The 72,089-nt window shown below is 37.5% G+C and overlaps 4 protein-coding genes and 1 long non-coding RNA gene across 7 annotated transcripts in view; 2 read left to right on the plus strand and 3 right to left on the minus strand.

The window, feature by feature from the left end:
- Positions 1-1,420: 1,420 nt before the first annotated feature.
- Positions 1,421-4,576, minus strand: LOC108259574 (low choriolytic enzyme). The gene is made up of 7 exons (XM_053676459.1): positions 4,495-4,576; positions 4,221-4,373; positions 3,791-3,908; positions 3,418-3,596; positions 3,200-3,281; positions 1,622-1,746; positions 1,421-1,434 (listed from the first exon to the last, which is right to left on the minus strand). The coding sequence occupies exons 1-7, from the start codon at positions 4,574-4,576 to the stop codon at positions 1,421-1,423; spliced, it is 753 nt and encodes a 250-aa protein (XP_053532434.1).
- Positions 4,577-5,640: 1,064 nt separating this feature from the next.
- On the minus strand, positions 5,641-6,220 carry LOC128629275 (uncharacterized). The gene is made up of 2 exons (XR_008393617.1): positions 6,127-6,220; positions 5,641-5,967 (listed from the first exon to the last, which is right to left on the minus strand). It is a non-coding gene; the product is annotated as an uncharacterized LOC128629275 (long non-coding RNA).
- A 6,883-nt stretch (positions 6,221-13,103) lies between these two features.
- On the plus strand, positions 13,104-18,772 carry c6ast4 (six-cysteine containing astacin protease 4). The gene is made up of 9 exons (XM_017459159.3): positions 13,104-13,188; positions 13,340-13,343; positions 13,471-13,536; positions 14,083-14,238; positions 14,577-14,694; positions 15,231-15,409; positions 16,952-17,033; positions 17,293-17,417; positions 18,370-18,772. Coding segments are annotated over exons 1-9 (804 nt in total). The 5' UTR covers positions 13,104-13,116; the 3' UTR covers positions 18,372-18,772.
- Positions 18,773-42,142: 23,370 nt separating this feature from the next.
- On the plus strand, positions 42,143-60,073 carry c1qtnf4 (C1q and TNF related 4). Of its 2 annotated transcripts, XM_047151612.2 has the most exons (3): positions 42,143-42,435; positions 54,510-54,597; positions 56,176-60,073. In XM_047151612.2, exon 3 carries the CDS (start codon positions 56,181-56,183, stop codon positions 57,294-57,296), a length of 1,116 nt encoding a protein of 371 aa, XP_047007568.1. In that variant the 5' UTR covers positions 42,143-42,435; positions 54,510-54,597; positions 56,176-56,180; the 3' UTR covers positions 57,297-60,073. The 2 variants fall into 2 exon arrangements, with proteins under 2 accessions (XP_047007568.1, XP_017314643.1); XM_017459154.3 differs by lacking the exon at positions 54,510-54,597 and having other exon boundaries at positions 42,144-42,435.
- A 6,024-nt stretch (positions 60,074-66,097) lies between these two features.
- The window catches only part of ndufs3 (NADH:ubiquinone oxidoreductase core subunit S3), a 9,030-nt gene continuing 3,038 nt past the window's right edge, over positions 66,098-72,089 (minus strand). For both annotated transcript variants that reach the window (XM_017458303.3, NM_001201244.1), the window contains 6 exon segments: positions 70,442-70,504; positions 70,101-70,198; positions 69,757-69,906; positions 68,385-68,510; positions 68,141-68,260; positions 66,098-66,410 (listed from right to left, as the gene is read on the minus strand). In XM_017458303.3, coding sequence (XP_017313792.1) covers positions 66,249-66,410; positions 68,141-68,260; positions 68,385-68,510; positions 69,757-69,906; positions 70,101-70,198; positions 70,442-70,504 — 719 coding nt within the window. In that variant the 3' untranslated portion in view covers positions 66,098-66,248.

Raw genomic sequence — 72,089 nt, forward strand, 5'->3', positions numbered from 1 at the left:
AAATTGTCTTTTGTTGTTTAACCTTTCGATATTTTGTTTAAAAAAAATTACAAACACAACACAGGTTTATAAAAATAATCTTTGTTAAGTATACGTGTGTCACGATTATTGGCACCCCTATGAAGTCATATGAGAAAAATATATTTGAAGTATATTCTCATTAATATTTTACTTTTTTTGTACACCTAGGTGACTCCAAGGGCAATGGTAGCTCAATGTTTAAGGCTCTGGGTTACTGATCAAAAGGTTTGGAGTTCAAGCCCCAGCACAGCCAAGCAGCCACTGTTGGGCCCTTGAGCAAGGCTCTTAACCCTATCTGCTCCAGGGGTACAGTATCTTGGCTGACCCTGACCCCAAAGTCCTAACAAGCTGGGATATGCCAAAAAAAAAAAAAAAAAAAAAAAAAAGAATTTCACTGTGCTGTAATGTATATGTGCCAAATAAAGGCGTCTTCTTCTATAGCTGTGATATAACAGCTTCACAAAATGTGACTTTAAAAAAATAGAAGTGACTATAAGAATGTAGCAAAAGCAAGAAAATGCCCATTTCCACCATCAGGGCAATAATTAAGAAGTTCCAGTCAACTGGACAATTTGATTCATTACATTTCATGTAGGATTTATATATATGAAGTAACATATTTGTCCATGCCTACATTTCCACTAGTCTTTTTGTAATAAGATTCATATATAATAAATAGATTTACTTCATTTTTAAATATGATGCACCTCTTTTAGAAATGTGATGTGTAAATGTTTTGTAGGCCAAACCAACAAAAAAAAATCCTGCCAGATTTACAAAAGTTTGGGTAATGTCGATTTTCTTTGTACTCATGTGTGTAGGTTGAGAAATCACTGGTAAATTACCAAGTGTGTTCATGGCACAACTGATTCACATTTAGTGCATGAAAGGCAAGGATAACAGCTGAAAACAGCAATGACAAATAAATACTATTGACTTGCTTTCTTTCAAGTCATTAATATGACAACTGGGTTTCACAAAATGTTCATTAGTTTCATGTGTGCAACTGAAATAAATAAGCTATTTGTTCATTTAGATTCGAAAAAAAATGCATCTGCACTGAAGTGCATGAGATAAAATTATTAATAAAATGATTAAATAATTTAAAATGCAATTTGAGCCCTGTAAACTAGAAATACTGTCTGTATTCACATGTATATCTTTCAGAATGAGAAAGGCTTTAATATTAGTTCATTAGTTTATTTCAGTTGTTTACTTTTTACATTTTTTTTATTATGTAAATAGCCATGAAGTAAAACAGAACATCAGACAGAGATCCTTTTGGTTTGAAAGTGACATATGTCCTTGGATATTTGCCACATCACAGACCACAAGTATTTAATGTTCCCATGTTCCTGAGGAATAAAAACAGACTTATGAATGATTTTTTATAGATATTTTATCCTCCATAAGCTAAATATGGGATAACAGTTTTACAGATATAGTATTTTATTATTATTATTATTATTATTATTATTATTATTATTATTATTATTATTATTATTATTATTATTATTATTGAACGGTTCATATAAGTACAACTAATCTTGTGCAACTAACTAACAACTAAAGCAGAGTGTTTGTATACAGTAGTACTCACAGCACTCATAGACTCTGTTGATTCTAACAATGTCATTTTGGCTCATCTCTCTGGCCAGGCCAATTTCTACATTGCTGTTGGGGATGGGCTCCATGGTGGGTTTACCATTCTTAGAGAATCCAGTTCTGAAAAGAAATGAAAAAATAAATAAAATCAGTACATGTAGGATAACAATGAAAACACTAATATGTAGTGTGTCTAGCAGTAGTGTATAATGTGAATATATAACTATAATTTGACAAGAATTACCTTTATAACCTGGAATATAAGCTAATTATCATTATTCATTGTTAGGGCATAGAGTAGTAGGCCACAGATCATTTTAAATTGACTGGATTATTAATAGTACTTGCTCTTTAAATTAAACAATATAAAGTACAGGCCAAACATTGGGAGGTTTTGTAAGAATATGTGCTGAAATTACATTTTTAAAGAGAATTAATGAACAATAATTAATCAAATATCTGCAAGAAAAGTAAACAATTAATTGATTCTTTTTTTTCTCAAATTCTATATCTGGCATCTATATCCTGCAATTCTCGCCTGATTTCCCACTGAAGTTAAGCAGTGTTGAGCCTGGCTAGTACCTGGATGTGAGACCACCTGGGGAAAACTAAGGTTGCTGCTGGAAGTGGTATTAGTGAGGCCAGCAGGGGGCACTCACCCTGTGGTCTGTGTGGGGACTAATGCCCCAGTGTAGTGACGGTACTATACTGTAAAAACAGCACCGTCTTTCAGATAAGACGTTAAACCGAGGTCCTGACTCTCCATGGTCATTAAAAATCCTAGGACACTTATTGTAAAACCCCAGTGTCCTGGCAAAATTCCACTATTGGCCCTTCTCTATCATAGCCCCCTAATAATTTCCATCCCTGAATTGGCTACATCACTTTCCTTTCCTCTCCTCTCCATTAATAGCTGGTGTGTGGTGGTTGTTTTGGCGCACTATGGCTGCTGTCACATCATCCAGGTGAATGCTATACATTGGTGGTGGTTGAGGAGATCCCCCCATACAGTGTAAAGTGCTTTGAGTGTCTAGAAAAGCACTGTGTAAATCTATGTAAATAATAAGGAATTATTATTATTATTACTATTATTATTATTATTTAAAATCCTTGCATGCATTTTCAAACATTAGTTGACTGCTGACAAAATGAATTAATAGTAAAATATGTTGGAAATTTAAAAAATATTAATTGAAGGCTTCCACATACTGTATTTTGCCTGCATTGTATGTAGCATACCAGTGATTTTGAGAGATACTTTTACTTAATATAATAAGTTACATTAATTTACGAGAATTTACAATCTAATGAACTACAATAACTTCAAGAAATGCACTCCATTCAGATGTATGTACCTTGGGACATGGGAGATATATGTACCCAAGATGTACCCCGGGGCAATAATATATACAGTGTGTGTGTGTGTGTGTGTGTGTGTGTGTGTGTGTGTGTGTGTGTGTGTGTGTGTGTGTGTGTGTATACCATATGTACTTGAGGTACTGTAAATTGAAAGAAAATTGAAAACAGTATGGTATAATTGCACTCTTTCAGGTGAAAGTGACTAGTGACTGACTTGTGATACTGCATCACAGAGTCGTAGTCATAGGGAGTTCCCTGGTTCAGAGTGGCAATCTTGTCAAAGTTATACTTCATGTCTGGTGAAGAAAACAAAATATTAACTGATATAATCATATGGCCATCAAAATGGTTTTACATTTTCCAGAAACTGTTTTTCTGATTTTTTAAATTGACATTGCAACTGGCTGAGAGAGAAAAAATTTTTAACTATACTTTCAATAATATTTTCCCAGAGGATACGGATGTGGTTGTCACGGTCACTGCGGGTCTGTTCATGGTTAAAGCCCAGAGCATGAAGTAGCTCATGTTGGACAGTGTTGTGGTAGATACAGCCATTGCGGTCCAGAGACACAGTCTGACCATAACCAAGCCGTCCAACATAGGAGTAGCATCTGTAAAGTAGACAGAGATTGAGTTAATAATGTATCCTAAATCAAATTACAGTTTTATTTAATGTACTGTATATTTCATGTTGGAATTACAATTTCAGTTCTGATCATAACTAAATTAGAATTTTGTTTATTGATTTAGATTTATTTTCTAATGTCAGCTCTATTCTATTTCTATTTTTGAATGTGTTTTATACCCGCTGCGCGACTCAATGCTGAGATAATCCCTCTCATTGTAGCGTGGAACAAAACGAATGCAAGAAACAGATGCAAAAGAATCTAGACCTCGCTGGATGACCTGCAGCTCACGGGAGGCTGAGGAGGCAAATGGCAGATGTTACTCGGTCTACAACATTACAATCGAATCATCACTCACAAGCAGGAACAAGACAGATTTGAAGCTCATATCAGTCACAATAATTCTAGTAATATAGGTCAGTTCATGGCAGCTATGGTGAGGTGGTATAACAGAATTAGCTCTCAAAACAGAAAAAGAACATTTAAAGGGGTTAATTGAGATTCATACTTTAAAAACATACCCAGCTAGTACCAATACTAAGAGCTGAAATTATTTAATACATTTCTTGATATGTATGACAAGTTCAGTTACAGCTGTAAACGACTTACAGAAGTGGTTGGCAATGATGTAGGGCACGTACACCAGTCCATCACTGGACTTGGGCCACTTGCAGCCAGTAGATACGCAGGGATCAGCATTCCTTCCATTGTCGTCTTCAACTGCAATGTCCCCAACAACTGTTGGTTCGTCAGCACCACGAACTACCAGATAGAACAGAGTGAATGGACTACGATTGAGCACATGCACAAAGAATTATGTCATACACTGTCAGGGTTATAAAGTAATATGTGTATATCTATGAGTGAAGGGGTTTGGGCATACCAATGTCTCGATTAGCCCTCTCCAGGAGCTCTCCCACAGACAACACTAACAATGAATTAAAGTAAGTTAGATAATGTATCATTTGCGAGTTATATTATTATGCATATATTATCATAATTAAATTAAAATCACTTACCATGCTACATGAGAAGCATTTGTACAAGAAAGACAAATATAACAGAGACATAAAAGGCTAGTTAGAAAAGAGTAATGTTTACAGTATGTGTGCTTGCATGTGTAAGAATGTTTCATCATATAATTGTGTGTGTGTGTGTGTGTGTGTTTGTGCGTGCTTTAAATGTAGTTTTTAGATTGTGTTATGTTCCACTTTGACATTCAGTTTACTTATAGCAATTTACTGTTTTTTTTCCTATATGCTGAAAAAACATGAATATGAGATGATCAGAATTTCAGCTTTCATTTCCTCATATTTACATTTACATTTATTCATTTAGCAGACGCTTTTATCAAAAGCGACTTACAGAAAATACAAGCAAACATCTAGATGTGTTAAACAACTAAGAACATAGCACCTTTTGTTTGAACCCATCCATTTTTCAAGTGATCACCAATATCCATCATGCAGCAAGACAAAGACCCAGAACACACTGATAACATAACAAAGGACTTGAGCAGGGAAAAAGTAGAAGGATTTAGACTGGCCAAGTCAGTCACCATACCTTAACCCAATTGAGCAGCATCTCACCTTGTGAAGAGAAGACTGAAGGGAGAAACTCCCCAAAACAACCTATAACTGAAGAAGCTGCTGTAAAAGCCAGGAAAAGCATCACAATAAAAGAAACCAACAATTCGGTGATGTCTGTGGATCGCTGACCTGATGCAGTTATTGCAAGCAAGAGATCTGCAACCAAATATTAAGTGTAATTTACTTTAATTTACTTTAAGATGATCTGTTCCAAGGTTTTGCCCACTTAAAAATTGGGTGGTCTCCCACCAAAAGTGCCATGTTCTAAGTTGTTTAACACATTTAGATGTAAATATCAGGAAATAAAAGCTGAAAGTCTGATTTATCATCTCATATTCATCTTTTGATCTCAAACCCAAATGTCTTCAGTTTATAACTAAGACAAAAGAACTGGCCTTGCCATTCGAATACTTTTGGTGGATATATATATACACCAGTAGTCATCATATCAGTAGTTTATTTGCAATGAGGAAAGAACCAAATGAAAAAACAGTTACACATTAATAGTGATACATAATACATAATACTTATTCACAACGAACACGTACATATTTCATTTCGTTACAGTTTTAATTACAATTCATATAGATTTTTTATTTGAATTGGTTATTTACACCAGTTTCTTAAAAAACAATTAAATTGGTTTATATTTTTCTTTAATAATTTTGATTAACAGCAATAACCCTACCTCAGCTCTCACTGTGCTGACCAGTAGCAGGGCCACAAGACCCACAGTCACCTTATACATTGTCAGCATGATCAGCAACCTGCAGTGGAAATCAGCACACAACACCACTGTTGGCAAATGATTTGCATATTGCTTTTAAGATTTGGTCTCAATTATATTTCATGTCTGAACAGTGAAATTCAGTGATATATTGCAACAATAAAATTAATAATTTTATTGCATTAGAGAATCTACTTACAGCATTCACTTTATATAAACTAATATAGAAACAATATAAAAGCAATTATGATAAAACAATTATCCCCTTGTGCATATGGCATTCACCTTACCTCAAACATCAAGAAAGAAGCAACTTTTTAAAGTAAAGGGTGTTTTTATATTCTTCTACATGCAGGGCCGTCCCAAGCATGGGGCGGGGCCCAGTGCGAGTTGGAGGATGCAGGGCCCTACTTAGCGCTCTTTTCTGTAATCATAATATCAAATCTTGTATATGATATTTAATACTACTACAGTGAATCATTGATCAAATACACATAGATTGAATTTCAATGCGCAAAACCAATTCTGACCAGAAGTTAGACATTTTAAAGTAACCCAAAGTGCACAAAAAAGGAAAAACACAATTCACTGCAGATCTGAAAAAACAGAATAATAGAGGAAATTGTAACTGACTTTCAAGCCTGTGGCGTTACAGACGTTCACTAATCCCTTCATAAACCTGCCCAGTTCTCTGCTTGTCACCATTTTTAAACAATTAGGCAGGTGACCATTAGGCACTGTACTGTGCAAAGTAGTGTCACACACTTAAAAAAAAATTTTTTAAAAACAAAACAAAACAGTATGCCTTATATACAGTGCCTTCCACCAATATTGGCACCCTTGGTAAATATGAGCAAAGAAGGCCGTGAATCTTTATTGTTTAACCTTTTGATCTTTTATTCAAATAATTCACAAAAATACTTTGCTCTCATGGATTGCAGACACAACACAGGTTTATTAAATACAACTTTATTAAATATAGGTGTGTAACAGTTATTGGCACCCCTATGAGTTCATATGAGAAAAATATATTTGTAGTATATTCCCACTGATATTGTACTCTTTTTTTAGCACACCTGACTGTCTAGGAACAGGAAATTGTTCAACCATGGCTTCCTGTTTCACAGGGGTATAAATATGAGGTAACACATAGGCCAAATTCCCTTAGTCATTCATAACAGTGGGTAAGATCAAGGAATATAGCAATGCGGCAAAAGGTTGTTGAACTTCACAAAATGGGAAGTGGCTATAAGAAAATAGCACAAGCATTGAAAATGCCAATTTCCACCATCCATCCATTCATTTTCTATACCACTTATTCTACAGGGTCACGGGGAACCTGGAGCCTATCCCAGGGAGCACAAGGCAGGGTACACCCACCATCAGGGCAATATTTAAGACATTACAGTCAACTGGAAATGTTATGAATCAACCTGGAATTTGACGTGTGTCTATATTGTTTCAACGCACTGTGAAGAGGATGGTTCGAGTGGCCAAAAAACTTCCAAGGATCACAGCTGGAGAATTGCAGAAGTTAGTTGTGTCTTGGGGTCAGAAACTCTCCAAAACTGCAATCCGAAGTCTCCTACATCACCACAAGTTGTTTGGAAGGGTTTCATGGAAAAAGCCTCCATGGTTAAACAGGGTGGTGGCTCTGTTTTTGGACTGTTTTTCTGCCGAACGACCTGGACATCCATCCATCCATTTTCTATACCACTTATAGTACAGGGTTGCGGGGAACTTGGAGCCTATACCAGGGAGCATGGACATTCACACGACAATTCATACACTACAGACACTTTGGACATGCCAGTCCTGGACCTGGACATTTTGTTAGGATACATCGCATCATGGACTCTATCAAATATCAATAGATATTAAATGAAAACTTGACTGCATCTGCCGGAAAGCTTAAAATGGGCTGTGGTTGGATCTTTCAGCAGGACAATGATCCAAAACATGCAACAAAATCAACACAAAAATTGTTTACTGACCACAAAATCAAGGTCCTGCCATGGCCATCCCAGTCCCCTGACTTGACACCCATAGAAAACCTGTGGAGTGAACTGAAGAGATGAGTCTATCAGTGTGGACCTTGAAATGTGAAGTATCTGGAGAGATTCTGTATTGAGGAATGGTCTCAGATCCCTTGCCATGTATTCTCCAACCTCATCAGGCATTATAGGAGAAGACTCAGAACTGTTATCCTGTCAAAGGGAGGTAGCACAAAGTATTGACTAAAAGGGTGGAAAAAATTTTGCACACCGATATTTAACAAAGATTTTTTTTTAATAAACCCGTGTTTTGTTTTCAGTTGTTTGATATCCATGAGGGCAGAGTATTTTTGTGAATTTTTTTTTAACAAAAGATCAAAAGTTTAAACCTTTTCTAATATTTACCAAATGTGCCAATATTAGTGGAGGGCACAGCGGCTCAGATAATGTTTTAGAATTAAGTTTTACTTTATAAAATCATGTACAACATTAAAATCAATCAGGATGTTTCATTTATGAAAACCTTTTTATTTATTTATTTTTTGTTTGTTTGTATATTTATTTATCTATTATTTTTTATATTTCTGCTGGCCCCCTAAACGATGGCCCTGTCTACCTGTATCAAACTTGATAACCAGTATCAGTTGTTTTCTTAATGTTCTGGTCAAACAGCCAGGCAGTTTATTTTTAAGTTTGTGTCACCTTGTCAGAAAAAAAAAACAGGTGCAGCTTTTCCATGGTCAATGTTTTTACCTGATCCCCAATGCAGGCACAGTGTGCTGACAAAAGGCACATTCAATTTATTGACTCATCTGCATGTAGTGAGGGGCAGCAAAACCTCTGTGAAAGCAAATTTATATACATGTCAGTTGTACAAACTGCCGAGAACCAAGTGCATGCCCAAGGGAGGGACCATTGCTTTATATATATATATATATATATATATATATATATATATATATATATATATATATATATATATATACTCCAAACAACAAACTGTTCATTAGTCTCTGGTAAATACTGTAGACACTGCTGCTACGAATTCATTTAGTTGTTTCAGGACACGTAGATAGATCCACACAGAAATGTTTCTAGCTGGCAGTGCAAGACAGTAGGTAGTAGATGCCAAGCATCTCATATCACATATCATTGCTTATAACTGGCACATAGACAGAGTATAATAAAAATGTGTCTGCCCCTTGAAAACATGCCACATGCAGGTTTCACATCCATGGACCAGACCCATAAATTCAGGGTGTGGAATCTGCTGTGCCACAGTGACCCTTGTCTCTGGGATAGCAGGCCCATTTGATTGGTAGTGGGGATGGAATGGTGATGAGATGCAGCATTTTTAGTTTTATTAATAGGCGTGCTGCTCCCAACATCCTCACTAGATGCAGAAAATTTGCATATGAACCATTTGTGGGCATTTGCAGTTCCATCACTGCCTTCATAATGAGTTTAATTAAGTTCAGAAATCAAGTGACTTTTCTTTGTGATTTATTTTTAACCCTATATCTTCAACAAGTGTGTAGAACCCTGGTGTGGGTTTTCAACAGAAAACTCTCACAGCTATCGATCCGCCCAGTTCAAGTTCATGCTTCTTGGCATGTGTACATGTGTGTGTGCGTGTGTACATGTGTGTGTTTCACAAGCTCTGCCAAGCGGTCTCTCTCTTGCCCATGGGTTACAGGTGTCAACTGAAAGCACAAAGAAACACACATAAATCAACTTAGGCTAATAAAACACAGGGGAGAATCATCACACACCTGCTGGTTCGACCCACCTCTTCTCCATCCACAGCTAACCCTGCTTCCGCCACCACAATGTGATATCAGGAGCTCTGTCAGTTTCATTACTAAGGACTCTCACTGGTAATGCTCTATTCCATATGCTTAATTCAAGTTTTAACCAAGGAGAGGCCAACAACTTTGCCTTGTGAATCTGTGCACCAAAGATCTTACCAAAGTTGTTACAACAAAATTGGTCAGATCCTTTGCATTAGGTGAAGGATCATAAGATGAACCAACAAAGTTTTTAGGAGCCAGTCCTAGTTTCTTACCAATTTAAGAATCGAGTTATTATATAATTCATCTGCAATTTTCCTAATGCATTACATGAAAATAATAATTGTGGAGGATTTGCAAATGTTACCTTTTGTTCTTAGAATATATTTCACAAACCAAAATTAGGGACACCATATATCTTTAACGGTGACATTTTATGCGGCCTGTAAGCCTGCTGTAACCATAACAGATTATCTGATTGATCAGCATATTAAGGTGGCTTAGTGGTTAGCACGTTTGCCTCACACCTCCAGAGTTGGGGGTTCAATTCCCACCCTGGCCCTGTGTGTGCGGAGTTTGCATGTTTTCCCCGTGCTGCGGGGGTTTGCCCCCGGGTACTCCGGTTTCCTCCCTGAGTCCAAAGACATGTGTGGTAGGCTGATTGGCATGTCCAAAGTGTCCGTAGTGTATGAATGTATGTGTGAGTGTGCCCTGCAATGGATTGGCACCCTGTCCAGGGTGTTCCCCACCTTGTGCCTGATGCTCCCTGGGATAGACTCCAGGTTTTCCCGTGACCCTGAAAAGGATAAGTGGTATAGAAGATTTGTATGATGGATTTGTAATAGTTTAAAACAACACCTTTAGCATGCTAAATGTTTACAATTATAATCACAATAAATTTTAGATAACTGCAATTATGCGTAGTAACTCCTCAAAGCGTATGTTTTGAAATCAAGTCAGTCTATTATAACATTATAACATTCACAGTAACTTCAGAATTATCTACAATTTTATTCAGACACTTCTAAAAAGTCGTATTGTGTGAATGATAACTTGAAGACAGTTAACATTAATCATTTCTTTTTCAAGGAAAGAGAAAAATCTCCCCCTGAATTTATGAAGGATATCTAGCTACCTATCATAGATCAAACGAACTAAATAAATACAACCTAGTGTCCAGTTGAGAAGTAAGGAGTTAATCTTTAATTCAAGGCCATGTTTTTCACAGCTGGGTGTAACCTTGGTTCACATGAGACAACTCTACTGGGAAAATTGCACCTGCTTTCATTCCAGTGTACATTTAAACTTGATAAATTGGAGCATATAAACGCAGGATATAAGTCCCACTTCTGTTTCAAGTAGGAGTCAGAGTCATTCCCCTCGGTGCTTTGAGGTATGACAACATTTTTCTGCACATTATGATTCTTTAACTACTATACTTTATACTATATTTCACTTGCATCTCTTATTGTATATCTTTTATTGTTAATAAAATTTGATTTGAAAGTATGTATTAGAGATGTAACGGTATGAAAATTTCATATCACAATTATCGTGACCAAAGCTTTCACAGTTATCAGTCCTTGGTACTTTTTAAATTGTTTTGGCACCGCCCCCACTGTCATTTTGCTTTATTATAGTAATAAAAATTATTTAGTTCAGTTAGAAAACATGTCGGAAGGCAGTGACAGCGCTTGGGAGAATTTATAACCTTCCAAGAGGACCAAATCTGAAGTGTGGTCAATTTTGGATTTTATAAATAGGCTGAGGGTAACTTAATAGAAGATGTTTGCAGAGCTTGCCAGAAGAAAGTTGCTGTGAAATGGGGCTTTGGCACTTCGTTGGCACTTTTCCCTTTTTTCCCCCTCTCTCTTAAATCGCTTATGAATGCCCGTGCAGTGGCGCGCATTTCACTTCCACTTTCTAATTAGCGGCAATTGCTTGAATGGTGGGTTCATTATTATTCTTAATGAAAAACACAACAACAGCAAAAAAGTACAGTGACAAACTCACTTATATTAAACCAAATATTCCGCCATAGTCTTGTCAGTCAGCTCGCCTCACTCTTCCTGTCAGTCGGCTCGCCTCACTCTTCCTGTCAGTCGGCTCGCCTCACTCTTCCTGTCAGTCCGCTCACCTCACCCTTCCTGTCAGTCCGCTCACCTCACCCTTCCTGTCAGTCAGCTCACCTCACTCTTCCTGTCAGTCCCCTCGCCTCACTCTTCCTGTCAGTCCGCTCGCCTCACTCTTCCTGTCAGTCAGCTCGCCTCACTCTTCCTGTCAGTCCCCTCACCTCACTCTTCCTGTCAGTCCGCTCGCCTCACTCTTCCTGTCACTCAGCTCGCCTCACTCTTCCTGTCAGTCCACTCGCCTCACTTTTCCTGTCACTCAGCTCGTCATGTGATAAATGAAATCTAATTCCTGCTGATCTGTGCTGCGACTCTGACTCATGCCGGATTGAGCAGACACGTTCAGTTTTTAATTGTAGCGTCTGTTTTCACGCTCCAAAAACAATGTTGCATGCTATGCCTGTGTCAGACTCATGCTGGGAGTGTGTGGACAGCATCTAAAGCTGGTTTTACAAATTGCGATAATCACGCACGAGTTTAATAATAATGAAGACGGTAATACTAACGTCGGGGAATTTTATCGTGGTTTATCGTGAAACCGGTAACATATATACATACATATACAAAATGGAAAACCTCAGAATATAAGGTCTTGATAGAGTATATAAAATCCAATTGGTGCTTTGCACCAGGATACCTTTTATAACTATAACTGAGGTAACCCCCATACACTAAATAAAGCAACAGTTTACAATAAACAAAAACAGTTTGTGTGAACAGAGCATATCCTTGTTAGATTTTCACATTATTTACACATAAGTACACTCACGCTTCACTTTATTAAGAACACCTTTACACCTGCACATTCATGCAGTTACCCAATCAGCCAATCATGGGGCAGCAGCGCAATGCATAAAATCTGAGGCTAGCATGGGCACAGACACACTCAAACTGTACAGCTGAAGACAGGAAAAAGACCAGGTGACCAGGTGATGCTTTTCTGCTCACCACTGTTGTAAAGAGAGCCATTTTCCTCTGACCTCTCTTATCTGTAAAGCATTTCCACCCACAGAACTGTCGATCAATCAGTGTTTTGGGGGGGTTTTTCCCCACACCATTCTGTGTAAACTGTAGAGGCTGGTGTGCGTCAAATTCCCAGGAGATCAGCAGTGTAGTGGTATAACATTTATTAAAATTATTAAGACACATTACAGAATAAGTTTAAATCTTAAAATATTTTTGAAGGATTAAGTGGAAATTCAAACCATGCTCCACCTAGCCACAATAGACAATGTGTAAAAGACAATGTGTCTACTCGCATAGGAGACCGGCCATCATGTTTGTCTGTAAGGTGACTCTGGGTCTGCTGGCCCTGCTGCTGGTTTGCAGTGTTCAAGCTGAGGAGGAGGTAATATACACACACACACATACAGAGAGAGAGAGAGAGAGAGAGAGAGAGAGAGCGAGAGAGAGAGAATTCAAACACTGTTCTGTATCTAAAGTTTTTTGTTTTTTCACCTCGGTTTCTATGCCTTGGCCATTGGTAACTTCACTTCCAGCCTGGTAAGTGACATTTTTCACAGGTTAAAATAAATGTACATTTATTTTAGATAATGAATGTGATGTCATACAATGTTTATGGGTTGATTCAATGTTCTGAATGAATGTGCTTATCTGTTTTGTGTGACAGCAGCTGGGGACACTTCTGCTGAATTATCTGTTGGGGAACTGCTGGAGAGAGCTAACAGAAACATTGGTATGCTCTCTCTCTCTCTCTCTCTCTCTCTCTCTCTCTCTCTCTCTCTCTCTCTCTCTCTCTCTCTCTCTCTCACAAACACACACGCAAAAACACATGCTGCGCACCACACCAGGGAAGAAGCTATTTAAGCAGAAATTTGTTTAATTTACTAACAAACATGGAAGGAGTTCAGTTTACTGTAACAATTTTAATGAAAGACTTCCATTATGAGATTCTAGATGTTTATTCATTAACGTTGTACACAAGAAAACAGAAATTTGTGGAAATTGAGTACAGCGATGTGTTGGAGATGGTGTGTTTGGGATCTGCAGGGAAGGAGTGGGGACTGTGTTGGAACACAAAAAGATGGTCAGGGTCATATACATACTATGGTGCTTTGCATCAATGACATTGTGTCTTTGTCTTCTAAATTTTCTTGAAATTATGTCATCATTACCAACACTGTTTTTAATTGTATTTTTTTATACTGATATGTTTTGGTTTACTCCATTCTGAGTGCAGTATATATTGTTAACTGTGAAATCTGTCTATTGTGTGTCGCAGTTCGTGATGCTGATGAGCCGAAAGTTATAGGAGATATTGCTGTGGATGATGAAAGAGATGAGAGGAATGCTGATCCGTGCACCTCAAGCAGCTGCATGTGGCTAAAGTCCACTGATGGCAAAGTCTATGTGCCCTATGTCATTGCAAACCACTTCAGTATGTGAACCCCAGAAATACTCACTAACAGCACCTAACTAATTTTCAGTACTGGATACTGGATGAAAGATATACATGTAATTATTCTCTCTCTCTCTCTCTCTCTCTCTCTCTCTCTCTCTCTCTCTCTCTCTCTCTCTTCTCTTCTCTTCTCTTGGCTGTTTTATTATGATGGATAAATAATAATCAGGAACAGACATTAATGCTGCTAGATCATCAGTATTTTATCTGCATTATTAGGTATAATGTGTGTTTACAATTCTTAATTATATTGTTTTGGAACCAAAGATTTCATAAGGAAATCCATTTCTGGTCTGTATTCTCCTTCGCCCCTTCAGCTTCCAGTGAGCTACAGATCATCCAGCGCGGTCTGGATTCCTTCTCTTCTGTCACATGCATTCGCTTTATTCCACGCTCTAACCAGAGAGATTACCTCAGCATTGAGTCTCGCAGTGGGTAAGAAAAATCATTATACATTTTTTTTAAAAGAATTAGGTAAACACTGAAATCTAAATAGTAGGTAAATATAAATATCTAAACTATCTAAATTAAATATCTAAATATCTAAATTATAACATATAATTATATTACATTTAAGGGTTGCTGTTGAGCACTGATTGCTGTCTGTGTATAGTTTTGTATGTTTTCCACTGTTTCCTCCAGGTTCTCTGGTTTCATCCAAACACAAATTGTCCCTAGTTGTGAATGAGTTTGTGAATGTGTGTGCATGTTGCTCTGTGATAGACTTGGCATCTCATCCAGGGTGTATTCCTGCTTCATGCCCAGTGTACCCAGTATCCACAACAAGCCTGGCCAGGATAAAGCAGTTGCTTTGAAATTAAAGAATGTAGTGAATGAATTAATGATATTTGTGTTAGGACAGTAAAATATGATCAACAACAGAACAAATTCTAAACTAGAAATATTAAAGTAAAACGAGGAAAATATTGCAAATGCAACAACTGGATTCTAAAATTCTTTGTTGTGCGCAGATGCTATTCCTATGTTGGACGTCGTGGGTATGCCCAAACTGTGTCTCTTGACAGAAATGGTTGTATTTATCATAACACAGTTCAACATGAGCTTCTCCATGCTCTGGGCTTCAACCATGAGCAGTGTCGCAGTGACCGTGACAATCACATACGTGTTGTGTGGGAGAACATCATTGATAGTAAGTCTCTGTATCCATTTAAATTTCAATAACTATTCTACAGTGGTAACAATTAAAGGAGTCATATCGTGATTTTTAACATTTTCCTTTTGTTTGGATGTGTAATGTATTTGTTCGTGCATGTATAAGATCTGCAAAGTCACAAAGCTCATAGTCTCCCCTAAACGGATTTATTTTATCTAACAGAGAACACTGCTCTAGACATGCCCAAAACGCGTGATTTGAAGTCCAGATATTACTTCCGTAACACGTCTACATCACAGCTGCTCTATTAACATAATCCCCCCAAAAGGCAGGTGCTAAGAAAGAAGGCGGGGCTTCTGTGATTTCAGGTGCCGTGTCACGGAGACACTGTGTGTTTCGGTACGAAAGCAAAACCCCCTTGGTTAGCCTTCCGAAAAACGGACAAAATTACGAATCAGTGGTTACTGTTTATTTATAACGCTGCTCCTCACCAGTACAACCTAAACGTTTGCTTGTGCACAGTGCATTTTACGGAGGACAGCTTCCTGAACCTGGGAAAGTACAAGGCAGTCTATACACAAAAGCTACTCCTGAAAAGTGGTCAATTCCCACATCGCTTGGACAAGCTTATGCTTCTGAATTGGAACCTGTAAGTGTGTTTGATTATTTTATGATGTATCTGCTACTGGCTGTTCAAATGCGGAGTTTTGTGTTGTTAGAGCTCAGTTGTAGACCTGTGCTAACATGCTAGATAAGGTTTGCTAAATTGCCTCAGTTTCGTAAATGTTTGTTTGTTGGTGGTCTGGCAGAGATGTTGATTGTAGCTGCTGTTGTGATTGTATCTTTAAACAGTGTACATCAGTTGAATCACAAGAATCTTAGCTTTCCAAAGATATATCACATGAGTACCTATGCAGCTGTGTACATAGCATAGTTTTGCATTTAACAACACGATGGGTTGCCATTGGGGCGTCGGAATTTACGTTGTATCTGAAAGGTAAGAGAGTTACAAAATAGAAACTTACGACTTGAAACGTTCTGTTCAAGTCATGTTTGAAAAGTTGGTTCTGCATTTTCTGAATCTGATTCGGGCTCACATTGATGTGGTAAAAACGATGACATGCTGCTTAGGAGCTTAGAATTGCTTTAGAAGCCTTGGAGGCTGAAGCTAATCCAAGGGGCTTTACATTTCTGACACACGCTTGAGGGTTTTGGCCTCACAACGCAACATGGCAGCTCGCCAATCAGAGCACTCTGGGCTTTTCGGAAGGCGGCGCTTTGGAGAAATCGGAGCGTTTCAGGCAGCCTGGGCATAGAGGTACTACAGTAAAGCACAGTATGTGACAAATAATGCATTTTTTGAATATTAAAACAAGTTAACCTATTCTATTACAGCCAATAACCAAAATAATTAACGTTTAAAAATGTTTAAAAATCATGATATGGCCCGTTTAAAGGAAAATATTGTCATGAGTTTTTGGGTAATGTATACAGCTAATATGGTATAAGAGTTTATATGATTAAGCTTTTTGCAAAACTGTATGAGGCCACCACTTATAAGTTTGCCTTTTCCCCAAGGCTATAAATATGCCTTCGACAAGATAGCCACTCTGAACCAGGGAACTCCTTATGACTACAACTCCGTCATGCAGTACCACAGGTCAGAAAGTTTTCTTAATACATAACAATCCTAGTTAAATATTTTCTCATACATTTGTCTTTCACACATTTCTGGGCACTTGTATTTTTTAAATATTGGCTGCACATACTGCATTAAATTACTTAACGTATAAGACATGTTGAGTAGTTGATGTAAAAGCGTAATCCTTTCCTTTTGTACTCTTTGGTAGTGGACAGCAGCACTGGACTAAAAAATTTTTTTACATTTTTTTTTTTGTTTATCTTATTTGTTATTTCAGAACTGCTTTCTCTAAGAATGGCCAAGCCACCATGGTCCCCATCCCCAATAGCAATGTAGCCTTTGGCCAAAGCACTCAGATGAGCCAAAATGACATCATCCGAGTCAATAATCTCTACAGATGCTGTAGGTATCACACAAACATGGCAGTGGAATAAAGCATTATTCTTATATTGCATTAATAAATGTAAATTGCACTAAATTAGATCTAAATGTTTAGCAAATACCTTCAATAAATCCCATCTGTATAAGAATGGATCTGGTGCTATATTTAAAACCATAATAATTTATAAATTTTTATATATATATATATATATATATATATATATATATATATATATATATATATATATATATATATATTAGAGATGCACCGATGTAAAAGAAGGCAGGAAAACACATTGATTTTGTGCTGTGTGTAAAGATGTCTCGTGTGGAATGATGATAAAACTGCAGTTTTTAATCTCTGCAATCTATGCACTGCTAAAATGTTACACCGGACGCTGCAGCGCTGCTTGCGCTGAACTAAAGCCCCAGTACACCATTAAAAGATTTATGAGTTGAAAAAAAGGTATATATTGCACAGAAAAATATATTTGTAGAGTAGTATATTTCATATCCAGTTAATGTTTATATATATATATATATATATATATATATATATATATATATATATATATATATATAAAAGTTGATATTATATATTACCAATTTGTTTGTGGTGAGTGAATGCAAAGCCTAACAGGAGGTTTTTTAGAATTCAGACAATGTTAATATGAATGAACATTCAATAAATTAAGAATTCTTACTTTAATCTTCAGAATTTAGTTCATGTGTTTTCTGTTTATGAGACCAGTTGCATTTCTTTCAGAATTGTGGAATTAATTATTATTAATTTATAAGAAGGCATAAAAGGCAGAACCACCAAACTATCGGTATCGGGCAATATCACTCTGAATAATCGGTTATCGGTATCAGCTCATATATATCTTATATATATATATATATATATATAATTTTATTATTTATTTAGTGGTTGTATGTTTTTCCGATTAATTTTAACGTTTTTGTCCCTCAGAAGAACTCCATTCAACCACAAGTCCATCTCCAGAGAGAAAGAAGACAGCAGTGGGATCTGTGTCTATGCCCTATATACAGATTGAGATCTGTTCCTGACACTGTTTTACTCATTTGTCTCCATAATTAACAGAATGTAAATACACAAGGGAATATTAAAAAACCTCACACACACACACACACACACACACACACACACACACACACACACACACACACACACACACACACACACACACAGCAGAATCATCTTTAGAATAATTGGGAACCTTGTTAAAGATGGGTAATGTTTTTTGTGGTTAAATAACTTAACTAAATATATGAGATAAATGATGTCAATTTATTTTAAGAAAATTTTAAATTGTCATATTCTCAAAAAATAAAAAGGCCATATGTCAAAATTATTGGCACCTCTAGAAATGTTTATGATCGAACTGTAACTGCAGCATGTTTTACTTTTGTAACTTCACCTGTTTAGGAACTCTTAAGGGATCATCCATAACTTATTGTTTTACTGTGGTTTAAATACACTATGAGGTGATACAGAGGCCAAATCAACAAGGGGAAGATTAGAGAATACACAGAAATAAGCCTTTCATAAATCAAGCAATGGCTATAAAAATATTTACATGCCTGACAATATCCATATCCACTGTTATACAATAATTATGAATAATTATGAATTTTAGAACAATTGTGGCTATGAAAGTGAAAGAGGACTCAAGTGTATTTTGCCCCCACTGCAAACATTCTGGGTAGTGATGTCAAATTGTTGCCACGGTCTTGATTCTCTAGCGACCCTACAGAGATATAAACATGTCTTCAGCCTTTTCCATTTGAACCCAGCATAACATAAGCAAGGAGGTTAATATAGAAGACATTACTCAAAATGGACATCAAAATGAAGATGATCAGAGAGGTGAGTGGGGCAAAAACCATAGTGTCTGTGTGGCAACTGCACATCCATGCCAACCAAGAGCGTTTGTTGTTCAAGGTAAGCATATGAATTAAACTATCGTTTTATGATTAAATGTATTCTAATATAAATAATTTTAGAGATTATCAGCCATATCACCATCATATTCTTTATCCTGTCAACATTCCGTCAGCCAGCCAGTGCACTGTCACCATTTTATGAAAAAATCTATGATATCCACACAGCTTCTGAGTTATGAGCAAATCTATGCTATCTACACAGCTCTGTGTGTACGAAGATACTCATATCTTTGGAAAGCTGATTCTTGTGATTCGATTGATATAAACCGTTTTGAGATACAATCACAACAGCAGCTACATTCAACGTCTCTGTCAGACCTCCGATATACAAACAAACACTTACGAAACCGAGGCAACTCCCCTCATATGAAGCCTCATAGTAATCCACTGATCCATAACATCCTGACAAAAGCAGTCTTGTTACACTGGCAAAGGTCCAAACAATCCAATCATGTAAAAATATTTAGTCCACCTGTCAAAAGAGACCAAAATCATGCATGTAATCCAAATGGTTCAAGAACAGCTTTACTTTTACTTTGGGTATGCCTTGGCTAGGTGTTTTAGGCTAATTTTACAGGAGCTTTATGTTATGAGAACAAATATACAGAAAAACGCAAGATGCTTACGCATAAATTATATTTACAGATATCTCCTGTATCACAGCACACAAGAACTAGAAAATTACGGCCAAAATCAGCACAGTGAATGTGGCATTCTTTTCCTGTTGTGAGGGCTAGTAGCTAATTCTTCTGAGTACTCAAGTGTAACCATTTTACATCATTGACTCAGAGTCCATTGCACGTCACGTAATGACGGCCTCCATAGATTAAAATATGTATTCAATATTAAGGATTTTTAAAGTAATTAACATATTTAATGTGTTTCTAACAACGTATTTTATTAGGAGACGGCAATTACTGCATGTTAAGGTCTATAAATCTTCATAGTTGGGGTTCCTTTTAACAAACCAGACGAAGAAAGTGAGGTTCAGTGTGCAGAGGCAAGTTAATTCAAAATCCAGGTAGGGCTAATTAACTAACTAATTCAAATCTCAATCAGTCAAAGTAATCAAAAAGAACAGGAAAAGAGTATGCAGCATAGAAAGGAATGGCTGAGACATAACTCAAAAGCTAGGACTGTAAGACTATGCTAAGCCACTCCATGCAAGATGTTGCACAAGAACTATGAAGATGGTGATGCAGGGATGTTGGGTAAGGGAGTGATGTGGGTAGGTGATGGGATGTTCTGCATCTGATATTCTGTGAAACGTCAATATTTTGTGGAAGGCAACAAGGATTTGTTTACTTGAGTGATTGTCCTTTGGATGATTGGGTGACCTAAAAGCTTAGTGATGTATGAGCCCAGCTTATGAGATGGTCCTGCAAAGTGTTGCATCAGTATACCAGTTTCCTGGTATACCACAGTATGAAAATCATACCATGTACAATTGCATATCTACGGTATTGAAAAAAAGCAAGTGGATGGAGAATCTCATCTGCGAATAGGCATCAGCTTTATTCCTTCAATGTCTGTCAGCCTTGTTAACTTGCTCCACCCACACAAATACAGAGAAAATGAGAAAATGTCAGAGAGAAGCAAGGCTGATATCACCAATCTCCATCCCCTGCCGAAAAAGAAAGTAAAATCAGCATCTTGGGATTACTTTGGATAAGCGAAAACAAAATAGGGGTTGTCCTCGAGGACAGATATTCAGGAGATCAAGGGATATGTCCCATTTATAATTTTAATCAAGGTGTTATACCCCTACCCTTTTACAAGAAGTGTCCTGGGATTATTAACGACCACAGAGAGTCAGGACCTCGGTTTAACGTCTCATCCAAAAGTCTGTGCTCTTTTACAGTATAGTGTCCCCGTCACTATACTGGGGCATAAGGCCCAAACAGACCACAGGGTGAGCACCTCCTGCTGGTCTCACTAATACCAGTTCCAGCAGTAACCTTAGTTTTGTCCAGGAGGTCTCCCATCCAGGTACTAGCCAGGCTCAACACTACTCAACACTACTTCAGTGGGAAACCAGGCGAGATCTGGAGAGATATGACCCTGACATGTTGCTGTGAATTTCTGTGAATGTGATATGTGCTCAGCACAGTAATTGTCTTTTTCCCCACATCACAGGCAGAGGCTCTCTCTTCTCTGGTATGTTTTTTCATGGAATGGGAAGAGGTTTTCAGGATAGGTGCATTCAAGCCACATTTTTCCAACAAGTGTGTGACAACTAAGTTTCAGGAGACAGCACTGCATGAGGAGCACTTTACATTCGCCTGAGGATGACTTTGTATTTCTCAGAAAGGGTCACATGAAGCTGTGGTGTATTGACTTCTGGGTTACCGATTGTGACAGGTTTATGTTAAGCCCGTTGTCCTTTACAGCAGAATAATGCTTCAGTCAAATGTAGGTAGATGAATTTTATCTGCAGATGGAGAAATGTGGGACTGTAATCAGAGTTCTGTTTTGTGTTTGTCATGCAATGTGTCTCCCATCCTGTTTACCTAAATGTGTGAAAGCCTATCTCATAATATAACAAGTTTTTAGGTGATTTATGCAATAACATATTCAGAGAGGCTTAGCTCATTGCTCATGACACTCCCTTGTCTTCAGCACTAAAGGAGGAAACGGGAGGCAGGCTTGAGACATCTCAATGGTGCTCTTTATTTTATTCTTTTAATTTCTCTTGCTTTTCAGCACCTCCGTTGTCACTAACACACGCAAACATAAACAGTATCTGTGCAGCTCAGCTCAGCTCGCTCGCTCGCTCTCTCCCATGGCTCTTGTCTCTCCCCCTTTTGTCCTCGCAACCGGTCACCGAAACACAGAACACTCACTAGGGGCTTCACCCACAGGTGCAGCCACACTCCATTCACAAAATGCCGCTCGACCATGCCGCTGCTTCCACAATGATAAAAGGGTCTTCGCATGACAATGTGGACATCTTATCTATCTCCTTGCATACTATCCACTTCTGGCATGACATATCAAGTCAGAACACCCTGGTACAGAAAACACTCACAAATAACAAGAATGAGCATAAAGAGAATAAAACAGACTTTATGCATAACCCACTCAGCAAAAACTCATTGAAAAGACAACTTTGCCGGACATCGTGACAATGTTGAGGTTTGGTTGAAAACTAAAAGGTGAAAATCCATCTAGATGATGTTCTTCTAAGACTAAATTAATCAAACAGGTAAAAGAACAAACACATGGGTATGGTTACACAGGATTTGAGGGAGACAACAGAAGAAGAAGTTCTACATGGGCAATGAGGATGCCCTCTAGTGGTCCGGAATTGAACTACACCTGGGAGGCCATGACAATTACTTAATACTTACCCAGTGTGTCTCCGCTACTCTCGGCTTTGATCTACAGTATGTACTTCTGCCCACCTTTTTTTTTTCAACTGCCTTTCTCCTCCTCCACGCCCACCTGCAACTATTTTGACTCGAATTCTGAGTGACCACTAAGTCAAAACAAACCTGTCGTGTGTGTGTGTGTGTGTGTGTGTGTGTGAGTGTGTCAAGTGTGTCAAGTGTGTCAAGTGTGTCAAGTGTGTCAAGTGTGTCAAGTGTGTCAAGTGTGTCAAGTGTGTCATGAAGCAGCAGGAAAATACATTCTTATAGACAAATATTATATTAAGAGCAGTAACGTCAAGTTATTTGAATGGCATGTTTTAAACATATTTATATTTATATAAATATATGTACGCTTTTGAACAACAGTGATTATGCTCAAAAATGTTCAGAAAGACTAATTTGGGTGTACACAACACATGTTTTCATCGAGATATAATTCCCCACTTGCAGAAATGAGCTCTTATTTTCATGGCTGTATTAGGGCCGTATGTAGTCTGAAACAAATGTCCATCTTGGGATAAATTTGAACCAAATGAGGTGGACTAAGCAAACCCCAATCAATAACAACGTCCATGGACACCTGGTGCTTGTGGGAAGAGAACAGAATGGAAAATCAAATAATTCCACACTTATGCAATAAAATGTAAGTTATTTGAGCACAAGCTCCGCATTTAATCTATGCGTTCAAATCCATGTCTGGATCTCCCAAAGTTACAGACTACAATGTCTATGTTCTCAGCCTGTGACTGCATCACATCACCACCAGTCAAGTGCCTACTGTCACTTACAACAACCTGCTTACTACAATGACTCACCTGTTTGCAATCAGACAGCTTCCGTTAAATAACCCAAACTACCATACACAACTTCTACAGTCTCACTCAGATATTTAGTTTTTCTTTTGCTCAAAAATACCTATTTTATTCTATTAGTTATTTGATTTTATAAGCTCAAGCTTAAGTGCTAATTTTATGTTTTGCAGAGCAACAACTAGCAGCATTTGCATAACTGTAAAAAACATATGGTCATTATAAAATCTAAAAAATATCCTGTGGGCTCATTATTATGCACAACACTGTTATAAAGAAAGTTCTGTGACCTATTGTATTGGGATGGGTAAGTTTGGACCCAACTGCAGAGTGAAATCCCTGCTTGATTATAAATAAACGCAGTGTTTATTGCGGTGAAATAAACTTTGTGTAAGCAGCCTCACATGGGGCTCAAACCAAGGATCACTGCCAGGGAAAAAGACTGGAAAAATCAAAGAAAGAAGAAGCCAAATAAAGGGAGTCTTCTTATTTAATCAGGGCAAATAAAATATTGAAAGGGGAATAAGCTCCTTTGACTTAAAACTCTTCAGAGGGTAGTTTTCACTTTATATCAGAGATATTTCTTTATCTTTTTTTAATCTTATTTCAATTCTGGCTTATCTTCAAATTAGATTATTTCCTTTTCTTGGTCATGCCTTAATTTTCTCTTATCCCTTCTTGATCAGTTTATCCCTTTTTTTATCATGGATACCATTTACAAACAGATCCTATTTTGATTAACTTGACAGTAATCATGGTTACTGGCTTAAAAATATAGTGGCACTGGAAAGAGCATATTTGTTTTAGTTTTTTTTTTTTTTAGTTTTTTTTTTCCAAGAAGTGCTAAATACTTACAGTAGCAAAATAATATTAAAGACAGCTAAACAATTAGAAGTCCAACAGAGCCATCTAGTGGAGAAATGTGAATGCCACCCATGCCACTGTCTCTGTTCATCATAGATCTGGTTCCATAAACTCACAAAACAGAACCCAGTGTCCATTCCATTATTCCCAGCTCAGCTATTAAAGAGAAAATGTTCATGGTTGAAACCCAGAGAATGGAGCAGCTCATGCTGGATTGTGCTGAGGTAAATGCACCCATAACTTGCAAGAGAACTGTCTGACTCTCTTCCATCTGTCTTCCATCTTGTTTTCCAAGTGAAAAGTAGCGTCTGAGAATTGTTGATTTTCAACTATTGCTTTTGAAATGTGTGTGTTATTTAAAGCAATTAAATTATAAAGCATACCAATCAAGGGGCTCAATGGGACATAGTCCTTCTCATTCTAGGATGAGGTGCTCTGGAGCAGGTTTTCTTCAAGGAGTTTCCTATATTTGGCTGCATTCATCAATCCCTCAATTGTTACCAGTCTCCCTGTCCCTGCCACTGCAAAGCACCCCATAGCATGATACTGCCACCACCATGTTTCACCTTTGGAAGGTATTAGCCAGGTGATGTGCAGTGCCTGTTTTTCACCAGATATTGTGCTTATTGTTATGCCCAAAGATTCTCTGGTCATAAGACCACATGTTGCCAGAGACCTTTACATGCCATTTAGCAAACTTTTTTACTCAACAGTGGCTTCCATCTTGCCATTCTGCAATGAAGGCCTGATTTACGGAGTGCTGCAAAGATGGTTGTCTGTCCAACAGGTTCTCCCGTCTCTGCACAGGACTTTTGGAGCTCTTTTAAAGTTACTATTGGGGTCTTTCTTACCTCCCTGAAGTAGGCCCTTCTTTCTCGGATGTCCAACTCAAGGAAGGTTCACGGTTGTGCCTAGCTGATTTGTTGCAAAATTGTTGAGCTCACTGTGGTCCTAGGTACACTCAAAGCCTTAGAAATTGTGTTAAATCCTTGCCCTGATCAATGCCTAGGCAAAATTTGATCACAGAGGTCTACAGACATTTCTTTGCACTTCATGACTTGATTTTTGTCCTGACAATGCTGTGTAAATTGTGGGCCCTTATAGACCTTGGTGTGTGCCTTTCCAAACTATGCCCACTCAATTTAAATTGCAACAGATGGACACCAATTGAGTTCTAGATACATCTCAATAGTATTTAAAGCAAACACGATGCACCTGACCACAATTTGGAGTGCCACAGCAAAGGGTCTGAATACTTTTGTGAATAGGAGGTTTCAGTTTTTGATTTTTTAATTGATCTTTGAAAATCACATTTTCACTTCATCATTATGGGTGATTAAGTGTAGATTGATGGGTAAAAATGGCGATTAGATCTGCTCAAAATCAAATCCACAACACAATAAAGTGTGCAAGAAGTAAAGGGGTCTGAATACTTTCTGAATCCACTGTATAGTTCCATCTGGGTGACATGGATGAAAAATTAATAACAGCCCTCTTCAGCTTCTCTGATGCATGTTGCAGTGAACTTTGAGTAATCAATTTTTAGTAAGCAATTATAGATGAGTAATATTTAGGGTCTTTTTACAACCCCAATTCCAAAAAAGTTGGGCAGATGGGTAAAGTGTAAAAGAGACTTTAATTATGGACTTCAATGTTGTGAATTCTTTATATTCTAGGCTGAGGCTCCAAGCAGATGTGATCTCCCTGAAGATTCTGTTTGGGGAAAACTCTCTGATGGCTCAGGAGACTCTCTGCCAACTCTGTCCCTCTGTTTGATGTTCTGTGCTTCTTCTGTGATGTGATCTGACTGACTCCAGTGTCATAGGATTTTAACCCTTTCTGGCTAGTCCAACCCCAGAATGTTTCCTCCATCTGAACATTGTCTTAGGGCAGGGTGTAAGCCATATTCTCCACCTATGACATTAATCACTCCATTGTCTCTGCACACAGGTGGTTCCACACATTTTATGATGTATGGATCAAAGTTCCTTCTGAAATATTAACATATACATAATGACATTCTACCCAAATTTCCTTACTCTTATCCTTCAGGAAATCAATCAGCAAGCACACATACTACACAAGATATATATCGGCTGTTGTTACACTACTAATAGTCCAGCACAATAATCATACTAGTACTACTATACTAATACATGCTAAATTACTGAAACAATTAGTGGCAACTTAATGGTTATAGACACAATAAGTCCAGAACAAAACATGGCAGAAATAGGTGACTGCAGTTGCTTTAAAGATGTATTAATTATCACAGTCATTGCCTCTGTAGGCTATATGAAGTGCTCTAATTGGGATATGTAAATTTTAAGAGCACAGGGTAAACTTTGTGCTCCTGGCTGAGGGAGCCAAAGGTCTCATTCCATTCCATAATGTTTGGTCCAGAGATTTCTGTTGGGTTTTCTGGCTGAGAGGGAATTTTATGGTTCTATTTTGTGGGCACTGAGGTACTACATTTGGATCATTGCTTTGCTGCGTGATAAAATTCTTCCCGATTAATATAGATGAATTCTCTGTAAAAAAAAAAAAAAAAAAAAAAAATGTTCCTGTAAACATCTGAATTAATTCTGCTGCTACCATCATGAGTTGCATCATCAATAAAGATTAGTGAGCCTGTTCCAGAAGCAGCCATGCAAGCCCAAGCCATGACACTACCTCCACCATGTTTCACAGATGATGTTTTGGATCCTGAGCCGATTCTTTCTTTCTACACACTTTGGCTTTTCCATCACTTTGGTAGAGGTTAATCTTGGTTTCAGAACTTTTGTGGCTCATCTCTGTATGCCTCGTTTATCAGCTTCAAAATGGCTTGCTTTTCTCCCATATACACCTCTCTGATCTTCATGTTGGCTTATCACTTTTAATAACAAATATAGTCTTTACAGGTGAAACCTAGGACTCAAACCAAGAGTAGACATTCAGAGCTATGTATTATTTAAACAATGAATCTAACAGGACAAACCCGGTAACAAGAAACTCCTGTCAGTCCACGTTCCAATATTTTTGCTCGCCTACAAATTGGGTGGTCTGATACAAATGTGCTATGTTCTATTTTGTTTAACACATCTACATATAAAGACAAGGAAATAAAAGCTGAAATTCGAAACTCTCTTCTCAAATTCATCTTTTGATCTCAAACTCAAATGTCTTCAATCTACAGCAAAATAAAATTAATTGGCCTTGCCGTTCCAATAGTTTCAGAGGGGACTGTAAATGGCAAGACATAAACGCTTTCAAGTCAGATTAAGGGGAAGTTATCCCATCCTACCAAATTCTGTTACCTGTTGTGAATGAAGCATAAGGGTACATGTAACTTTCTTGTCACAAACACACATAATTATTCTAATGTAAATGTTTATTATTAGCCACGTTTTGGAATTTAACAGGTAACAGTTTTTAAGTAAGGAATAATTCATGGCCGGCCTTTGAATTATTCGAAAATAATGCTCACCCATTGGTGGTAAGGCTGTTACACCTCGGGTGCACATTATTTTCTAATAATTCCACAGTTACCATATCTCAAGACATTGTTCAGATGTTTTATTTTAAGACATTTGTTAGGTTTTTGTCCTTAAAATGAGTGTGACCTCACTGCAGCCTGTAGTGTGAATAAGTATTGGATTAGATCCACTACGTACTGGATGAGGACCTCTTGCTTAAAACATTGTTGTGTGTGGAACTAATTTATTATGCATCCCATCTCATTGGAATTCCAAAATATAATTTTAGAGCTAATGGCAGAGGCTGGAGCCACTGATATGCAGTTATTGGAGAGAGAGAAAGAGAGAGATTTCATGCCTACTATATCGATAGACCTACATGTTCACAGGGTTTTTTTGTTTTTATTACTACAGAAAATACAACGAATAAATAAATAATTATTTAGACTTGTTCACCGGCTTTTCTGTCTCATTACTGCAGTCAAACATGCTCTCTCTCTCTCTCTCTCTCTCTCTCTCTCTCTCTCTTTCTCCAGTAACTGCATATCAATGGCTCAAGCCTTCGCTTCCTGGCCGCATTACCACCTCGGGTGTGCATTATTTTTCTAATAATTCAACGGCCCGTCGTCAATTATTACTTACTTATTTCTGGAAAATCAAAATTTTCTGTCCTTTTGTTTGTTGTTAAATATGTGTGCTGTGCTGGACAGTAAGCTAATTTTTCCGTTACTTCAGTTAACTTGGAAAATTGATATGGAACTGTAATGCGGTCAAGACCTGACTGCAACTACTTTAGCAGTGCGTTTACTGAAAAATAACACCTGAAAAAAAAAACACCTCAGAACGTCTGTCAGCCAATCAGAATAAAAAATTCAGCAACGCTGAATGTTGTTGTTTGTGTGTGTGTGTGTGTGTGTGTGTGTGTGTGTGTGTGTGTGTGTGATCTAATATTATTTTAAAGAGAATACATGTGGGAAGTTTGGTCAGAAGGGAGGATGCAATTAAAGCATATACAGGTGCTTACTGGTTTAATTGCATTCGCTGCTTCTGCAACTACACCTAGTTTTTATTAACTCAGTTCCAAATCGCTGCTAGTTATCATGATGATGATGATCAGCATTGAGAAATCAGGTATTCAGTGATGTAGCCTAATTATGATGTGTTCTCTAACAGTTCAAACACAGTATGGCCAAACATTTTGTTTATTTTTGCTCAGTCAATGAAAAAAAATTCCCAAAAGGCCACAGATGGATAGAGCGTTGTGTGTGTGCACTGCACAAACTGACTGACAGCCCATAGTAAATGTAGTAATGGTTTCAATGTAACGACCTATTGCAACAATTTTAATTTTACCTAGCGAACACATACAAGCTGGATGATATAAACTAGCCGAGCCTTTCATCTCAGTGGCTTCACTGTGTGACACACTTATTGCAGACTGAATGCACACATTGTATATTGGTGCCTAAATAATGTGGGCAAATTCTAATTTAATGCAAATTCTGGGTTGATTTTTATTCCCATCCAACCCAGTGTCATCCTTTATTTTTTCAATGAATATGAACAGGTCCTTTAGGGGGCAGAAAATTAAAAGCATAGTGAAATTATTGTGTTTCAATGCAGAATGAATAGAATAGATGTGAAATAGTAGCTGTGATAATGCTGAGGATCTCTAAACTTTGGGGAAAATAGTGAATTGTTGCTGATTAAGGGCTGTGCCTAAGAATTCATGCTCCGCATTTGTAGTGTTACAACCTGGAATTGAAATGGACTTTATATAGAGTTAATACTTTTTAGCAACACAGCTGCATGTCTTCTGGGATATGTCTCTCTTAGCTTTGCACAACTAGATCTTATTTTGAACCTCTGGCCCAGTCTCAAGATCCCTTGCAAACTGGAACAGGTTTTTTTTTTTTTTTTAAATTCTAGGATTGCCAACCTCCACCCTGATCAGTTTCCCAATCCCTGGTGACAAAAGAATCCACACCATCATGCTTCCCTCTGGGGACGGTGTTGTTAGTTGACTGTTGACTGTCAGATGAGCAGTGCTGTTTTTTTGCCAAATGTAACCCCTGAAAAGTTTTGGCCTCATCAGACCACAAGTTTCCACATGTTTGTTGAGTCTGCAACATGCATAGTAACTTCAAACAGGATTTCATATGGCTCGCCACACTCCCATAAAGCCCAGTTTTGTTCAGTCTATGTTGTTCCATGTTCCCCATGGCCTCTTGATTACTTCTCTGACTAATGTCCTCCTAACTCGTTCACTGACTTTTGGTGAGTGACCTGTTTTAGGCATGTTTGTGCCAAATTCTTTCCATTTTTTTTTAAAAATAATGAATTTAACAGTGTTCTGTGGGATAGTCAAAATTTGGTATACTTTTATAACTAATTCCCAGGACTGGTGTATATACAGTATCTCACAAAAGTGAGCACACCCCTCACATTTTTGTAAATATTTGATTATATCTTTTCATGTGACAACACTGAAGAAATGACACTTTGCTACAATGTAAAGTAATGAGTGTACAGCTTGTGTAACAGTGTAAATTTGCTGTCCCCTCAAAATAACTCAACACACAGCCATTTGTGTCTAAACCGCTGGCAACAAAAGTGAGTACACCCCTAAAAGAAAATGTCCAAATTGGGCCCAAAGTGTCAATATTTTGTGTGGCCACCATTATTTTCCAGCACTGCCTTAACCCTCTTGGGCTTGGAGTTCACCAGAGCTTCACAGGTTGCCACTGGAGTCCTCTTCCACTCCCCCATGATGACATCACGGAGCTGGTGGATGTTTGAGACCTTGTGCTCCTCCCCCTTCCATTTGAGGATGCCCCACAGATGCTCAATAGGGTTTAGGTCTGGAGACATGCTTGGCCAGTCCATCACCTTCACCCTCAGCTTCTTTAGCAAGGCAGTGGTCGTCTTGGAGGTGTGTTTGGGGTCGTTATCATGCTGGAATACTGCCCTGATGCCCAGTCTCTGCTTCAGTATGTCACAGTACATGTTGGCATTCATGGTTCCCTCAGTGAACTGTAGCTCCCCAGTGCCGGCAGCACTCATGTAACCCCAGACCATGACACTCCCACCACCATGCTTGACTGTAGGCAAGACACACTTGTCTTTGTACTCCTCACCTGGTTGTTGCCACACACGCTTGACACCATCTGAACCAAATAAGTTTATCTTGGTCTCATCAGACCACAGGACATGGTTCCAGTAATCCATGTCCTTAGTCTGCTTGTCTTCAGTAAACTGTTTGCGGGCTTTCTTGTGCATCATCTTTAAAAGAGGCTTCCTTCTGGGACGACAGCCATGCAGACCAATTTGATGCAGTGTGCGGCGTATGGTCTGAGCACTGACAGGCTGACCCCCCACCCCTTCAACCTCTGCAGCAATGCTGGCAGCATTCATATGTCTATTTCCCAAAGACAACCTCTGGATATGATGCTGAGCACGTGCACTCAACTTCTTTGGTCGACCATGGCGAGGCCTGTTCTGAGTGGAACCTGTCCTGTTAAACCGCTGTATGGTCTTGGCCACCATGCTGCAGCTCAGTGTCAGGGTCTTGGCAATCTTCTTATAGCCTAGGCCATCTTTATGTAGAGCAACAATTCTTTTTTTCAGATCCTCAGAGAGTTCTTTGCCATGAGGTGCCATGTTGAACTTCCAGTGACCAGTATGAGGAGGTGTGAGAGCGATGACACCAAATTTAACACACCTGCTCCCCATTCACGCCTGAGACCTTGTAACACTAACAAGTCACATGACTTGGAGAGGGAAAATGGTTGATTGGGCCCAGTTTGGACATTTTCACTTAGGAGTGTACTCACTTTTGTTGCCAGCGGTTTAGACATTAATGGCTGTGTGTTGAGTTATTTTGAGGGGACAGCAAATTTACACTGTTACACAAGCTGTACACTCACTATACGTTGTAGCAAAGTGTCATTTCTTCAGTGTTGTCACATGAAAAGATATAATCAAATATTTATAAAAATGTGAGGGGTGTACTCACTTTTGTGAGATACTATATATGTAATTTTTCTTTCCTTAGTTGTAAATAGTTTTACAAAATGTATTGATTCCCCAACACTTTTGTTTTTGATATTTAATATACTTCCACTGCATATATCCTTATATTTACAGCATATCTTGGGATTGCCATGCACTTCTCTAGAGTTCCTTTAAAAATAGAGGTACAGCAATCTTAAATGAATGCCCTTCCAGTCAGTCCTACAGTAACTTGGTTCCTTGTGACCTACTGTTACAGATTATCCAGGTGATAAAACCCATGGCAAATAGGAGGGATGAAATAGCTATGTTATATATGTAACCCTGTTCTATGAACTCCTGAACACCAAAAGGCAATAAGAAACCATATATCCTCATTGTGAGGCTTGGAGAAAGAGGTCCATCTTGCTCTTATAGCTACAATTATACAGCTTCAATTGGAGCAGTATGTTTTGTAATTGATTTATTTATGTCTCTCTGTCAGTTTTGTGGTTTTGTTTCTTTTGTTTTGCTTGGTACAATGCAGTGTATGCATTGAAGGTGCATCTTTCCCTTTTTTTTAGTATAATTTGTCCCTAGTTACCACTTGCCAAGTTTGATCAACCTCTTCCAGTGTATGAAGCTGAGTGCTTTAGTGCATAGGTTAATCTTTTTATGTAGCGCCGCTCCCCTGAATTCTCTGTGTTTATTGTGATTATTGTCACTGTCTTGCTGCATGTAAAAGAATGTGGTGTGGTTTGCCGCAAACAACCTGCATCTCAGTGAAAGGCCACACATATGCTAGCTTGGTAGTGTGTCTTGCATTTGGATTGTTCTTTTTTGTTTTGTTCTTTGTGATTCCTTTCGCTTGGGTATGTGTTGCATGTCTTCGTTTGTATTCCACTGCTTGTGCTTGATCCTGTCTTAACCTGAGCAGTGTGTGTATATTGTTTCAAATCCTTATTTGCCTGGTGGCTTACTTCTTTCTTTCTTTTTTCTTCTATAAATTACCTGCAATAGTGAAATTATTCATAATATTAAGATAACTTGTTTCTATGTTCTTTAGTAATAATATCACATAATGTCACATTTAATACAAATATGAGATATATATATATATATCACTTTCTGTACATTTAACCTAACAAAGAAACACCAACATGTCCATTTTAAATTCTTCCATGCATTTTTTGTCCCATGGTTTTTAAGGACAGCTTTTAAACCAGTGTGTTCTGTGGATGATCACAGAAGACACAGTCTGCATGGTTAGACACATCCTTTTTATGTAAATGTGTTATGTGGACCCCTTTCCTACAAAGTGTTACCAATAATTTTCCAAGTTTAATTGTTTAACAGTAAATAACAGTAAATTTAACAGTAAATAATTTTGTAAATAATTTCCCTTCTATAACTGTATACTACTGTATATAGTCAAAAAGTGCAATTGTCTGACCAGGAACTTGTGTTTTTATGAGCAGCTTGTAAGTATGAGCATCAGAGTTATTTCTGAAAGTCTATTTTGTTGTTATCAACTGTTCATTGATGGAGACTTGAGTGCAAAACTGTTCATAGCTACGGAAGCCCTAAGCGGCCATGCATTATGACTTTTTTTTCTGCTGTTTTCTCTTGATCTTGACTTAAGTTGGGAAGTTTGAGTTGCAAGTAAAAACACAACCGGGCTGTAGTAGATGAGTTTTCCTGTGCAGTGTGATGCCGTTTAATGTCCCCGACAACCTCTGTAGTCCTGTTTAGCCACTTGTTAGCAGCCGTCTTGTTCAAGACACGTAAAAGATTTTTTAAAAATCCTGAGTGAGGTATTACTGATGTATTTTATGGCGTAGTATAAAACGTGAACATGTATTGAGCTTGTGTTAATCACAGACCTTATTTCAGGCATTTAACCAAAAAAACCCATTCAAAAAGCCCTTTGACTTCGGGATGATGGATGTCCAGTACACAGGAAAATTAAGTCGAGATCATGAGAAAACAACAGGAAAAAAGTAATAATGCATGACTTCTTAGGGCTTCTGTACATAGCAATTGCTTTCCTAGGTCATCTGTATGCTTTCTAAGTGGTACCATCCACAGTAATCTCATTGATCTTTAGGCTGTCCATATATCCTTAGCAGCAGTGACTGGTTTTCAATTGATGAAAATTCCAACCAGAAGTAGGGCATCAGTAATGATAAATGATAATGATGAGAACATTATAGATAGTTATGATGCAAAAACACACAGCAATAACGTGTCAGAAATGTCAGAGATGACTGTAGTAGCAACATTCAGAGAGGAGTTTATAATCGATGTGAGAGTGAACTGAAAGCCAGTGTAAGGTATAAAGAATATGAGCTATGTGTTTTTGTGGGGAGGTGTGCAACAATTTTGGATGCCTTGTAACAGTTGTGATGAATTATTTTTACAGTATTAGGCAGTGACAAATTCATCTAATTTTAGCAAAATTACTGAGATGAAAAAATGAAGTCTTGGTTAGGTTGTGAATATGCGCTGACTGTCAAACATGTCACCAAGGTTCCTGACACTGCAGGAGTTATAAATGGTAATTGGTGCACTTATATAGCACTTTTATCCAAAGTGCTTTACACTGTGTCTCATTCACCCATTCTCACACACACACACACACACACACCAGTGGTATGCAAGGCGCTAACTTGCCATCGGGAGCAACTTGGGGTTCAGTGTCTTGCCCAAGGACTCTTTGGTATGTGGAGTCATGTGGGCCAGGAATCGAACCACCAACCCTCCAGTTAGTGGACAACCCGCTCTACCACCTGAGCCACAGCTACCCGAGTTATATTAGAGGGGTCTATGCATTGGTTAAAATTGCATTACAAATGGATGAGACTGTCCCAATAAGAATGTTTTTGAACATAGTTTCAGAAAGTTCTGAAGCAAGCAGAAAGGATTAGGGTGGAGTCATGTTGCATTTGGTGAATATGTAAATCTGCATATCATCATAATTACAGTGAAATGCTTGCTCAAGGGGCAGCATGTAGATGCAAAATGAAAGAGGGCCCAGAACTGAGCCTTATGACATCTGAGCCAATTCAGTGCTGTTCTGAAAATACCCAGAATTTTATTTTGACCATAAAGTTAAAAAAAAAAACCAACACACATCATGTCTTCTGTGTCACTCTCGATATATCAAAAATAAATAAATAAATAAATCTGTCCAGACACAACTCTCCTTATAATAGGGCAGAAAAGAAGCAGTTTCCGTATATCTCATACTGTGGAAAAATGCATCCCACATCATCTTCTGCATGACCTACTTCTACAGTGAGGGGAAAAAAACACAAACACTCTGTACGGCACTGTAAATGTTTTCTTATATACCTAAAAGACACACGCTTTCTGTCTTTTTATACTACTCAGTGTCTTGCCTAATTTTAATTCTAGTGATTTTTAAAAGTAAAAAGAGACTGAACACATGCTCCAGTACACATATTGCTAGAAATAAGGCATGTTGGATGACGTAAAAAATATCTGAGAAGGTGATCTATTTGTATTTAATGTGACCTAACTTGTCAAATACCTTACATCAATGCAATGCAGATGACAGCTTTATTTACTATGAATGGTACCACATAGAAACCATAAAGATGGCTGCGGATGTTCTTTCTTTGATGACCTTAGAACTGCAATTGCTAAGAAGAGTTTTTCACTCAAATCTCCATCACTGAACAGCTCATAAGTTCCTGTTTACACTATTTTACTTTTTGCCTACATCGTATACAGTTATAGAAGAGAAATTATTTATAATCACACTATCCAGTGTCACCCAGATGAGGATGGGTTCCCGTTCGAGTCTAGATCCTCTCAAGGTTTCTTCCTCATGTTGTCTCAGAGAATATTATTTTCTTGCCACTGTCACTTCTGGTATGCTAAATTGGTCACTTCTGGTTTGCAAATCAAGGAAGTAGTATTTCTAATATATTTCTAAAAATTTTACTTAGTGTTTAGATATTTATTTATGATTATTACCATAACTATATTGCTAAAAGAGAATGTGTAATTCTGCATGTAGTGAGTCATGTAATATTTCAATTATCTAATATGTAATTTTATGCAATTAATCTTATGCCAATAACATTCTGATAATAGAAAAACAATAAAAGGCACTAACAACTACATATATTGTACACTGAGTAGCTTTTCCTTTTGTTTGTATGAGGTTTGTATTGTGTTATTCAGGGAGGACATCCTAAGATATAAGGGAATGTGCATATGGGTGTTTTTCTCCAGGAAGAAGGTGTGAAACTGGAGTGCACTGAGAACGTGTGAGATTCTATGTGGTAGACAGTCAGTTTCTTAGCAACAGCCCACATACAGCCCACGAGGAAAAATAGGAAATAAGGAAGCAGAGAATCCTCTAGTCTGATTCTATCTTCAGGATGACATCCCCCTGCAAATGATGCACTGATACCATCATGATATATATCTGTAGCAAAAGCTGTAGTAAGAAAAAAAATCTTTTAACAATGACTTATACTCTTGAAATATACTCTGCAGCTATTGTGTGCTGGGACAAAGTCTCACTGCACTAAGATTTTCCGCCGTATGAAGAATGAAATTTCTTTTTGAACAACTGTGTGTTCAGTAGGACCGTCAAAAATCTCCTTAAAATCATTACTTTAATCTTACATTGTCATTGTGAGGACCAACAAAAAGTCATTTTCTTTTTTTTTTACGCCACACACACATATACTTCAGTTTGTGTGATGTAACCTATTTACACCTTTCGACTTTATAGCAGATATAGTCAGATCACACAGTCTTTCCTCACTTCTATTCAGCAAATGGTAATTCTGTCTTCCTCTTCACTGCCTCAATGGTCATTGCTTTCTGAACAACCCTGTTTGCCAGATTGTTGGATTCTGCTTCCTTTCCTCTCCCCCATCTGTCTCCATGCTCATCGGGAGGTGAGAATGGATTTGAGATCTCCCTCGGGCTTGGCACCACACCCTCCTTCTCTCAAGCTTGCTCTTTTGCTCCTTCTCTCCCTCCCTCTCCATCTCTTTCTCTGTGCCAGATGGCAGTTTATCCAAAAGAGTATCAGAGCAGGACTCAAACAAATGTCCATTCACTTTCAGGCCTTCAAACTTGGTTTTGGTACACTGAGCCTGAAACGATGATTGGTTTTAAGGTCATTCCCTTATCTTTTAGGAGGACAAATTGTGAAAGCTTATAGCTGGAATCGGTTATTTGTTTCATTTTACATTACAATACATTTAATCATTTAGCAGACGCTTTTATCCAAAGTGACTTACAAATGAGAAAATACAAGCAAAATTTTTTGTATTTTGAATCTGAGAATATTATACAATGCGTATGTCAGTTGGACTTGTAGAGTTCCCTCAGGTTTTGAATTTTATTTGGCTTAAAATGTATGCTCTTCTTTACCTGTTTGCTAAGATATTCATTCCCAGTTAATAGAATCGAACAGAGTTGGAATTGAATTGTTCTCTATATTATGGCACTAAATAAATTTTATTTATTTTTATAGGCTCTTGTCATCTCAAAACTGTACTACTGCAATGCATTACTCTCGGGCCGCCCAGCCAGCTCCTTTGCAAACCAGGTAGTGACAGTGGCAAGAAAAAAAAATTCCTGAGACAACATGAGGAAGAAACCTTGAGAGGATCTAGAATCAAAAGGGAACCCATCCTCATCTGGGTGACACTGGATAGTGGGATTAGAAATAAATTCTCCCAGCCAGCTCCATCAGGCCCCTTCAGATGATTCAGAATGCATTAGCACGCCTTGTCTTCAACCAGCCCAAAAGCACCCATGTCACACCCATCTTCATCTCTCTCCACTGGGTTCCTGTAGCCGCCCGTATCAAATTCAAGGCCTTGATGCTCACATACAAGACCTTGTCTGGAACAGCATCCCCGTACCTCAACACTCTCCTTGAGGCTTACGTTCCCTCAGTCAATCTGCGATCAATTAATGATGCTTACTATTGCCCACTCAGCGTGGCTCAAGGTCCCTTTCCAGAACCTTCACACTAACTGTTCTTCAGTGGTGGAATGAACTTCCAACTTCAATCCAGACCACACATACAGACAGAATCTGTCACAATCTTCAAAAAACAGCTAAAGACCCACCTCTTCCGTGAGCATGTAACTAACCCCTAAAAGGCCAACCCCACATTATTTATAATTAAAAAACACTTACTCTGGCTCTTACACCTCTACTCTGTGCACTTTGCTTCTCTAGAACTTAATTATAAATCTTGTATAGTAGCACTACTTGTATTGTTCTCCACTTTGCTTGTATTTCTTCATTTGTAAGTCGTTTTGGATAAAAGCATATGCTAAAGGAATAAATGTAAATGTAAATGTAAAAGTGACCAATAAAAAAATCACAATAAACTTTAAATGTTCAGGTTTGAATTTCCTCTGAATTATCATGTTATTAATATTATATTATATATTATACTAAATGTTTATTCATGGGTGATTAACATAACACACATATAGTGCAGATGAATAAATACATGTTAAATAGCATGTTTTTGTGCAGGTATATGGTTGTTCATAATAGATCAGTGAAGTCATCATTACAGTTCCATTTTTAACACTAACATCAAGTGCATGCATCCAGTTAGTTTGTTTAATCACAATTAGTTATTGGCTATCAGCTTCTATGATAAGAAACAGGATTAACCAATCAGAACCATGCATTATTCCCATTTCTGTTGGAAAGATTTTCCCGTTTTACTAGCGTCTTATTTTAATCATTTTCAGTAGAACTTTCATAAAGGTATTTTATGATAATGGTATTCACATGGCAAGATGGTAGATCATGCCTTAAATGATAATGTGAAATTTGTGCCATCGTTGCATCTACTATCTACCACAGATCACACAGTGTTATTTAGTATATACTCAAATTCCTGGCTACACCACTGCAGTACAAAGATAAAACATGATCTTGGAAGGGAGGGGTTGTGGGGGTCTTTGTCTGCTTCTCCTCCTCCTAAATCTATTCTCCCTTATTACTGTATACTCTGCTCTTATAGCTGCAACATGCAGGTATGCAGTGGTACACACACACACACACACACACACACACACACACACACACACACACACACACACACACACACACAAAATGTGTCAATTTGTCACAGATGTCTCAAGGTTGCAACTTTGTCACATAATGTCCCACAGCAGCTTGTCAGGATCTGAGCATGAAATTGCATGCACTTCTGATTTCATGTGGTTCAGTTAGCTTCTGGCTAGGCTGCCAGACATATGTCACAGTTATGCTGTCATTACTAAGGAGCTAAACTCTGCTTTAATTCCATGCCAACAGCTAACCAGCAACAGTTTTGCACCTTGCCATAATCCAAAAAAAAATTATCATTTCTTTCTGAGGATTTGTTAAAAAAAAAATTTTTTAAAAAGGGACATTTTTTAAGAGCATGTGGCTGATGATTACTTAGATATATTTTGATGTTTTACTCTTTCTACATGTTTTCTTGTTCTTTTTCTGGTACAATTTTTGCATTTAAACGGACTGATGGCTGTTTAGGTGGATTTAAAGGAGCGAAGAATTAGGTAGAATGGACTTACTGAATTAGATGGCTTATATAACCTTATTAGGGGTGGGCGGTTGTTATTTTGTATGTAAGGCTGTGTGTTCCATGCTTGTGTGTGTGTATGATCAGGCAAACAAATGATCTAAAAATAGCCACGCTTATGCCTACCCACTGCCACGCACACAAACACAACACAACAAATAAAATACGTCATGAAAGGCATATGAACATTAGATTTGTGCTTTTTTATTGTCCTTTAAATATAAGATGGTACAAAATGTTTTGCTAGTGCTCATCTGTTTATTATCATCCCACTCCTTTTTCCCCATTAAAAAAATAAATCAATACTTCAATTATAATATTTGCTGAGGCACAATGCAAGCACAGCACAATGGAATAATGAAATCTAGGATCTGTTGTTTCTTGCCAAATTAATTATATTCAATTTTTACATGAGAATAATCTGAGAAGCACAATCCAATCCAATTATTTATTAGCAGTCAGGTTTTTGATACGTAGCTCTTCAGTTCTTCAATCTGGATGCACAAAGTGTTCTCAGTAGAGTCAAATGAGATTATTTATGTGTTACAGCTGAATATATTTACATAAACAGCTAAAAATGGAAGATGTTCAAACTGAACTTGGAATCTGTGAAAAAATGATGAGCTCTGTCAATAGTTGCAGTAACAGGGATATCACCACTGAGACACCTGTCCGTGAATAATGCCTTACCCTTGAGGGGAATTAAGATTAAAGCAGCTCAATAAAAAAAAAGCCTTTTGAATTTCTAAGCACAGAGATTTATTGCAAAAGCATCTCATTTCACTCTGTCACTGAATCTCAGACTGCGGCTGGGGACATTCAGTGTGAGGGAGATTCAACGGATTAGGTTTCACACAGAACATGCCCGTGTCTTCCCATATTGGAGACTGAAAAACAATGAGATGCAAACAGAGAGCAAGAGCTTTTCACCATGAGATTTGTTGATGAAGGTCATATAATTTTGGATTAATTCAATTCTCTCTCAGGATGTCAGAACAGTATATGAATGGTCTGCAAGACAGGCTGCTGAGCCATTGATTTCAGCATCATTTTCCAAAATGTTATACATTTTATGCTGACTTCAGGAGCAAAACAGGCAAACTGTCCAATGTCTGAGAACTAAAGGTGAATATACTAGACCACATGAGAAAGAGAAACAGAGATTTCAATTCAAACAAGAATTTATTGCTACTCAATCTATATATAACATGCTAAAATACACCTGTATAAACCTGCAGATTACAGTTGAGTGAATATGAATGTGAAAACTATAATGCATATGTTTTTAAACTTTTTAAATTGAACTTAGCTACTTTATACTATTTTATGTCAATATGTTACTAATTTCCCTCACAATATGTCACTGACATGTACAATGGAATATTGCAGTAAAACCTGGTTTTACTTATTGGTAACCCTATAATAAAAACTCAGTTGGTCTTAGTCTACATAAGGAACAGTGATTTTATATTCCATAAGTGGAAGAGAGAGAGAGAGAGAGAGAGAGAGAGAGAGAGAGAGAGAGAGAGAGAGAGAGAGAGCGAGAGAGAGATTGATATCATACAGTAATTGATGGATATTAGTATAATGTTAGGCAGCTGGAACTGTGAATTGAAGTGCACTTATCGAGCTTGCCTCTTTAACATCTTTCTCCTCAGGGGTTGGTAATGACTGAATAGTGTGAAGAGGTGTAAAGCTGTCATATTTCTTGTGATGGAAAAAAAAAAAAACAATAGTGCCTGACAGACACTGGTTATATCTGACCATTTTATGCCTCGGTATTATATGCAGATGAAGATTATCAGCATAAAAACGAAATAGTAAATGCACCCAACATGCGTTCGTAACAGACAGTCTAATCCACTTCAGGGGTCTGAGATACATTTTAGGCACATTATACAGTTGTGAATGCATCTTTCAAACAAAGCCCACAGCCATAGATGACACAGCTCTCATGTGAATGCTGATGTTGGTGCTTTTATAAATGTTACCAAGATTAAAAACAGTAAAATAAAAACAAAAAAATAAAGCAAAACATTATTTTTGATGCAGTGATCATCCTTTTCATAAAGCAAGCAAAACATAATGGATCATTGGAAGATGGTTTGAATGTAATGCACTGATTTGCATTTTAATGAGAATACATCGACCCGATTTCTCTCTGGCCAACCGGGGATGCATTTGGCTATACGCGTAACTGCATGTGCAAGATGCATGACATGGCCAGGTAGGAATGAGGTTACAGTTTAATCTATTCCTAGAACAAATACAAATGAGTTTGAGAGTTTGGAAATAAAGGAGTGATGTGTAGTTTGTTTGTGAAATGCCATTAGTGTAAACCATATGAATCAGTTTAAATATAAAGTATATACATATAACAATATACCATACACAATGTCAGAATTATATTTTCTGCTAATGCTGACTGTCAGATTTCAGAATGTAAAATGTACTCGCAAAAGTGTCCATGCTCATTCTTGCTCATTCTAATCTATAAATACTCTTCAGATGCATATCTGCTTAAGAAAAGATGAACTGATTCTTAACATGTGCCTCTTTACACATGCGCATTCTCCCCCTGATGTCACCCCAGATGGTCATTTCTTTTGTTCGTCCTCTCCAGAGTCCCCCGATCAGCTCGTAGCCCCCGATTTCTCTTAGATCCTCCAATGAATGTATGACTCTCAGTGCTTATGTGTGTGTGTGTGTGTGTGTGTGTGTGTGTGTGTGTGTGTGTGTGTGTGTGTGTGTGTGTGTGTGTGTGTGTGAGTGTGAGTGTGTGTGTGTGTGAGTGTGAGTGTGTGTGTGGTGTGTGTGTGTGTGTGTGTGCTATGCCTGCAGTTTGCCAGACATCAGCAGCAGGTTGAGAACAAACACGCAGAGAAGGGAAGAGAGAGAAGGAGAGAAAGAGAAGGACAACACACAATACGACTAACTTTATGTAAACCTCCTTCTACCTACAACTCAGTGGTAAGCAAAAAAAAAAAAAGCAACAAAGAATATAATCACTCTATCTATGTATCTGTGAATCCATCTCATCATGTGAATCATATTTGTGAATCTATGTATCTGTATTTCTCTGATCTGATGCGATGTGGATCACAGCATTGTGTGCATCTTTTATGTCTGCATAAACATACCATCAAAGCAGTTACCTGTTCATGTATTCTTGTTAGCATGTTTCATTCAAACTGTGAAGCTGATTAGAATCTCAAACAGCTATACGATGACAGACCTGTTTATATATTTCTGCATGCCACGTGATCTCTGCTTCTTTATTTGAACATCTCCCTTCCTTGCTCACAGTATCTCTCATGTGCAGTACTTTGTAATCTATATTAAGTACTATATTAAAAACTGGATTGAAGCACGAGGTGAACCTGGGCTTTGTAATGAAGGGGATTTAAACATACACACAGCATGAATAAGGGTGATATTAACAAAAGCAAGTACACTCTGATCTGTTCTATCCCTCAGGCAAGACAATAAAATTGACATAAACACTACAAAGAAGCCTACTTAGCTCACAGGTGTGTGTGTGTGTGTGTGTGTGTGTGTGTGTGTGTGTGTGTGTGTGTGTGTGTGTGTGTGTGTGTGTGTGTGTGTGTGTGTGTGTGTGCGCACATAAGTGTGTATGCAGGAAAGATGAGACAGTGTGAGACTGCCAGCTCTCAAAGGACTCGTGCTATTTTTAAATGGCAGATAAATACGAGGAATTTCTATTCACGCGTGCCTTTATATTGTGTTGCATCTTTTATGCTGAAATTGTGTCTTTGGTTTATAAACCCATTAGACGTGTGTTTAGTATATATTGATCTAAATGAGGAAACGGAGCTGGAGGCAGAAAAGGATAAGTGTATGTGATCTGTTTCTCATTCTGCGTTTCTACTCTACTCTGCTTTTTGTTTTCTTGTTCTGTAATCCAACCCTCATACAGTTTAGATATAGTCCGTAATCCAATGCGGTATTAATTGCGTTGCCCACTAAAGATGAGGAGCAGTTGTTATGTATTACTTTCCAATATTTGGGTCATTCAAAGTACAAAGTACAAAATAGTTATATACCTAATAAATTATTAGACTAATGTTAAGGGGAAAAAATAGAGAAAAAAGAGGAAATAGAAAAACCATTAGAAAGCATATTGCACTGGAAAATTAATAGTTGAATTGAAAATGTGTGGTTGGGTAGGTCGCTAAGTGAATGTGTGTGAATGACTTTAATGGCTCCATTTGTCCAGCTCAAACTCCCAGAGGACACACTTGTGGCTTGATTATGTTGCCAATGTCTTTTTTTTTTCTTTACATAAGGGCACATACACTGCAGTTAACAAAATTGATTATATCTAAATAGTAGTTAATTAATTTTCTTTATACATATATATATATATATATATATATATATATATATATATATATATATATATATATATATATATATATAATTGACTGTATTTCTAGTTTATTGAATGGTCTGTTTTGTACAATACACAATGACCAACATGCTGATTTACGTACAGTTATAAGATTTATTATTTATGAATGGTGCTCAATGGTATTGTGATTAGTGCTGTATTCTTTTATGGTGAGATGCATGAAGTCAATTTTATTTAACTAGTCATTCTTAAAAAAAAAAAATTAAATTTAAAATTTTTTAACTGTTAAGGTGGGCTTTATTGTTTGTCAATTGGTTGACTGTTTATACGACCATCCAGGGCTTCTACTTGGTTATCTTGTGAACCTGAGCAGTTTATTCTCCCTAAAAAAAAATTCCCTTTGGAATTTTGGTTTACGTTGGTTTACAAAGATCCAGGCTGGGAAGATGTTGTATGGCACCACAATTCGCTGGTTTTAATTTGTTTGCCCCATTGAGTCTATTACTTGTCATACCACAGCAATATCTGTTTTGAATGCAAATTGGCTTGGCTTATCAAGATGCTTGGATGGAGACACTAATAACTATCTCCAGATATCTGACTGCTAAGCTGCGTAGTGACTGGTATGAGCCGAGCCATGCTGTCTGTCTCTCCTAATGAGAGTACAGGCAACTGCAGGAGGTCAAATGTGAGTGCATATTGGATCGTGTAAAAATTTTGATGATATAGTGGGTTATAGTCTTATTCTTTTTTTATGTTAAGCAATACAGCAAAATAAGTTTGCTGTAAACAAGGACTGGCATCCCATCCAGGTTGTGTGAATGAGTAAATTTGAAAACAACTAGGAAATCAACATTCATCTGTACAATAAAATTTCTGAAGGCTTATCTTCAGAGTTATATTTTCAACATCACCTTGACCACCATAACGGTGTAGCAGCAGTGTAGGAGCAGTTGTGTCCCCTCACAATGAGTCATTAAAGCTGTCACAGATGACAAACAGCGCGACATCTACCCTGAATGACGGATAGCCTGAATCTACCACTAGAGCAGCTTGTAAAACCAACAGAAATACAGCCAATTTCAGAATGCATATTTAACACAGGAATGTACAACCACTTCATCTGCACGTCTTCCAAAATTACATTCATTTGTCACGATTATTCATTCCCTTTACTTATATCACTTTATTATACGAGTTCTGAGCTGCTTCTTGTCATGTTCCCCATCATGTTTTGACCCTTGCCTAGCTCTTGACTATTCTTTGGATTTGTCCTGCTGATCTCTGGTTATTGTGGATTTTGTCTATTGCGCTTGGACAGTTCTGGTTCCTGATTAAAAACTTTTTATAATAACAACTCACCAAAATAAAACAAGGTAACATTTGACTTGACCCCTGTGGCATGACACAGAAGCAACCATACACCTGTCATGCTGCACGTTAAATGCTGTCATAAATTAAATAACAGTCGATGCTAGTATGTTATTGCTTATACATTATGACAAATGTCATAACACTGGCGATATAACATCTTATGTCACATCATGAAAATCACTCTATGAAAAAGTATTGTAAAGATTGGCAAATTTTTGTAACAGTTTGTGTATAATACAACACCCTCATGCTAATGTAGATTGCCCTAAAATACTGTACTTTATGAGTACTTTAATGAGACTCAAAGGTATTTATTGTGTAATTTTGTATAGTTGCTAAACTGAGATACCTGATTAATGACTCTAAGTAAACAACCCATTTTTAAATAATAATGATAGACAAATATAAAGCAACCTTTTAAAACTGTACCCATCTTGCCAGTCTACGATATATACATGACACAATAATTACATATTTTCCATAGCTAAAGTAATAATGACAGCCCCTTTTAAAGTACATAAACACTCTGTGACAAGCAAATGACACAATAATGACAAGCCGTCTACAGCTAAAGAAAAAGAAAAGCAAATGCCTTTTTAACTGCATAACACTCTATGACAGACACATGGCACAATAATGACATCTTTTCTATAATAAGTAAGTCTGAGCAATTGGACAGTGTAATCAGATGTTGTGAATAACTAATGTAACTGGCACTAATTTTTGATAGACAATATCATTCTGGTAGGAATTTTGGGAAGGAAAATGAATAGAAAAAGAGAGATGTTTTAGACAGTATGTGAAATAGGATCCTATTACGCAAAAATCATTTACAAAATCAGCTACAAAAAATAACGATTACACAGTGATTTCATAGGATTCAAAAATGCGAGAGGTAGGCTATAAAACTATTAAAATACGCCAAAACAAAAATAATTCAGGCATGTACTTTGATATATTCCTTCATCTTTTCTGATCTTTGTTCAGGCTGGGTATTTTCACCACAAAGACTTGATGATTTTTAAGCCACGTTTAGACTAAAGTAGCTTATTAATAGTGCTTTATACTCTGAGCAGCTGTCATACTGTAAACAGACAATGTAATACAGTCACTTTTTTTAAACAAAGGAATATCATACTAATTATATTTAAATATCACCCAGCTCTATTAGTTAGAGCCCAATAATATGTTTAATACCAGTTTAAACATAAAATATGCTATGTTTAAAAATATGTAGATCTGCTGTCACTGTTCAGTGTTTTTGTGCACGTTCTCACTGTGTCTGTGTGGGTTTCATCTGGGTTATCTGGTTTCTTCCCACCTCTCAAAAACATGCTGGTAGCTGAACTGGCAACACTAAATTGCCACTAGTTGTGAGTGTGTGGATGGTGCCTTCCTACACTATATAACAATTACACCCATATGTGGTTCTTCCCCAAACTGTTGCCACACAGATCAACACATGCAGTTGTATAGGATGTCTTTGTATGCTGTAGCATTACAATTTCCCTTCACTGGACTAAAGAGGCCTAAACCTGTTCCAGCATGACAATGCACCTGTGCACAAAGCAAGCTCCATGAAGTCTTTTGCGCATTAAGGTTTGCGGTGTGGAAGTGGAAGAACTCTAGTGGCCTGCACAGAGCCTTGATCTAAACCCCACTGATCACCTTTGGGATTAATTAGACAGTTGAATATTGAAGAAAAACAAAACAGGCGATGATTTTCCAGTTTTCAGTTGTCCCATTTTGATCAGCCTGTGTACACTGTAGCCTCAGATTCTTGCTCTTTTCTGACAGCAGTGTACTTTGATGTTCTCTGCTGTTGTAGCCCATCCACATCAAGGTTCAATCTTTTCTTCTCTCTAAGGATGTAAAGAGTGCTTATTTTAGTAACAGTAGACTTCCTATCTAGTGCAAACCAGTCTGACCAAGATGTTTCTGCCTTCAGATTTGCTGCTCATTGGATAGTTTTTTGTTTTTTGCAAAAAAAAAATGTTTTATTTTTGACAAATACATTGGATCCAGCAGAGATGAGCCACCATCCAAACAATACTCTTCTGTCCTCAACAGACAGCCAGCCAATAGCTAAGAATGTACAACTGTTCCAGATTCTCTGATTGTTCTGACAAAGCACAAACTATCCTTTACATCTCTCTCAGTGTCAGTCACATGACCAGTTTCCTGCCCAATGCTCTGTTCCTTCCTCAGAGCCAGCATCAGTCACTCACCCTTCCCCATCTCACTTTCAGCCTATGATACTTCCCTAGTGTCCATCATCAATCCTGAGTCTATATATTTATCCTCTCAGAGCAGATAAGTCCTACTCTTGCAGAATAAAAGCAAGTTACCAAGTGTCCCAATAAGCACTTAGAGCTCCACAAACCTTTAGGAGAAGTTAGATACTTAACTTAGACACAGGAACAGAGATTATTTTTTGGACAGTTTAAATGATGACAGGCTTTTTAAGTGGTACTGTGTAGTTAGAAAGAGCACAATATTTGTTGCTCATGAGGGACTCCAAAAGTTGTTGTGTTTCTTGGCAACAGGGAAGAGGCAACAGCACAGTAGTGCTGATTTGAAACCATTAGGCATCCATCAGCAGATAAATCAAACAGTGTTAGTAGATATATCACCTTACATCATCTGCAGATTTATTTCCCTACCGCTTGTCAGGAAATAATAAACAAACATGCAGAGGGTGAGCTTGCCAGGGTTCATCGAGTAATTGGTAGAACACATTAAAATTATAGAGCCACAAGAAAATGAAAAAGTGTACATGAATCAGAAAATGTCATAAGCACAGTTATCTCCCTCTCATACCATGGACTGCTCATGCATATTAATAATCTTCCGTAAAATGAAAAGTCTTAGGATGCAAAAAGGACATCTCATATTTAGCCTATACTGTATATATATATACACCATACATCATACAACACTTAATGGTTGGTGGCACTGGATCTGTGTAGAACCTTACATCACATAGTTTCCTTTCAGAAACGGTTCCAAGCAGAACCTTTTTAGACATTTAGGACTATTAACCTTCCAAAGGCCATTAAAGAACACACTAAGCATATGTGTGTGTGTGTGTGTGTGTGTGTGTGTGTGTGTGTGTGTGTGTGTGTGTGTGTGTGTGTGTGTGTGTGTGCATCTTTTGCAATGTTTGCATGTCTCAGCAAAATATAGCACGTACGTGAATATGCTAAATACTCTAAGTAGGCAGAACTGACTAGAGAAATCCAGCACAAGAGTTACATTATGATATGATGATGTTGAAAAACATGAAAATAAATCATTCATAAACATGAAAATTGAATACAACTGGTAATGTAACTTCAGGAGTCTCACGTGCAATTAGTAGCCAATACATTAGGGGGAAAAAAAGGTGCTTAATGCCCTTTGAGGGATTTCCCCTTGAAGCAAATGAAAGAGCTGAGGACTGAGTGGTTTGTCAGTAAAATTGAACTGAAAAACTACATAGTGAATCTGATATTGCTGAGCTCTTCTGGCAAGGCGCACAAACCTTAATATTTAAAACCAGTGACAACGCATCCTGTAGGGCAGTACTAATTACCACTTTGAAGTAAACAACAATTAAAATATTTTGCTATTTGACTGACATAAACTGCTGTTCCATTTGATTTGGTTGCCTTTATAGATGTTGTGCAATCATGGTGCATCATGCTCACTGCCCGCCTTTTGCTCCTTAGACTTAATATTGCATCTAGTGGAGCAACAAGTGCTAAAATGGGTCTATTGGGGCAGGAATCATGCCGCCCCTTGCACACCAAATTGGATTAGTTTAAAAAATACTCTGTGGCCACTAGGATCTTATTTTATAGCAAATGTTCAGAATTAAACGTAATCGATTTCCACAAACAAAGGCAAAGTGTAAGTGCAGATTGTGTCTATCATGTACAGAGTTAGGGTTAGGGTTATATTATATATTATATTATTATAAGATATATTGCAAAGATTGGGCGATGGGAAAAGGGGATTATGGCATGGATAATGTCCATACACCAGAAATGCATTTGCACCACATTGACCTTGTTTCCAAAGCATCCATCCATCCATCCATCCATCCATCTTCTACCGCTTACTCCTTTTCAGGGTCACAGGGAACCTGGAGCCTATTGTTTCCAAAGCAAAGGTTGAGTAAAAGAAGAAACATTTGTCTGATTTTTTTGGGGGCTGGTTTCATGTCTTTGTGTGGTTTTTGAGTTGTAGTTGTAGTAGGACATTTTGTTGAAACCTGGCAACCCTGGTTAATGATATTAGCTCTTCTGTACATACACTTGAACAAAGGTGAAATGCTACAAACAGGCTGAAAGTTGCAGATTATTACGTGCCTATTATAGGGTTACTCTAAAAATTCAAGTGTGATCGTCTCTTGACTTAATTTTGTTCAAGAATATGTCATTACTAATCTTGTTCTGCGACAACAAAATCTATGATCACAAGCTATTGCTGGTTAAAACAGCACAGTGAAACCACAAAGCCTAAAGTCTATGGGAAAGAGTAACAATAAACTATTTGTGAGTCAAAAGAATGAAGCCGTTGGCCCTTTGTGCTAATGACGAAATGTTGATGAATGGTACACTCTGTTGTGCATTTCATGAGCAAATCTGCAGAAGGCTCAGATAACACAGCATTAGCAGAGAGCAGGGAGTAAACAAATTCACAATCTAATTAGCTGTCAAAAATCCCTTTAAAATGCAGTACACATCAATGCATTTGAGCTTTTTTTCCCTCAAATACTACTGTTATGTGTGCAATAATAATATGCCTTAGTAATTCTATGTAATGTATGCCACCTGATTTCATGATGAATGTATAAGCATTTGATTAGAAACAGAATTGGCAGGCAAAGATATGCTGTAGATATAGCTCTTTCAGAATCCTGCGTTGCAGTTTTATTTAAGTCCTGAATCTACTGGCTTTATTTAACTTTATATTGCAGTCTCAAACAAAGGTTGTGTTATCTATGTGGTTGCTTTTTTTCTGAAAGCCTCAGCTGGGCTATACCCTGTGCAAGCATTTTCCCTACAGTAAGAAATAGCAGAACCGCCCCTACTGGTCACAACCTCTTGCCTCATGCCTAGTCTCTGTTTAAGACCCTGATTCTATCCCTGTCTTAGACCGAGATCTCCAGTTTCTGTTTCTCTCTATTTGCTGACACCTAAATAATGAAAGGAAAATCCTTAATAAATGAATGGAGAAACATAAGTAGAGATGCATTTAGGCATTTATACGGCATTAAACAATTACCATCCGTACTCTGTGGCATGTATGAATATGCTGAGAAGGCCCAGTTGACCTTGATTTTGGAATGAGATGGCAAGAGAAAAAGTGACGGTGAAAGATGGTTAATTATTGGGGCATAGGTTAAGAGAGGATCTTCAGTCACTGTTCAGCTGGCTGTGGTTGGATTGCAGTTGGAACAATGATCTGTGGAAGGCATCAGTACATAAGGTTGGAAATTGCAGACGAACACACACATTTAATGCTCATGCATTAGTGTGATATGTAAGGAAAAACAGAACAGGGTTCAGTGGCTCTGTTATACTGTCTGACTCATTTTTGTCCGAGGTATGGTTTGGGTCCACTTGTACCCTTAGAGGGATAGAATTACTACAAATCAATTTAATGAGTTAATCTAACTGATCATCTTCATCAATGTACTTTCAATCAAAGTACTTTCATCATTCAATGATGAAACATTTTTGTTGGAGATTTTGGAGCAATGTGTTAGCACTCTCCACCACCCTCATCAAAACACCAACCGAGGGAATATATTTGGAAGAATATCGTTCATCACTCCAGTACAGCTGTAGAGACTTGTAGAATCTGTGCCAATGTGCATCTTTTGGTGTCTCACAGTGACCCAAAACTTTACAAAGACACTTTAAGTTGTTGTTCTTGTTTTTTTTACTTTAATTTGTCACCTGTTTGTATGTACAGCTCTGTGTACCTGTCTTCCCCTGTCCTTCTCTCTCTCTCTCTCTCTCTCTCTCTCTCTCTCTCTCTCTCTCTCTCTCTCTCTCTCTCTCTCTCTCTCTCTCTCTCTCTCTCTCTCTCTCTCTCTCTCTCTCTCTCTCTCTCTCTCTCTCTCTCTCTCTGTTCTTTTATGTTCGTGGACTTGCACTTATTTCTGTGGATGTGGCAGAACTTGTGGTATTCCCTGGACTTATATATTTCATCTATCCTAGTGGCATATGACTTATCACCAGAAAGTCCCAGACACAGTGAACTGTTGTCATGGGAACTCATTTTTTTCACCTTTCTCTCAACATTAGGCTTGTTAACCTGTGTGTTTGTTCATGTATCTTGCAAATGTTTTTTCAACAGCAATTCAGGGGCAAGATTTTGCTAGTGCTATGTAAAAATCTTATATGCCTTTCTCTCCTATAACCTTCTCTTCCAGTCCTGGTGAATTTTTTCAGTTTTTCTCCAAATCGTAAAATAAGATCTGTCTACTGCTTACTTTCTCCGACATGCACACTTTATTTTCACTAACACGCACTCACCTAATGTTCATGTTAACCCCCCCAACACTTTAGCAATCTAATGAACATAAACAGAGAAAGTATATTAGTTATATCTACAGTGTATACAACTCTATAGAAAGCAAAATATTATGTGTGAGCGTGTATTTTGTGCCCATGCTGAGTGCAACTTCCTCTCTCTCTTATCCTTGCGCATGTTCATTACATTATAGCACTGCATCGCCGTAATGTCAGTTTGCAGCCAGTATAAAGAATTATGCTGAACACTTTTTCTGAGCACATTATTACTGTGGGATCGTGAGAGGTGGCAGACAATTTGTGAAAAGGGGACAGTTTTGAATTCTTCAAAGAGAAATAAAAACTCTGCTTTAGTATTGCTAAAATTGGACGCGTGATTTAATTGTATTCAAATTTAATCACACAGGCAAGTAGTGAGGTGACTTTTCCTAAAAACACAACCAAGACACAGGGATGAATCTTGCAGCACAGAAGCAGGCCTATAAAAGAAAGAAAGTGAAAGAAAAAGGACTACTGAGAAGCTCCATGGCAAAAAAAAAGGTGCTGAAAGAATTATAGAGAGATTCAAAGAGGGAGATAAAAAAAAACTAAAGATAAATGAAAGAAGAGACCAAGAGAGGTAGGAAAAAGAGAGTCAAACAAAGCAAGTGTGTGGGGGGGGGGGGCTTATATGTTATAAGCCTAGTATTTTTATATAAGTCGACGGTCCTCATAAGGATAACCAGACATGTATGTGATAGACAGTCCATTGTATATACATAACAGAGAAAGAAAGAGAGAAAGAGGAGCCTTAGACAATGGTGCAGTGCTCTCAGTACAGAGACCTTTTGTAAACCTCCATCCACCCACAAGACTACACACACACACACACACACACACACACACACACACACACAATTTTCTTTAGAGAGGTCATTATTAAATTACTGCAGGTGCGTAGACATGTTTGGGAAATTGTTTTATCAGTAATCATACTCTTAACATAATTGATATAACAGTAAAGCAAGGTGTCAGAGCAAAACTGTGTTAACTCTACTTGTAATGCTCAATTGCCTGAAACCAAAAGACACACTTTCAATTATTTTTTTTGAATTAACTGGGTTTTTTTGTTGTTGTTGTTTTTAGCTATTTCAGCCTCAATTGATTTTTTTTCTCATCAAAACTCAGCCCAGGTGGAAATGGTTCTCTTTTTTTCCTCTGCCTATATATTCTCACCACTATCTCATTTAATTCACTATTTTGCGCTTCAGTAGAGCCTGGACATGCCGTTGAATTCATATTTTGAAAAATGAATCCATGTTAACGTTAAAAGGGGGGTGTTTTGTATTCAGCAGATAGAGCAGTCCACGAGTGCCATTGTGAACACCGAGATGTGTTGTTGTTTTTTTTGTTTTTTTGTTGCTGTAAGCAATACTGTTACTCTTACAGTGTATCAATGTTTCTATGGAAACCTCTTTCAGTGTCTGAGCTGTATGTTATCTTGAATGGTGATTCATTTGTTTGACTATAAGCTGTGTGTATGAGGCAGAGTGACTGGAATGGATGAGTGCACTGTTGCTTGTTGATGTATTATGTAGTGTAAGGCTAAGTATCAGTTATCAGGATGAATGAAAATGCTTCTTCCTTTTTTAAAGTACAGACAGAGCAGGCACAATTACATTGTGCTTACTGTATCTGTCAATGCAAATTTGTAGTGCGTTGCTGATTTTACAATTAAATTAACTCATTTTGATTATTTTAAAACATGAAATTTGTTATTGTTATTGTTATTATTGTAAATGTTATTTTGTTTAGCAGACGTTAGAATACAATTTTCATATAATAATCTGAGTTGCATAAAACAATGGCAGCTAGTCTTTGCGAGTTGAAAGAGTCAGCTCTTATGTTGAGCTGAGCCAAATGACTCACTAAAAACAGCTGGAATCCCCATTACTACAGTCCACACACTGAATGATTCAGTAGTTGACCTTGACTTGAACATACACATAGAGTCAGACAGGTCTGACCAGAAAAATTAAGCATCTTGTGGTGGAAAGAGGTATACAATGTATGGCAAAAAGTATGTGGACACCTGACAATCACACCCGTATGTGCTTTTTGAACATCCTATTCCAGATTTAGTCCTGATTTGCTGTTATATTAACCTCCATTCTTCTGGGAAGGCTTTCCAAGAATGTGGCTTTGGGGATTTGCTCATTCAACAAGAGCATTAGTAAGGTCACGCACTGATGTTAGGCGAGGAGGTCTGGGGTGCAGTCAGCGTTTCAATTCATCCCAAAAATGTTCAGCGGGGTTGAGGTCAGGGCTCTGTGCAGGACACTCAAGTTCTTCCACAGCACCCTTGGCAAACCAAGTCTTCATGGAGCTCGCTGTGTGCACAGGGGCATTGTCATGCTGGAACAAGTTTGGACCCCTCAGTTCCAGTGAAGGGGAAATGGTAATGCTACAGCATACAAAGGCATCCTATACAATTGCTTCCAACTTTGTAGCAACAGTTTGGGGAAGGCCAACATATGGGTGTGATGGTCAGGTGTGGATGTACATTTGGCTACAGAGATACATACAGAATGTATTCAGAGTCGCACATACATTCAACATCTCAGTTAAGTATTTTGTTAATTTAGATTAAAAACCTTAATTTAAAAAACACAGTAACTACATCATTATTGTGACATACTCCAACTCCCCCTTACTTTTCTGGAATCTCAGGAGATCTCATTATGAGAACCTGATTTCCATTATTATTCATAATTATTTGTGCATGCTTTCAGCTGGCGGGAAGCAGTTCTTGGTGTTGTGTCGTGGCTGACTGAAGCTGTGAAAATATTAAATGCTTCTCTGATTACAACAGAGACTCAGGTGACGCTTACATGCACACATTTAAGTGGCAACAAATCCAACGGTAAATTTATATAATTGATTTTGTGCTATTTTAGAAATGACCCTGATTTCTCTGATGGCTAGGCTACTGTGATGTCTTGACATCATGGGAAGAAAAAAAACACTTTTAAAATATTGTTCTCTTTAAAATGATTACACATCTGAGATAAAACACATTATGCAATGGTGTTGCGACAGCTTCTGTTACCATTTATTACTGTGATCCAGCTAGTATCTCATTAAACTCCCTTCTGCACACAAGGGAAGAAGTCTGAGCCTGCTATTAGTATTCTTGTAATACAACAGTCACCAAAGGCAGTAATATACCGTGTTTTGATCTTACCCCCGACTGGCACTTGCTTCTATAATAGTTGCTATTAACAGAATACAAACACATAGGCTAACTGCAAATCCTGGGTATATAACCTAAACTCTTTAGGTTAATTTGTATGTTTAGAGGAAATTCAGTTTATTCTACATAAGGCTGTGCCAATCAAATCAAATCCCAATTAAAATCTTTAATGCTGGAACTCATTTTTAAAAGTCTTTCTTGATATTACTGTGGTTTTGTGACTATTTTCCATCTATTAAAAACAGAAAACGATTTATAATGTAAGATCCTAATACATTTTTCTCACTTTCTTTCCTCATACATTTGTCTCATCCTTTGCTAGCTAGAGTAATGACCATCTAGAGTCTGACAGTTCTGTGATTTTAAGATATTGAGCCATGAAGAGTTGTTTTTCAAAAGGATCAAGGCAGTTATTTTTTTTTATTTATTTTTTTTTTTTTAAAAAGGCAGAAGGTCTGGTGAGTGTATATCTGCACTGAGAACAGTGTTCCTGGGTAATCTCTGGATCCACTTCAAGCCTGCCAGGATAAAGTGCAATTGCCACAAAGAGCTTTGCACTCAACTCTCCATCAGTGAACAGTTGATAACTTCAACAAAATAGACTTCATGTGAAAAAAATAATGAATTTCCTGGTTACACAATTGCACTATTTGAACATACATAGTTATAGAAGGAAATGATTTATAATCGCACTATCCGTGGTCACCCAGATGAGGATGGGTTCCCTTTTGAGTCTGGTTCCTCTCAAGGTTTCTTCCTCTTATCGTCTCAGGGAGTGTTTCCTCACCACCATCACATCTGGCTCGCTCATTAGAGAAAAACTTATAAATTTAAAACTTTATAAAATTTACATCCTAAATTCATATATTTCTGTAAAGCTGTTTTGGGACAATGTAAATTGTTAAAAGCGCTATACAAATAAAACTGAACTGAATTGAATTACTGGTTACTGAAGTTACTGGTTATCTATAATCTCCTGTATACCAGATTAAAATTCATACCAGGAGTTTGTTGCTGATATTCTGAAACAAAGCATATGTATACTGTCTTTGAGCCATTGAAGTAAAATTGATGGTTTAAATTTGTGACTCAGGGTGACATTCCAATAAAACAGATCAAATAGAAAACAGAATTACTTGAGATTGAAAAATTTATTTCATATCATTTATGTTTAAAAATCCTGTTTCTGACTTCTTTTCCAACAGGAGTGATGTTGCCAGGTGCCAGGTCATTGCTGTGGTGTGCTTTGTGTCATGGGGTGGCCGTGTGGGCTTTTGCACGCATGCCTGATGCAGTGGAGCTGCGTTCTGCATTTTCTGTCGCTCGTACTACTAGTATGGAGGGTGGGCCAAAGATGCTTGTCACCTTTGACAAGATCTATGTGAATATCGGTGGTGACTTTGAACCAAAAACAGGCTTATTTCGCTGCCGGATCCCTGGAGCATACTACTTCTCCTTCACTGTGGGGAAGTTCCCACACCGGGACCTGTCAGTGATGCTGATGAAGAACCGGAATGAGGTACAGGCAATCATCTATGATGACAACGGTGGTGAGGAACGCAAAGTCCAGAGTCAGAGCGCCATGCTGCAACTCGACTTCGGTGACACTGTCTGGCTACGTCTCCATGGTGACCCACGTTATGCAATATATAGCAACACAGGGCACTACACTACGTTCAGTGGATACCTGATTTACCCAGATATATATACATTTCAAGAAAACAAAGAACAGACAAGTGAGGACCAAGCAACAATATTCACCCACGATACACCTCAGCAAGTGGACATAGAGGGAACTGTAACTGAAGAAAAGAAAGAGGAAGAGATCAACGAAGGGAGGAGGGATATTGAAGAGGAAGAGGACCAGAGGTCTGCTTTCTCAGTTGGTCGCACCCAGAGCATTCTGGGCATAGATAAAGGCTATCCTGAGCACAAACCAATAACATTCGATACTGAATTTGTTAACATTGGCAATGACTTTAATGTGACTTCCGGTGTATTCATATGTCGTGTGCCCGGGGCCTACTACTTTTCATTCAATGCTGGTAAGCTGCCACACAAGACCCTTTCTGTGAAGCTGATGAAGAATCACTTGGAGGTCCAGGCAATGATATATGATGACAGCGACACTGAGAAGGCCTTGCAGAGTCAAAGCCTGATGCTGCAACTGCAAAAAGGAGATACAGTGTGGCTCTACAGTCACCAAAGGGAAGGATTTGGTGCATACAGTAATCATGCAAAATACATCACCTTCACTGGATTTCTGGTGTACCCAGAACTCCCCAGCAACCACCTTCGGCAGCAAAACCAGGGTAGGGCGGTTTAAGCAGAACCAAGGCACAGGTCTCTGTCTCTGTCTCTGTCTGTGATCAGAGGTCAAAAAGACAACGGGTTTGTCTGCATGTGGACTGCATCCAAATAAATTCTTTCAATCTGTCAGCTCTTGTGAACTCATGCAGGGAAACCTGAAGTTGTGATCTTTTGGTCCTGTTCTGTTCTGTTTGGACTCTGAATGTTTGCAGCTTCTCCTGCTTTATCATTTTCTTGTGGAGAAAATATGTTATGAGCACAAAAGCTTAATGAAAAATATTACGAAAAAGTATTACAGATATTGTGGGCAAAAAGTTGTTACATGTAGTGTCACCAATCCCCAAAGAGATCTATGCACTGAAAATGGCTTGATTTTTCAGTCTTGTCCTCTACAGGTTCATGAGCGAAAAAGTTTCAAACTAGTGGCACTTCATTCAGTGTACATAGCTAATAGCACAATATCAAAACAAATAACACATTTCAAAAGTGTAGAGCCCTGGGGCTGTGTTCACAACAAGCTAAAAAGAGCTCACAATAGGTGTAAAGCCGGTTAACAGTGACCAATTTAAGAGATTTTTCCCCCCTATTTTAGTCTAAAAGTAATTCACAAATGTGAACCCCTGTTCTATAACACAACCCCAATTCCAAAAAAGTTGGGATTCTGTGTAAAATGTAAATAAAAACAGAATGCACTAGTTTGCAAATCTCATAAACCCATATGTTATTCACAATAGAACATAGGAAACATATCAAATGTTTAAACTGAGGAAATAAGGTAATTTTGAATTTGATGGCAGCAGTACGTTTCAAAAAAGTTGGGACGGGGACAACAAAAGGCTGGAAAAGTAAGTGTTACTTAAAAGAAACAGCTGGAGGAACATTTTGGAACTAATTAGGTCAATTGGCAACATGTCAGTTACATGATTGGGTATAAAAAGAGTATCTTAGAGAGGCAGAGTTCCTCAGAAGTAAAGATGGGATGGAATCTGGATGTATATACCTTTCAGCATTGATGGTGCCTTTCCAGATGTGCAAACAGCCCATTCCCTAGGCACTAATGCACCCCCGTACCATCAGAGTTGCAGGCTTTTGAACTGAGTGCTGATAAAAAGCCGGACGGTTCCTCTCCTCTTTAGTCCTCTTTAGTTTAGAGGACGCAGCGCCCATGGTGTCCAAAAAGAATTTCACAATTCGATTCGTCTGACCACAGAACAGTTTTCCACTTTGCCTCGTCCATTTTAAATGAGCTTTGGTCCAGAGAAGATGGCAGTGTTCTGGATCATGTTCACATATGGCCTCTACTTTACATGATAAAGCTTTAACTAGCATTTGTGAATGGCACGATGAACTGTATTCACAGACAGTGAGCTCTGGAGGTGTTTCTGAGCCCATGCAGTAATTTCCATTACAGAATCATGTCCGTTTTTAATGCAGTGCCACCTGAGGGCCCGAAGATCACAGGCATGCAATACTGATTTTCACCCTTGTCCCTTGCACACAGAGATTTCTCCAGATTCTCTGAATCTTTTGATGATATTATGTACTGTAGATGATGAGATATTCATAGTCTTCACAATTTTACATTGAGGAACATTATTCTGAAATTGTTCCACAAATTGTAGACACAGTTTTTTGCAGATTGGTGAACCTCTGCCCATCTTACTTCTGAAAGACTCTGACTCTCTAAGAAACTCTTTTTTTTATACCCAATCATGTTACTGACCTGTTGCCAATTAACCTCCAGCTGTTTCTTTTACTTTCTTTTACTAACAATTACTTCTGCAGCCTTTTGTTGCCCTATCTCAACTTTTTTGAGACATTTACACAGTTTACATTTACCCAGTTTAAAGATTTGATATGTTTTCTACGTTCTATTGTGAATAACATATGGGTTTATGAGATTTGCAAATCAGTGCATTCTGTTTTTATTTACATTTTACACAGCGTCCCAACTTTTTTGGAATTTGGGTTGTAACAAGGTCAGAGCTACGTAAATAGGTTTCAAGAAAAAAGAAAAACTTCAGATAAGATCATTTTTGTGAATACAGCCCCTTGTCCAATTAAGGTTTCAGGTGGAAATACATCCATCAACAAAGCAAAAGTATGGGAGAAGTGGGAAAATTGCATGCAACTTTAGTTCACTCATAAGAAAATATTGCTCACAGTCCTTGTTTTGCATGTAGAATATTGTTGACTTCTCTGACACAGTTGTTTGGAGCCTTGCTGGTATTTCCCTTGCACACAGTGTGTACACATTTTTGGGCAACTTAAAAAGTGACAGTTATAGTGTTATTGTTGTGATCACCAACTCGCTGTAAACATTGTATACGTTTTGCTAGTAAGACCACAGTAATAATCTGCCCAAGAATACATTCCTTATCACAAGCAGTTATTTTAAAACCATATTTCAGAAGTTTTGCTTGACTTACTAGTGCATGCTACTATTGAGAACTTGTTAATATAATTAAAAAAGAAAAGCACACATGCCACATGTGCACAATTCCACACTGGGATATACTTAATTTGTTTGATTTCTATCCATTTATACCCTCATGAATGTTCACATTTTAATTCTGTAACTGGTGTCATAGTGATTCACACTATAATATGCGATCATAAAAGGAAATGTTGTGAATATACTGAGATCTACCCTAACTCTAGAGTATTGTCTGACTAGCTATTTTTGTTCGTGTGGTCTGAGTTCAGGCTCAGTGAGATTGTATCTCTTTTACAATGTTCTGTGGATGTTTTTGTGACTGACACCAACGTGAATAAAAAACTGTCTGTAAACAATTTCAAGTTTGAGGTCCTGTATATTAGCAGTACATTATTTGGTACTAAAAAATGTTAATCTAATAGATCACTATGTGTACATTATGCATTATAGAGCACATATTCCCTATCAAGAGCAAAATGCAAATGGCCATTAAGGAAAACAAATGACACAAATCACATTCACAAGGGACTGCCGTTATTAAATTAGGTTAGGTAAAAACCTGCAATAAGCGACCACTAAGAAAATCTGTCTAAAAAATAAAGGTAACTCACAGTACGTCAAACCGGACAGTGGCTTTGATGGGCGATTCCACATTATCTGCAATTTTCTCATTTAATAGCAAAACAGAGTATCCTCATTCTGTCATTGTAGGACTTTTTTTTTTTTTTGTATGTTTTTTTATCTCACAAACTCAAATTTTGGTGTGTAGTTTTGTAATACCTGTGAGAGAATTGCAATCAAACGATCAAAAGAAAAACTTATTTTATTTATTAGTGGACACATACTACATATACAGTGGTGCTTGAGAGTTTGCGAAACCTTTAGAATTTTCTATATATCTACATAAATATGACTTTCACACACAAAAAAGGTAGACAAAGTGAACCCAATTAAACAAATGAGAGACAAATATTATACTTATTTATTGAGGAAACTGATCCAATATCACATATCTGTGAGTGGCAAAAGCATGTGAACCTCTAGGATGAGCAGTTCATTTTAAGATGAAATTGGAGGGGATTTCTGAGGACCTCATCAGGCTAGAAAATGTTACAAATTATCTCTAAAGAGTTTGGACTCCAATCACTGTCAGACAGATTGTGTACAAATGGAGTACATTCAAGACCAGTGTTACCCTCCCCAAGAGTGGTCGACCAACAAAGATCATTCCAAGAGCAAGACGTATAATAGTCCATGAGGTCAGAAAGGAACCCAGGGTCACTTTTAAGGAACTAAAGACCTTTCACATTGGCTGATGTTAATGTTCATGAGTCCACCATCAGGAGAACCCTGAACAATGGTGTGAATGGCAGGGTTTCAAGGAGGAAGCCACTGCTCTCCAAAAAGAACATTGCTGTCCCTCTGCAGTTTGCAAAAGATCACATGGACAAGCCAGAAGACTACTGGAAAAATGTTTTGTGGCTGGATAAGACCAAAATAGAATTTTTTGGTTTAAATTAGAATTTTTATGTTTGGAGAAAGGAAAACACTGTATTCCAGCACAAGGACTTTGTCCCATCTGTGAAACATAGTAGTGGTAGTATCATGGTTTGGGCCTGTTTTGCTGCATTTGGGTCAGGACGACTCGTCATCATTGATGCAACAATTAATTCTGAATTATGCCAACAATTTCTAAAGGAAAATGTCAGGACATCTGTTTGTGAACTGAATCTCAAGAGAAAGTGGGTCATGCAGCAAGACAGTGACCCTAAACACACAAGTCCTTCTACCTAAGAATGGTTAAAGAAGAATAAAGTTGATGTTTTGGAATGGCCAAGTCAAAGTCCTGACCTTAATCCAATAGAAATGTTGTGGAAGGACCTGAAGAAAGCAGTTCATGTGAGGAAACCCACCAACAACCCAGAGTTGAAGCTGTTCTGTACTGAGGAACGGGCTGAAATTCCTCCAAGCTGAAGTGCAGGACTGATCAACAGTTACTGGAAACGTTATTGCTACACAAGGAGGTCACACCAGATACTGAAAGCAAAGGATTGCATACTTTTGCCACTCACAGATCTGTAATACTGAATCATTTTCCACAATAAATAATTGAACAAGTACAATATATATATATATATATATATATATATATATATATATATATATATATATATACAGTATCTCACAAAAGTGAGTACACCCCTCACATTTTTGTAAATATTTGATTATATCTTTTCATGTGACAGCACTGAAGAAATGACACTGTGCTACAATGTAAAGTAGTGAGTGTACAGCTTGTGTAACAGTGTAAATTTGCTGTCCCCTCAAAATAACTCAACACACAGCCATTAATGTCTAAACCGCTAGCAACAAAAGTGAGTACACCCCTAAGTGAAAATGTCCAAATTGGACTCCAATTGTCAATATTTTGTGTGGCCACCATTATTTTCCAGCACTGCCTTAACCCTCTTGGGCATGGAGTTCACCAGAGCTTCACAGGTTGCCACTGGAGTCCTCTTTCACGCCTCCATGACGACATCACAGAGCTGGTGGATGTTGGAGCAAAGTGTCAATTCTTCAGCGTTGTCACATGAAAAAATATAATCAAATATTTACAAAAATGTGAGGGGTGTACACACTTTTGTGAGATACTGTATGTATATATATATATATATATATATATATATATATATATATATATATATATATATATATGATTTAAATACATTATTTTCTCATTTGTTTAATTGGATTCTCTTTTTGTCTACTTTTAGGACTTGTGTGAAAACAATGTTTTAGTTCATATTTATGCAGAAATATAGAACATTAAAAAATTAAAAAGCAATTCACATCTTACCATAGTCTTTGGAGTGTAGAAAATACTGAGCAGACCCGGGTGACCAGGTCAAAGTGACTTTGAAGGGGGGTTTATTATTAGGGCCCAAAGACTGCTCAGCTGGCAGTGTCTCAATAGGAACCATGCATCTGCATTTAGATTTATGACACATTATGAAACAAGGTTGGAAATTGTGTTCCAAAGCATGCATTCACTGAGCCTGATGTTCAAGTATTAGTGTGATTGTTGTTCAGGTGACTGAGAATGTTAACACAGGATGTTAATTTTAATGCAGCAAGAATAATCCATCAACAGCTACATAGAACAGGGTATTATAGTAGGGTTGCAGTGAATAAACACCTCATTACAAAGATAAACTCACATGTGAGGGTTCAGTAGTGCAAAAACCACAGGCAATGGCCTACAGAGAATAAAGCGATCTGGTCAGATGAGTCATCCTTCACCAAGCGGGAGAGTGTGAGTGTGAGAGTGTGACGCATACCAACAGAAAGGTACAGACTTGAATGCTTAGCCCAGTGAGGAGGTCCAGGTATGCTGAGAGGGCTTTTTGCTGGCATGGTTTGGGTTCACTCTGTAAACCAATACAAATTTCTTCTGACTGATCACCTTTATCCTATGATGAAATATTTCTATATCGATAGGAGTGGTTTCTTCTAGGATGCCCCTACCCCACATCCACAAGGTCTCTCTGAATAATTTGATGAGGATGAAAATGAAAAATCATATTCTATGGCCTTCATACTCACTAGATCTCAATGTTACTGAACACCGTTGGGAGATTTTAGAACGTGTTACACTGTGCTCTCCACAACCGATAGTGTAAATATATTTTGGAAGAAATCAAACCTTATTAACATGTTATGTTGGTTTTTCCTTTGTGACCCACCGTCTAGTCTGTTGACGTAATTTCACGTAATGGAGCACACGTCCACATGGACATTTATATATGGACCTACATATACATGGACCTATACATTTGCTCAGTTTAGAAGTTTGCATCCCCTATGAGTTCCCTTAATTTACCTAAAATGATTTATAAACAGCCATGTAATTCAGGTGATGAGTTAGCCTTAAACATAAACGTACAAGTGTCTGTGTGTGTGTGCGCGTGTGTGCGCAATAATTTTGCAATTATTGTAGTTAATTCAGCATGTAATTACTGTTATGTTTGCAGATCTGTTATACAGTGAATGATGAACAGGTTTCCTTTTTATTTAGTAAAAAAACCCTGTTCTTAATATTACCATGAAATTGAATGCAAAAATAAATTAAGCTCGCATGCAGTTCTTTGCCTTATAAAAAAAAAAAAAAGGTAAATTATTTCAAGAAGAGTAGTGTTACCTAGAATACCATCTCTTTGAATTTTTAGATGAATATTAGATTTATTTTAGGGAATAAACAGGAGGACAGTTGAAGTTGTGTATTTACTATGCAATACAACATAGGAAAATAATTAAAAGGGGTTGTGTGACCCTGAAGTTGACTATTTTCCTATAACAGTTTTATATTTATCTTATTACTAGTTTTAGATCATATGGACCATCCACTTATGATTTCCTGTGTGTTTTCTGTCAGAGCTGTTTTTATAGAAAATTAATCCACACGATCTTATCTGATTGGAAATGTCAATTGCACTGTGGTATAAACTAAAATAAAAGCAATTCTTACTAGTGGGCTTAGGCCTCAAGACTATACTTACTAGAGACTATACTTTCTACAGCACAGTTAAAAGGAACAGTAATATCTTTAACATCTTTATTCAGTCCACTGACTCTAAGCCTTCCCTCATCCTATTATAGTCCGCCTTTATTGTGTTTCCTGTCTGTTTCCCCATTCCCAAAATGCCAGCTTGTAGTATGTTGACTGCTGAAAGAGCCATTAGCTGCTATCCCCTAGGACATTGTACTTGTCTTAAGTAAGGAAAATATTCCAACTCACAAACCAATAAAAAACTTTCATCAGAGAAATGGTTCAAATTCTTGACAGCAAACACAGACTGTATTTACATTTCCTTCCCTAAATCGGCTTAGCTTTTCAATAAGTGTCACTAAATCAGTTTATTTTTCTTTATACTTTCAACATTAGAGCTTGCACATTTGCAAAATTATTAATAACATGCTTCTAGTTCTACTGCTTTTTAAAAAAAATATATTATTAATTACCTTTCAAACCATTCTCACGATCCTGTAATAGTAATTCGGAAGGTGTTGGGTTGGACTTGCAGAGACATTTGTACACACCACAACGTTAGACAAGAAAGAAGTATCATCAGAGTCATCAGCTAATCACGAAGGTGAGAACGTGAGAGCCCAATATAAACCAATGGGGAGGGGGGAGAGAGTGAGAGCTGGAGAGACCAATAAAAAACTGTAATACAAGGAAAAAGGATTCAGGACTTTTATCTTTTTTTCTGAATGGGTAAAGCATTTATATGTTCTATAATTCGAGAGAAGCTAGTGAATAATAGATTATAGGCAATGGATTTATTTCCACTGTGGAGTATGTTTTGGTGCACAGCTGTGAAGTTGTTGAGCTGATAGCCAGCTAATGATGAACAGGACGTGTTGGTGTATTTCTATGTATTTTTTAAGCCTGTCGATTTAACGCATTAGTTTAGTGCACTTAATCACGGGGGGAGAGAAGAACACATTAAAACGATTAATGCATCTTACATTGCACGCAGTTGCTTAGTGACGGGCACGAGGCAAGGCGATGACCAAACTCTGCTTAGTCCTCTGAAGGGAAATTTTAAATTCAAAACTCATCCAGTGACTGACAACTTCCACATTAGTGTCTTGAGTGAGATACATCCCTCGCTCTTAATGCTGAGATAAAGTCCATCTCTATAGCAGGTAATTATTACATTTATGACGGCGATGGCGAAGATGCCAACGCACGTACAACACCAGTCCCATTCACAAGGAGCAAGATTTTTAGTTTTTAAGTCGAGAAAATTGAGTCGAGATCACGAGAAAACAACTATTATGTTAGGTTGAGATCACGAGAAAACAACAACAAAAAAATAAATTACGCATGGCATCTACACACCCTTACTGTGTATGATTTTTATGGAACGTTTTGATGGGCTGAAGAACAAAATACACAGATTACATAACTAAATACAACACAATGAACACAGCTCAGATAATAAAAACACCGGAGGCGAGCAGATGCAATAGTTATTGTCTACACTGTATGTTAGCAATATAGTGTTCAGATTCATGATTCATATTGCTTTCTTTTAAACATGCATGCATATGTCTGAATGGATGTCTGTATTCTACTTGCTAGTATCCTGCATACGTGTCACACTTCCAGGGCATGTATAAATTTCTAATTCTGCATAATTCTTGAATGGTTACTATATGTGTGTGATTTCTAAATGTGTATTTTTCCTACCACACCACTTTCATTTGTGTCATGCAGGGATATGTATGTATAGAGCAGCATCATGGGGGAGAGAGGAGGATGGGGAACATCACAGCTCCCAAGCTGTGAAAATGTCAATGAGAGAACACAGTGGTTATTTTGGAATTCACTTTATTCAGATGCTTGAGAGGTCTCTGAAATAAAGACTGAGATACATAAGTCAACACATGGTCTCATATTTACATAAATACGGTAGCAGAAAGGTGTCAATGTGTGTCAGGCATTCGACTACATCGGAAAGGACGTTATTTTGCAGGTTTGTCACCAGCCTCTAGTTTGGGCGCATCTTTAGGTTCCCTGTATGCAGGAAATGCCTCCCACGGACTGTTCAGGTCAAACTTCCTGAACTCCTGTGCAAGTTCCACAGGCTCTGCTACAACCCGTTTCAGCTCATCATCATAGCGTACCTAGGAGACAAACACATTATTCATGAGATACAGTGCATATAAGAAGTCTACACACTCTTATTAAAATTTCAGGGTTTGTGTTATGTAAAGAAATGAAACTAAGAATCTTGTCAGAATGTCAGAATCTTCTTCTCCTTTATTGTGAAATTGCAACATATAAATATCAAGTGACAAACACCCAAAAATGTTTTAACTTCCAATATCCAGCGTGCATACGCGTGTGTGTGCGTGTATGTGCACACACCCTTTTATAATTGGGAATGATTCTGAACACTGCCACAACCAAATCACATTCAAACTCATGTTAAACACTAATTAGTACACACCTGCCATCAATTAAAGTGATACATGTATTTCTATATACGATATAGTAGGTAAGTATTTCTCCTACTATATAGTAGGTAAGTACGCAGTTTGGAACACAGCCGTGCTCTCTTGTTTGCCGTCAAACGGTTGAGCACTGCCATGTGTGTACATGTCCTGTCGCAAAATGCGGTGAAAACTCCCACACGACGTTAATAGTGTGATTAAAGTGTGTACATGTCTGTAATGCACTTCGATAATGCGACTAAAACAGGAATTCACCAAATGTCTTAATTCCATTTGTGTTTACTTCGAGTATGACTTTAATCTGACTAAGGTCATCAATAATCGCTGTTTACATGCTCGTTTCTTAATCTGAGTATTGTCTTAACCAGGTTAATATCAGATTATTGTTGTCCATGTAAACATACTGATCGATATGGTGACGCTTTCAGTAAGGCGATGTTTCTTTAATGTTTAACGCTTCTTTAAGGAAGATGTCGGGTGTCAGTGTGTTGTAATGGTCAGTAAGTTTTTTTTAGGACAGGGGACTGGGTGTAAAAACTTAAACATGAGATGTTGCTTGACTGGTGGTTACTGAAAAACCGTGTGTATTAACGTGGCTTGTCATGTCTGATGCTGTGACAGATGTGTGTGCTGTTTAATGTGTAACAGACACGTTTTTTCTTCAGTGCAGAAATGACATTTTTAGCTTTATATCCTTATCTGTAAATGTTAGAAATTCACACGAATATTTCCATTTTACATAAAGACTCGTCCTGACAGCGAGTGGGTCTCCATTAAACTTCACTGAATGAGCATGAGTCCATACATGCGCGTCAATCAAACAGCGCGAAATAGAAACGAAGCGCAATAACTCTGACTCAAATATTCATTTTGATCAAATATGTTGTTTGATGCTATATTTAGAAACAAAAGTAATTGTGTGGTTTTTTTTAATGAGAGCAGTAACTGTAATGGGGTTAGAACATATAATTGTATATACATGTAAGAAGTGTCATACATTTACAGAATAAAGTAACATGTTACTGTGTTCAGATGAGTGAATGTGTGTGTTACTGCAGAACATTCAGCCTCTTACCAGTTAACACTTTGTCTCTACTTTTGTTTTTCTTTTTAGCATTTTTAATATATTGATTTAACTTCTGCTTTAAAGCTAGTGGACAATCAGCTGTTAAATAATGTTCATATATGTATATGCATATATGAACATAAATAATTCATATATGTATATTATATTATATTATATTATATTAATATATATATATATATATATATATATATATATATATATATATATATATATATATATATATATATATATATATATATACACACACACACACACACACACATTATATGACACTACTAATGTCTTTAGTAGTGCAAAGTGCCAATATCTTTACCTCTACATATCCAGACAGTGGGAAATCTTTTCTAAATGGATGGCCTTCAAAACCATAATCTGTTAGGATTCGTCTCAGATCCGGATGATTTGCAAAGAACACTCCAAACATGTCCCACACCTAAAGATAAGAGGAAATGTAGCATGATCCATTATAGAAATGATAAACCTACATATGGCATGTCGTTTGGGTACCTAAAAGTGTATCTAAGTATGGGTGGAAAAGGTGAGAAAGGATCACGTACCTCTCTTTCATACCAGTTGGCCGCTTCATGGACAGGGACAGCCGAGTCAACGGGGGTCAGCTCATCTGTGTAGGTCTTGACTCGAATGCGAGAGTTGAAGCGCAATGACAGCAGATTATACACAATCTAGAAAACAAGATCGTTTTTTTGTTTAATCTGCAGCCACAAACACACATTACCAAGGGTAAAATAATTACAGACACTACACAAAGAACTGACGACTTCTTCACAGATATTTCAGACTGCCATATTTGTTTAAGAGCGAAAAAGACACAAGTTGTAATGTATTTTTTATGGTCACCTTTTAAAATTGCTTTCATAATTAAGCAGAAGGATTGGTTTTTACCATCAGTTAATATTTAGGACTCAAGAGAAGTAAATTCCTGATTAATAGCACGAAACAATGTTATTAGTTTTCACTGGATAGACAAAATCCTCCCAATATTAACAACAGGTACATCATTTCTTAACCATTTAAGTTAAACACATTGTTACGTATAGAAGAAAGAAGACGGAGGGCAGAAATTCTCACAAATTACAAATTCACTGTGTTCCCAATGTTAAACAGCCTTAAATTCACCACGTCAATTATGGTCGTATTGCTACAATGTAACAATGATTTAAAAAAGGAAAATCACTCAGGAGTAGCTTGACAATTCCTCATTGCAATTGTTCTAATTGTATTTCTTCCATTTAATATCATTTGGTACAGCCATGTAGCTCTGCCAACCTGTCTGTAAATTCATATCATGCAGACGAGAAAGAGCTGGAGCGATATAAAGCTGAAGTCGGAAAAGCACTTCACGTATTACTGTTATATAATATGCGATGATATGATATAATAATATTATTCACTTTGGATTCTTGTGAGACCGTAAAATAAATGCAGTTTTGACATATTAAAAATGAGTTTTACTTAGTGAGCTAAGTACTGTTACAGGTTATTTACATCTTTTTAAGAAGTGTCAGGTTACAGGTTATTTACATCTTTTTAATTAACAAAAAGGGACTTCTGCTCTAAGTGAATGCTTTTACTATTCCCAGAATCAGTCATCAAACCTTTAATATCAAGGTTTTCGTATCAGAAAAGAAATTTAAATGTTCAAAAAGGTACTTTAAAAGTGGGAATGATTTTAATCAACACCAATTCAATCAGAAAGCATGTGGATGTAATTTAGGGAATTATTAGGGAAGGTCGGAGGGTTGCGAGTTCAAACCCCAGCACTGCCAAGCTGCTACTGTCGGGCCCTTGCGCAAGACCCCTTAACCCTCAACTGCTCAGCTGTATAAATGAGATAATTGTAAGTCGCTCTAGATAAGGGTGTCTGCCAATGTCTGAAATTCTGTAATGTAATTTCCTGTGCGTTCCTACCTCAAAGCGGTTTTGCCTAGTGGGAACATCAACTGCGGTGAGGTCAGTCATGTTGCGGAACTGGGCATTGGAGTGATCCCGAAGGAAAGTCAGTACAGGTAGGACTCCCTCTGGGTGGATCATAACTTCCAGCTCGTTGTAGCATGTGACCTAAAGATACACACATCTCGTATTAGTTGAGCTAACATTGTGCTCACATGCCAAATAAATTATAGCAGCTTAGGAAATAGCACAAGCTGCTATGAAGGTCAGTTAAAATGTAAGAATTAATGTTGGCATAATGTTCAGCATTGCATTAAATAAGGGGAAACCAGTAGGACAATAAGCTGCTTTGAGCAGGATACCTCAACTTGCTGCACATATTTGGGAAGAATTTCAGCCACATATTCCCCAAACTGAGACAGCTGGTTATGAGTCACCGTATCCTTGGGCCTAACCGTAGCTATAAAACACAGCACAGCCGAGTTAGAAAATGACAACCTAATAAACTGAACCTAAAACCTGTGAAATATTTCTATACACATTAATAGTATAAAAAAAAAAAAACTTGGATAAGAACTCTAGATATTCTAGACACAAATGTGCCAAACGCAGTGCTTTGTCTCTAGTTGGCGGAAATGGTTTTTGACAGAGATACAATTTCCTATGTAGAAAATATTTTAGTCCAGAAGTTAGAGCTACTTACGTCTTGTCTCGGTTGCTGTTGCTTCACAACGCGTTGGGATCAGTGCAGCATTCCGACTCACAGCTATAACCGAGTGACAGAGGAAATCATAAATAATCACTGAACAACTAACAGGATATCAATGAAAAAAATTCACCTATAATCCACATAATAAAACATCCAACTCTGCAGAAGGCAGGACTTTAAAAAAAAAAAAAAAAAAATTTCACAATCAAATCAGTTTATAAATATACTCATTACATTGGCTGGTGTGCTGCTCATTACAAAGTGTGTAGTGCTCCATGTGCCCAATACAGTGCTAGTTTAGATTTACCAACAGAAAAACCAGCAACTCTAATAAGTGCCTGTTGAAAACTGTTAAGAACTTACATGTAATACTTTTAGGAAAGACACTTTATATGTTTATACAAGTAATTAATTGTTTTCTGACATCTCTATGTACTTCTATTCAAGTGCTCTTATATATAAACAAGACATAATGCTGATAAGATGTTTCTTTATGATCATTATATGATGATTATGTGAGGATTAGTTGACTTACTCCTGGATTCTAAAGCAAACTTAAATACTGTTTTAAAAGTATTCATTTATTTATTTATTTTAAATGATGATGAAAACGACTATTTCACAGGTATAATGCATAACTTCAAAATACGTTAAATTACAATTTTCCATAAATGACGTACATTACAGTGAGCTCCACTAATATTGGCATCCTTAGTAAATATGAGCAAAGAAAGGTGTGAAAAATTGTCTGTATTGTTTAACCATTTAATCTTTTGGGTTTTTTGTTTTATTATTTTATCCAGAAAACAATATCTTTGTTAAATAACAACAATTATTGGCACCCCTATGAATTCATATGAGAAAAATATATTTGAAGTATTCCCACTGATTTTTTTTCATTGCTAAAAATTTTTTTAGTACACCTTGGTGACTAGGAACAGGAAATTGTTCAATCATTACTTCATGTTTCACAGGAGTATAAATATGAGGTAACACATAGGCCAAATTCTCTTAGTCATTCATAACAATGGGTAAGACCAAGGAATATAGCTGTGATGCACGGCAAAAGGTTGTTGAGCTTCACAAAATGGGAAGTGGCCATAAGAAAATAGCAAAAGCATTGAAAATGCCCATTTCCACCATCAGGGCAATAATTAAGTTCCAGTCAACTGGAAATTATATGAATCAACCTGGAATTGGACGTGTGTCTATATTGTCTCAACGCACTGTGAAGAGGATGGTTCAAGTGGCCAAAAAATCTCCAAGGATCACAGCTGGAGAATTGCAGAAGTTAGTTGCGTCTTGGGGTCAGAAAGTCTCCAAAACTACAATCCGAAGTCACCTACATCACCACAAGTTGTTTGGAAGGGTTTCAAGAAAAAAGCCTCTCCTCTCATCCAAAAACAAACTCAAGCGTCTTCAGTTTGCCAGACCCTACTGGAACTTCAAATGGGATCGGGTTCTATGGTCAGATGAAACCAAAATAGAGCTTTTTGGCAATAAACACCAGAGGTGGTTTTGGCGCACACAGAGAGGTAGCCATATGGAAAAGTACCTCATGGCCACGGTTAAATATGGTGGTGGCTCTTTAATGTTTTGGGGCTGTTTTTCTGCCAGAGGACTTGGACATTTTGTTAGGATA

This window comes from Ictalurus punctatus, chromosome 27, assembly GCF_001660625.3.
Source record: "Ictalurus punctatus breed USDA103 chromosome 27, Coco_2.0, whole genome shotgun sequence".
Lineage (NCBI taxonomy): Eukaryota > Metazoa > Chordata > Actinopteri > Siluriformes > Ictaluridae > Ictalurus > Ictalurus punctatus.

Excerpts from the sequence above, each read along its gene's own strand:
- LOC108259574 (XM_053676459.1), bottom strand. The coding sequence starts at position 4,576 with ATGATACATTATCTAACTTACTTTAATTCATTGTTAGTGTTGTCTGTG. Across the intron at positions 3,909-4,220 it reads CATCATTGCCAACCACTTCT|CCTCCCGTGAGCTGCAGGTC; the intron begins GTAAGTCGTTTA and ends TTGCCTCCTCAG. Across the intron at positions 3,597-3,790 it reads AGCATTGAGTCGCGCAGCGG|ATGCTACTCCTATGTTGGAC; the intron begins GTATAAAACACA and ends TCTACTTTACAG.
- c6ast4 (XM_017459159.3), top strand. The coding sequence starts at position 13,117 with ATGTTTGTCTGTAAGGTGACTCTGGGTCTGCTGGCCCTGCTGCTGGTT. Across the intron at positions 13,537-14,082 it reads GAGAGCTAACAGAAACATTG|TTCGTGATGCTGATGAGCCG; the intron begins GTATGCTCTCTC and ends TGTGTGTCGCAG. Across the intron at positions 14,239-14,576 it reads TGTCATTGCAAACCACTTCA|CTTCCAGTGAGCTACAGATC; the intron begins GTATGTGAACCC and ends TCGCCCCTTCAG.
- c1qtnf4 (XM_047151612.2), top strand. The coding sequence starts at position 56,181 with ATGTTGCCAGGTGCCAGGTCATTGCTGTGGTGTGCTTTGTGTCATGGG.